A 72,089-nucleotide genomic window follows, 5' to 3' on the forward strand; every position below is an offset into this window, starting at 1 on the left:
TTTTTCTGCATCCTGGAAGGTGATTCCAGGAACATGAGAGTTAACTGAAAGAAATGAGGAATAAGGATGGCTAAGGAAAAGGGGATTATGATGGCTTTACTCGATATTTGCACAACTTCTCTCATCATATTGACTTGCAGAAGCTAGTACAAATAAGGTAAAGGCCACCTAGATAAAAGCTAACCTGGTTCAATGTCAGTACATCCATGCACTTTTTTCATCCACAAAAGTCCTTAGTCATGCCAAGAAGGCTGAGAGGAGGCAAGAATGAAGCTGAAGAAAGGACTTTTTAAGAAAAAAAAGGTGGACAATGGCAAAGGGAGAGGTCACATTATATGTGATTCAAGGGTTTGCAATGAACTGATGAGGGGAAGGGAAAGGGGAAAGGGAAGAAGGGAAAGGGAAAGGACAAGTGGAAAATAAGGGAGAAACGAGGTCTGAGAGGCGTTCTGTGAGAGAATTGAAATGCATAGATGGGAACAAATGGACATTGACTGATGAAAGGTCAAATGAGAAGTGAGGATGATGACTGGAAAGGCACTAGGAAGAGGGGCTGGAAAATGAGGGAAATGAGAATGACCTAAGCAAGGAAACGGAATGGAATGGAATGGATGACTTCTATTAAAACACCAAATCTAGCTCATTACACTTGAGGAAAAAAAAAGTTAAATGCACTGTTCCTGAAGAAGTTTGATGTGCCTATAAAGATAGACTCGAGTTATATGGAATTTAATATTGCATCTGGAATCAAAACACTTGGAGGATTCGGGCTTATGCACGGTGTGCTGCATAGCATTCTCATGGGTGCAGAGCTGAAGAAAGGTGTTTCTGCTCAAAGAGGAGAATCCTGCCTGTGCTGTGCAGAGCAGCAGCTCAGGAGGAGCTGGAGGATGGGTGGCTCAGGATATTCAGGAGTGGTGGCCTCAGGACCACGGCACACCAGCCCTGCCTTGCTCCTCTCTCGTGGGTCTCGTGTGACCTGCCCAGGCTCTGCAGCGAGCAGGAGAGGGATGAGGGATGAGGGATGAGGGATGAGGGATGAGGGATGAGGGATGAGGGATGAGGGATGAGGGATGAGGGATGCTGCCTGTGCCTGCCCGTGCGCACCGTGCCCGCCCTGTACCTGGCAGGCTCCCGTTGCCATCTAGTGGCTGTTGTAGGACTCACCGTGTATGGAAAACAGACTTTTTTTCCAAATTGTATCCCAGCCGCTGTTTTTCTAGAGAAGATTAGCACAATTTGCTCCCAAAAGCTCCTGAATGACTTGCTCAGAAGCACAGGGTCTGATGTTTGGAGTGGTGAGTGGGCATCCCTTTCTATAGCATCCAGAGTTTGGCCTTACTTTGCAATTAGACAGGTTATTCACCTGCCTTCTAGGTGAGCATTTACAGAAGGAGAAGGCTGGGGGAATCTTAAAAGCAGCTGAATGAGATCACAGCCCTGCTGGGCTGGCTCCCTTACTGGCAAATGGGAGCTCAGCTGCACCAGGATCTTCACCTCTCACTTTTGATGATTCTGGACACATTATTGGAATAGGCTGGAGGTTTTTTGTCAGTATGTTTTAGTATTTTCACCCTTGCTAGATCCCAACTGACCAAGACAAAATATTCTAGCTGTTGGGCCAGCACAGAGCAAATATTGGTTCAATGGGTATGTTGTCCTGACTCCAGACCATTCCTCTCCCCTGGTCCCTGAGGACTGAAGATATGATGCAGATGGACAGTTTAAGACTGATGCTCTTGAGTAAAAAAAAAAAGTAATTGGACTCCTTTTCCTTTTAGAACTGCCAGTCACTTTCCATTTTTTTTTTTCCCTGAAGGAAAGAGATGATAAAAGCTGAGAAGGTGAAAAAAGAGGGAGAGAAGGAATGAGACCTGTGAAGCACGCCCTTTATTCACTAGTGTCTTTAAACAATCCCATTATCTCAAGAGATCAAGAGGAAAAATCTTAAGAAAATAATTAGGACAACTTACTTGGAAAAGTGGAGTACCTCCCTTGCCGATTATACTACTTTCTTGAAAGGGAGACCACTATGAAGGAATGGAATAATTTTCCTTCTCTGTCTCATAGAGAGCATCAATACAGAGCATCCCCACATCCTTTACTGTGGTAGCATCTACTTGTCTTTGTGTTCACTTGTGATGGATTATTCAGTTTTGGGTTATTGCCACAGTGGTGTATAATCATCATAGCAAATAATAACCAATTGTATTTTAAGTACTTATCACTTACACACTGAGCCTATTGTTGTTTCAAGAAGAAAAACTTCCCCAGTTCTGGAAATACAACAAAACTCTATGAACATCCATCACAACAGCATTTTGGACAGTATTTTGTTCATGCAAGAAAAATGAAGCTCACAATATGTCTGTAACAGCAAAGCTTTGAGCATGTGGTACACAGCACAGCTGTCTTTCTTCTTTCTGGGATGCACTTGAAGAAGATCCTTGTGTCTGCCAGCTCCAGGCTAAGCAAACCAAAGTATTCCTGCAAAGCATTACTGCAGGGTGAAAATCAGAAGCTGTTGTATGAACCTCCCCCATCATAGATGTTTTATAATGAAAAATCTCCCAACCTTTTTTTTTTTTTTTTTTTAATGCAGAGCTCTGTCCTTTAATATTTTTGTTTCAAAACAGAACAAACCTTGCTTTATGCTTCTGCCTAAATTGAATTGAAGGTTTCATGCTGTTCTGCTGCCTTCCTCCTCACCCCCGTCCCCCCACCCCTGGTGGAGAAGAGGTAAGAAAAATATATGAGCCACTGAAAGCTGAGAACAAATACAACTTTGATTTTTGAAAACAGAAAAATAACAAAATTAGATCAAGCAAAATGCAGGTCTTAAGGGGGTGGGACCCTGCTGCAAAGAGATATGGTCACACAGGGATAAAAGCCAAAGATTGTAACAGAGAATTTCAGGTTAGAAAAAAATACATGAAATCGAATCAGCACCAAGGGTTGAGTGACACGGGGTGGTGTGTGATTTGCCATCACTGGTATCTGTGGGATCTGGTTAGGCATCACATGCTTGGAGCAACCTGGAGGAACCTGCCCAATCTTTTCCTCCCCTCATGACAGTGGCTGTCCTGTGGCTGACTTCCAGAGGTGCTGGTGCCAAACCTTCATAAAGAAATGGACCAAGTTCTCACAGCCTCCAGCCCCTCTCTGGTGGTCCTGTTCCACCCAGCACTGCTGGCAGCAGGCTGTGGAAAGGGCACAACCTCCAGAGCCTGCCTGGGCTCAGTGGTCCTTCATGTTCATATCTGGTGGCTCCTCTTCCCCACTTTCTTGCCAGTCTCTGTCCCCAGGCCCTTCTCTGATCCAGAAAAGGAGATGGCATCTTACTGGGAGTGAATGATGGGCCACATAGAGTTCTAAGTTCAAAATTAGTTGAACGCAGTTTTATCATAATTCTTTTTTTTTTTTTAAGTGGCCTTATACTGCCTATTTACTTAGCCTGAAAAATCCTGAATAAATAGAATTAATTAAGCACTATATTACTGAGCAGTTCTTAGCTCTTGTTTATATAAAAAGAGTGGAGTGAACCTATCATTGTCTGAAAGGAAAGTCATATTCCAAATTTCTGCTTGCTTTGGGCACCAAAGCGGGAATGACTATTTAATTTTAACATTTTCAAGTTTATACACTGGAACTGATGCTGGGGTATCATGAATGTGATCACAGAGCATTTTTCTTTCATGTATTCCTCTTTATTCATTCATTTTAATGTATGTTGACTTATATAAATCATTGCACAGCATGTGCAACATGTTACAATGATATCTAGAAAAGAAAAAGACAACATTGGAGGGCTGAGTTCTCCAGCTGACAGTAGGACTGATAGCTTTGATACTCATCTGTTATTCATTCTCAGTTACATCCTCAGCACACGTTCAGAGGTACAGCCAGTGCCCGTGCTGTCTGGCTGTGTGATCAGCAAAGGGGCTGTTTAAAAATGCATCTCAATTTTGGTCTATTCATGTGGTTTGTAAGGTCCAAATTATTCTGAAATATGTTATACAGATTTTTCTTTAGCTGTATCCCCACCAGCTATTTAAGCTGGATAAGAGATGCACTTTTTGTATGGCTTAGCAGGAGCCACATGTAAACATTGTCCTTCCCCAAATGCAGCTCAGCAGGACTGCAGCAGGTACCTGATCTCCAGACTGAACTGACAGAAAGGTTTATGTTTCCACAGAGGAAAGCATAGTTATTTTCAGTGTATTTGGTGTCATCAAGGCTTTGAGACAGCTTTCTTACATTTCAGGGGACCTGAGCTTGCTGATACAAGATGTTCATGGTGAGGGCAGAAATGCATGCCTTTCAATTGCCAGTATAATTTGTTGTCAACCCTAAACAAATACACAAAACAAAAAATAAAACCTCATCCTTGGTGATGCAGAATCCATCCTGCTTTCAAGAAGCCTCTTTGTTTTGTCACTAGAAATGATAAACCCCACAAGTTACCCCACTGTTCACTTATACTGATTATTGATATCACACTGATTATTGATAAAGAGGGACCATAAATGCATGGGAGAGGTAATGGTGAACCTGGATGATCAAGGGCACTCAAACCCATGGTACAATGGGAAGCTGATTCCTCAGCCCCTCTCTGTGGATATCTTTGTGCAGGCAGCAGTATTTACCCAGTTTCACCAACAGCTGGTTTAATAAAATGACCACATAAAAAAACTGATCTGCAGTTTTGTTTTTGTAGAGGTAATTTCAATCTGCCTTGCAGCAGTCTGTGACTGTACAACTCAACACTGGCATGGAGAAAGGCACTAGCCAAGGGGCAGACAAGGGAAGGTGAAAAGTGCCTTGCAGTCACAGGCTGACCATGCAACCCCACCCCTTTGACAGTCAGTGCCAAAAATCTATTGCTGCCCTACTAAGTTACGGCCATTTCAAATCATATTTTTCTTCCCCGGTTGTTTGGCAAGAGTGTTATGTTCCTAGCTTTAAATACAGCTATCCAGGGACTCCCAGCAAGACATTTATTTTCATTATGTTTTTTTTTTTGGACTTTATTCACAAAGCCAGCAAAGATAACTAAAAAGCTGAGATTTGGAAGAGGAAGGGGGTTTAAATGACAAATACCCTTTCAAAGAATTTTTGTGAAACATCTTGAAATAGAGACTAGAATGGAGATAGAATTTCCTTGGTGTTTCAACTTTCATGTTTTAGTAGAAAAACCCCACCCTGTTTGAAACAGGCCCCAGATTTTTGAGGAGATGATGGAAGTAATGGAGTGTGACGTACATAGCTGGGACAAGGAATATACTGGAAGAAGCAAGCTATCTTTAAGAAGCTGCCAAGACCTGCAGAAGGCTGACATGGGCAATTTCCTCCAAACTGAAGCTACAAGCAAATGAAATCGATGGAAGGCTGTTGAAATTGAAGGCATGAGCCTTCTGAGCTCCATACAAAATGAATGAGCAGGCAGTTATGAGGATACTGGAGTTACCAAGAGTTTGGAGGAGGTGTGTGCTGTATGAATGTGCATTCACCTTTGTCAAGGTCCCATCAAACCTTAAAACTGAAAATTTTAATGGTAAGAGAATAAAAGTTACTTTCACTCTTTACAATATAAACAGATACAGTTTCAGGGAAATCAAATGCTGCTTTGGAAAGACACTCAGTGTATCCCAGATTCGGAGCAGCAACTCTGTTCAGACCAGTGATGCTCAGCATTGCAGAGGTGCCCTTCCAAAAGTAAGGGAGAACCAGAAGCGTGTGGTGGCAAATGATCTTTTCCTATGCAGAACCTGATACAGGTATCAGACTTAAGCCACTTTCAGGTGTCAACACCCAAGCTGGTGTTGGACTTCACCACAGTGGACATCTGCTGATTGTCACTAGGACCAGGGGCACCTGCAGCTCTTGTTGCCAAGTGTTATGGAACACATTTTTACTGAGTTTCTGGAGAGATTAAAGCAGCTCAGGACCTTATGCAGCTTCTGAGGAACTGGGGCCAGAGGTTGTTCTGTGTAGGATAGTCATGGAATGTTGGTTGAGAGAGAAGAGACAGCAGATGTGTATTTGGGATGGATGTCACAGATTAGCCCCTGCCTCCCTGAGAAGTAGATATGTTACTAGAGAAGCTGTTGGAATAGAAAACTGAGGCACTCAAGATCTGCCAACATCAGCAAAAACCCTACCCCAGCTGCTGAGTGCACCTACTGACTTTGGATCAGGCTCTAGAGGGAAATTTCACCAACTAAAGACTTGCAAGCTTGCCAGACCCCACCTAAAAATGAAACTGCAATCTTGTAACTGGTGAGCCTCTAGCTGGTTTAAAAACCCACCACAAAGAAAAACAACTGAAAAGAATCTATTAGTGTGATTTAAAATCTGTATAGTACATAACCCCACAGTATCTCAAACTGAAGACAGTTAAGAGGTGTAAATAGTCTTTAAGTAGAATGCATTAGAAATATGAACAGATCCTGAGAAGCAGCCAACAGGCAGCTGAGGTATGGCAAGCAGGACTCAAGGTCCTGTTCTGTAAACCTCTGGGAGGAGTTGAACTCAGTCTTCCACTAGCACATCTCTGCACACTCAGTATTTTAATATTCAGAGAAATGAAGTTGTTCCAAGAGAAGGAACTGGAAGAACAAACACCACTAAACCATAAAAACCAGCCAAGTGGTTAAGAAACTTACTGGGATTGAAGCCTAGCCATGTTATTGCACCAAATGGCCCTGAGCAAATCTCACCACAAAACACTTTCAGGACATTCTGTTTCATCACAGTGCAGGACAGTATTTTTCTCCTGACCACTCTAAATTTGCATGGGCTGGGAAGATATTATTGCTTTATACATATATGAAGATTCAAGCTGGAGTACAAGCCTTACTTTGGAAGAAGATGGGTGTGTGTGACTGTGGCAAATGATAGCCTTCCTCACTTTCTCTCTCTTCCACTTTGCAACTGTCTTTATGATTTGTCCCGAGATGAAAACCAGGTGAGAATTGCAGGAGGAACTATCACGTAAAGAGATAAAGTCCTAAAGTAGCTCCAGAGGTGCTTGCTGTATTACAATTGTGCATCCTGCAAAGCCAAAGACTGTAAAAAGCTCTTTCAGCTCTTCCTGCTTATATATAAACACTTTAGACCTGCTTGTCTAGCACGGGCAATATTTAGGTATTGTATCAGCAATAAATCCAGTCATAACCATCTGCATACCCAGTGTCAGAATTTTTGTGCCTGAGTCTTCTCTCTACCACCCTGCCATAACGTGACTCCTGCCGCACCTAAGGAAAATTGATTCCTCTTCTCCTCCCTGTCTTGTCCTCAGAAGGGCTCTGGGGAACAGAAGGCACAAAAGAATTGGAAGCTGTGAACATTCAGTCATAGAATCATGAAGGCTGGAAAAGATCTCCAAGATGATTGAGTCCAACCCTTGATCAAACGCTGCCATGTGAACTCAACCATAGCACAGTGCCACGTCCAGTCCCTGCTGGAACAGTTCCAGGGATGGGGACTCCCCCACCTCCCTGGGCAGCCTGTTCCAATGCTGAACAACCCTTTCAGTGAGGAAACTCTTCCTTATGTCTAACCTGAACCTCTGAAGTTTTGCTTAACTATAGCAGACCAGTACTGTCCCTGTGAAGTACAATAGTAATTTAGATGACACTCTGAAATACTAAGCATGAAAAAAATGAAAAAATTCCCAATATGGATTTACAGTGATGTAGCTTAGCATAGATGCCTATTTTTTTGACAAGAAAAGCTGGCAGCAAGTTAAACATACATAAGCTGAAAGTTTGTAGAACTGGCAACCCTCTCTTTAAGAAAAAGTGGCTGTCCTGGAGAAAGATAATTCCTTTAATACTTAGGAATAACAAATGTTATTCCTAAATATTATCCATCACTAGGGGAAAGGACAGCAGGTCATCTGGCAGGAGCTTAGCTTTGAGAGACTGACACTGATCCTCAGAGCCCTGTTTATCTACTGAGATATCAGCAAGAGCCAGTCAAAAGGATCTGACACAAGTCAGAGCTTTGCCAATCACTATAATCCATCAGAAGAGCTCTGCCTGTGAAAATAGGCAAATATGAACTGTCCCAGGGCAGGACAGGTATACCAGAAGACAGAAGAAATGATAATAATGTATAGTCCAGTGGCAAGGTGTCCTTAGGAACCTCCTGAGCAACCTCACTACTAAATTCAGGTGTAAGGAAACAAATGGAACAGGTGCAGGGAAGGACTCAAATCCAACAAAGTCTGGAAAGCACCCACAGAAAAACAAGCAGCTTGGCCTGTTTAGCCTTACAGAACAAAGGCTGAGACAAAATACTCAACTTTGGCCTATGCATACTGCAGGGAGCAAAGGGGAAAAAAGGAAAGACTTAACTTTTTCTACAACTGAGCATGAACATCAGTATTAGAAACATACAGGAATATATCAAACAGTATGCCAGCAAGGTATGTATTAATATGGCAGCAGAGTTAAGGTAGAAAGTAAAATGAATTAATTTGCAGTGCTATTTTCTTCTTTCAGACTAACTTGCTTAAAAAAACCCTATTATGTGAGTATTTTTATAGTGTGTTAAGGCAGGCAAACAGTTACACACTTTCCCTACTGTTTACATGTCCAAAACAAGCAACTGTGAACATTTTTTAAAGACACTAACCAGGTAAAGCTTATATACATGACTCCAACCAGACACATTTGTAAAGACAAGTTTGACATAAAACAATTAAAGGAAAATAAAATATGGCAACTCAGATTTTTGGCAAACATTTTATATTTTTTATATAAAAATCTCAGTAAGAAACCTAGCAGAATATCTGACCGAAACATCTGCCTTACAACAAGTTCAAAAAAACTCACAAAAAAAAGAGAAATAAAGAAAAAAAAAAGTAAAATTCCAACCCCCAAAATATTTTTTAATTATAAACCAGAATATCAACAAAACACTTAAAATAATCTCAGATTGTTTGGCAATTCTTCACATCATAACAAGAGACACATTTGATCATAAGAAAAGTTTAACTTTATATACAACTTCACTTGAACATTTGCTCTTACCAGAGTTAATATACATTAAAAAAAGATTCTGGCAATAATACCAGCTTCTATTTTTAATACCTGTGTATAAAATGTAACATAAAATGCTGAAGCTCTATAGTTAGGAGAAGTGACATTTGATTTTGATGGGTCCCTCTTTGTTAAAAAGATAAATACTGAAAGAACAAGCATTTAGTTGCAACATAAAACTGTTTCATTTTAGGGTGGTATTGGTTGACTGTGAATAAATCTAACCTAGTACTATATATTTCTTGAAGTTGGTAATAAATTTACAAGTGAAAATATAATCCAGTAAGATTACATTTTAAATGTCATACTTTTGTCACAAATGTGAACAGAAAGGAGCCAAGTCCCTTTCACTATGCTATACTACTTTAATGCATGCGAGAAAAATATTTTACCAACTGTCTGAGCATATTTTGGAGAACTTTAGATTTTAGACAGCCCTGGGGGAGCAGAGGGGAAGTTTCCTACTGACATCTGCATAGAATGTAAAATATATAATTAAAAAACCCTAAGGTATATACTAAAGTTTACAGACCAATGCTTTCCATATAATAAATAAAATGTCCATCATTGATTAAATTCATACACAGAGTAAAATACAACCTATTTTTACAAGTTTATGTACAAAGTGTATTAGTTGGCACATGGGTGCCTTATGGGTTGGAAGCATCTGCATTAGCATGTCACATTGGGAAACTCCAACTTTCCAAGTCAGTGATAAAATATATAACTACTTTGTTTTTCATTCAGATACAAAGTAAACTTATTTTTCATCTGAAATAAATGTACATAATATTCTGTATAAACAATAGTTTATAAAGCTGTTTAAAATGTAACTTAAAAGTACTGCATTGTTTAACTTAGAGCTCTGAAACAAGCACGTGCAAATCCCTTTGCTTTAAAAAAAATAGAAGCACAGATGTTTGTTTTCCTTTTGACTCTTCCAAGAACAGTACTGGCTGGTAATTATCGTTTTGCTTTCTTCAGTGGTGTCTCCTCTGCTTTCTGCTGGCCTTTTCTCCGTACCACTGTTGGGCTGTCCTCCCTTTTACGTTTGGCAGACTGCACCTTTAACCTGAAAAGCATTTAAATTATTATTTTCACAATGGTAGAGCTTGTAAAAAAAGTGGTTCAGGCACAATTCTGTTCAGAGGGCTGAACTAAACTGTCCATCACTGATGAACTGTCCATCTCTGATACATTATATAAAAGCTTACTACTAAAACACACTTCTTAATAGGATATGGGGTAGTAATTCTGTATGTTGGAGAGTGCTCCCTGTGTAGAATTTGGAGCTAGAATTCTTCTTCCTTCTCTTTCTCTGGAAAGATCTGTAAATTTGTAACAGATACTCTTCATTACCCTGGCCCCCATCTCACAAAGATAGAATAGCAGTAATAGTGTCTCAAGCCCTGCAAGAGGGATACAGGGCAGACATCAGGTATCCTCAGCCTGTGCATTCACACACCCATCTATATGCTCACCATATTTCAGCTGCAACTAACTGTGAATGGGCTTAAACTCTTGGCCATTCATAACACAAAATAATGGAGCTGAGGTGAACTGTGACAGCCATCAATGCACATGTTCTCCAGGTTCAGCCTGGAGAGATTACACGTTTTAGAAAGGATGACAGCTACATGCGGTTGGCATACAACACATTTTACAGGTAAACTACAAGATACAGAGCAAGTGTGCATCACATTTGTTATTTATTCCCATGGGATTCTGCACTGTGATTTCATATTTACAGATTAAAAAGTATAACAGGAAAGGAGGGAAAGGGAAATAGATTCAAAACTTGGTATAAGGGCTCTCAGAGTTTCTCCTCTTTTCATCAGCTGTTCTTAGTATCATTCCATCATATTTACCTTTAACCTGAACTATGGATCCTCTCAACCCCCATTCAGGAAAGATTCACAGTTGAAGTTAAAATACTACATAAACAGCATTTTCAGATTCTCCCAAGAGGTTTCCAAGGATATAAAAAAAAATAAAATCTAGTCTTCCAAATGTCAAATAAAGGAAGAAAAAGAAAAAATGTAAACAGAAGAAAATCCTTTAAAAGCTTTTATATATCACACTAGAACAGAACAAAACTAGTCTGCTGTTCAGATTTTCAAGCGGCATGTTACATATAAGGAAAGGATCACTGTAGTGCCTTCCAAAACAAATACTCAAAGTAGATTCAACTTTAATACTTACTGTGTCAATGGAGGAGATTTATTCATTTTTGTATCACTTGAAGATCTTTTTTTAGCTGCTAGTTTCTGTCGTTTTCTAGGAGAAACTGAACTTGGACTGCTGCCTTTAGAAGTTGCACGTGTGTTTGGCTTGCTGGACTGTTTTCTGTAGCACAAAAGAATGATGAATTTATATATAACAAAATACTTTTACCAAGTCAATTTCTTCTTGCATTCCAAATGCAGATAATTAAGACTGCACAGTATTTGCAACAAGTAAATCAAAGTTACCAAAAGAAACAGTGAGAAAAACATATTTGCCTGCTTCAAGACACACTACCATGCCAAGCTATGTATTTATCAAATGTAGAATCAAAAGGCTGCTGTACTGACAATATTTGGTATTTACAAAAAAAAAAAAAAAAAAAAAAAAACCAACAAATTAATCCATTCCAAATCTTGCAATAACTTTTGTACATAAGTGTCTATCTTTAAAAAGTATCTTGTAGTCTGGATTGACTCATATGAGCTTTGGTATCCACAAGCTCAGAATCACAAACTGGCTAGTGGCGATTAATTTCATAGTTTAGAAAACAAATTACTTGAGTCAGAGAAATCTAGAAATGCTGAATATGAGGAAGCATCCTCTTCCACATAATTATTTCCAAATGCTACTTATAAAAGGCAGACTGCATGTTGCACCTTAAGGCAATGCTTTGCTGTAATCACAGCTAGAAAGGTAGCACTGGAAATCTGAGACACAACCCCGAATCTATAAAAAAGTAGATGCTTCCACAAGCAAGCAGAATAAATCCACAAATACCTAAACTTGAGTTTGAGTTTAGTGAGACTAAAGGAAGTCCCTTTGCCTTTACCAAAGCAAAACCACTGTTTACTAAGTGGCAGTGATAAATCTTCAGTTTTTATGTAAACGAAGAATCATGTAACTATTTTCAGATTCACTTCTGAAAGTATCAGTTCAAGAGCACTGTGGCAACTGTGTACCAAGTACTGCCCAAAGGCTAATATACAATATATATAATATATTATATAATATCCTTAGAGGGAAGTAGATATTGTCAATTGAAAGTTGTCCCACCAAAAACATAAAAAAAGGTCTGGAGTCTAATTATTTTCTGAAAGACGGCAACACAAATCCAAACTTCCCAAAGCTGCTATGTTTCATTGTTTCCACAAAAAGAACAAGAGGATGAGCTCTGCTAGAGTTCAGCATGCCTACAAAGAGGCAGACCAGTGCTAAGGCAGATGAAGAACAGCTTCCTGAAAACAGAACTCTTGCTATCTACACTTGTCTTTTGCAGCAAGATTGCTCTCCAAGCTTGCAGATCACCATAATAGAAATTAAACCCTCCAATATGGCAGATTAATGTATTTAACTTGGACAGTACTTAAAGAAACAGACAGGGATAATTACATTTTCACCTTATTCCAACATCAAATACCAAATGGTGACTTGTACAGTCAACTGTACAATTCAGAACCAAGTGTCCTTAGACTCAAATTCTGAGGCATCACTAGGATGATGAGTGCCCACAGGGTCAATTCTTACCTTGTTACATATTCAAGCATGACTTTTGAGACCCTAACAGTTTCCCTTAACCTCACCTTTTACCTCTTCATTCCTAGACGAGTGTTACCAGAATTAGAATCAGAATAATTTGGGAAGCTTTTATCAATTTAAAACAAACAAACAGAAAAAGGCAAAAAGAGAAAGCAACAATCTCCTCCCTGCAAACCCCACAACAACTGAGAACAATGCAGAAGAAAGCTTGTTATTGGAGTCTCTACACAGTTACCTTTGAGCCTCTAATCTTGTGGCTGATCTAGTTGTGGCCCCAGAATGTGCATCATCCTCTTCCTCACCATCCTCTTCCTCACCTTCCTCTTGCTCTTTTAGTTCATCTTCAGAAGACGTTAACTTCCGACGCTTCTTCTCTGGCTCCACTGTTTCTGTCCATTTAAAATTTTAGACATATGCTATAATTTTCCAAAAGGCCACGAACACATAATTTAGAAAAGGTATTCTAGCCACAAGTCCCATTTTCAGTAAGTAATTTTCCATTTCCTTCATATTTCAACATTTTTAGTTCACACTTGTTTGACTTAATCTTGCTAACACATTCACAACAGTTTACTTACACAGCTCACAGCCAGAATTCATAGAAAATTCATGAGGCTTTATAAAAGCATCTGGGATGTAGCAATTCTGACATGAGATTACAGCAATTTACACATATTTACATAATATTTACACTAGCTGTAACTCAATGATTTTTCCTCAAGAAGGAAAATTGAATAAAGCTTATCTTTTTGCTATTAGTAAACAGAAAGGCACAGCAGTAATTTCTTATTCTGTTAGGAGCAGCACAGTTTCTCATGCTTTACCCGTTTCGTCTGACTGCACCACAGAGCGCTTGGGCTTTCTCCCCCTTTTACGCACAACCACTTCTGTTTTCTCAGCTTCATCTTCCTGAAAAAAACAAAATGGAATCATCTAAGTCAAGAACTATTTACTTTACATAGAAGACAGACATTTTTCATTACATACTGTTTGTAAATTTACAAACTGCACTTACATTTGTTGTTTCTTTTTTATTAGATATGTCTGCACCTAAAAAGAAAGGAAAGAACAAAACTTGATCCTGAACTTCAAATCTTTCACCAATCAGTTTAAAAGGAGATTCTTTTATACTGTCTCAACTTTGCATAAACATCACAGTAGCTCAAAAAACATTTCAAGTCTCTTTCTAATTTAGAAAATAGCTTTGTTGCACTTGGTTATATACAGAGACTGGGTCAATATTTTTTTTTTTATGTACTAAGCCTTTATATGACTGACAGTCTTTATTGCCTTGCTACATACGCTGTTTTGTTTTAATGGAAAAGGAGAAGTTACTTAGCCCCTTTAACTACTGTCAACCAATTAAAGAATCACAGAAAAATTTGGCACAGAAAGGGCTTCTAGAGGTCACCTAGTCCAGTCACCTGCTCAAAGCACGGCTAATTAATCACACTGCACAGGATCTTGTTCAGTCCAATTTTGAAAGTCTCCTAGAACCTGATTCCTCCAGGTGATCTGTTCTAGTGTCTGTGTTCATGCTAAACACCAAGATGACCGAGATGAAGCTCAAAAAGACACTACTTAAAACCTCCCAGTATGTGAGTTCCTCTGCTGAAATACCTCTTACTTCCAACTCAGTGACTTTTACAGGCTAGCCTATATATATTAAAACAGATTTTTAAGTCAACATCCCATGTCTCAACTTGGCTTCTTTCCATGGTTACCACTTCTACCCTAACTCTCTGATGAGAGATTATTTTACAAAGCTTTTGAACTCTGGCAAACAGAATTCTCTCTTAACACAGTCAGAATGTTAAGAGTTAAAAATCCTTAGCAATAGAAAAGAGAAGCAATCTAAATTAAAATTTTTATAACATTTTTCCTCTGCCATAAAATTGCTATCTAATTTCTGAAAGCTAAATAAAAGAGAACACAAACTCAAACCCTCACTAATTAGACTAAGAGAACAAACAAAAGAATGTCAATGAAAAGGGTCTATAATAGATGTCCAAGAGCAGAAACATATTCTAAAATCCACATACAAGCTTCTGGCACTCCTTTGTAAGGCTATGGAGGAAAACTTTTATACAAAGCAAAAATATATATAAGTATTTAAAAAGTAAATGAAGTAATCCATAGGAGTGTCCACTGTGTTAAGCTCTTCACACAACATAAGCACATACATAATATAACCAGCTTGCATTAGTTCTTTGTGTTCAAGAGACACTTAATTAATTCTAGTACATTTTGACAAATTTGTAGCAAAGGGTTTTTTTGACTGAAGAATAATCTCATCTAGATCCATGACATGCCTTTAACAGATAACCCTCTATAAGATATGAAAATGTGGTACTTTTATCTGAAGCTAAGTATAAAAATAGTAAAACTGTTGATAAGTGCTAAGTAATTAGTTTCAAGTTCAGTGTCATTGTTATAGGATGGTGACACCTTCAAAAAACATGTGTCTCTTAACTGCATGTGCTATAGTGACCAAAAATGAAACTCTGCATCCCACTCCACATGGATGTCTGTCTCTATTGCAAACCCTTAGCAGAACACCCAGAAACCACCAAAGTGAACTGCACAGGCAGATTCGACTTGGTTTCCTTTTCATTGCCAGGGAGTCTCAACCCCTTTATGCCCAGGAATGCTAATACAGGGTGAAAATTTAACAGTACATTCCACTTTATACACTCCTCTTAACACTGCTGTGATATCAACAGCCTTTTGCCCGGAAATGTTACATAACACACTCAAAGTACACAGTTAGGTGTCTGTCCTTTTGAATAAAAAGCAAGGCAGAATGCACTTTTATTTCATTCTCACATTCTTGTCTGTTCTCTTTGCAGTTCACTGAAATCAAGTATCACACAACAAGCTAACCATCCAGAGACAATTCTGAGGCACATGGATTAAAGCTGACATTTTAACAAATGTGGAGAAAATAGGAAACAGTCCATATGTGCAGTGCAGCCGTGTTAGTATATCTGTACAAACCTAAGCTTTTGGAAACTCCAGAAGATTTGTTTTAAAGATCTGGTTTCTCACATTTTTTACATGTTTGTTTCCATTTGTTACAAACCACTTTTTAACCTACTTTTCAGTTCACCTGCTCCCTATAATGGGTTTTGAAAGATTTTTTAATGAATAATTTTAATTAAAAAGACACATTTAAACAAACAGTGCAGTTCAGACTCTATACACAAGAAAAATTAGGAAAGAGAAATAGAAAGGTATTTCACTTAATTCTATTTTAATTTGAAGCACTTAAAGTACATTTTTGAGTCAAGATAAGCAACCATGTTCCAAAGATCTTACAGGAGGTTGTGAAAAGGGAAAGAAATATCCCCTCAAGATACCCCTAAGATCTTTAGATACATATCCACAGATAAAACAATTAACAAAATTAGACAAAATTTGAAATGTAATGTAGTAAGTGTGATTGATAAGCACTGTATGAAAGAACACATAGAAATGGAAAACAGTCACAAAGAGCCAGTATGATGGGGTACCTACCTTCCTCTGAAGCTCTGCCATATACTTAGCCCACTCAATTATTTCATATATTCTGCAATGCATTACTCATTACTGAGTGGTGCTGCTGCATCTTTGAACTAAGTGCTTATCAAGCTGCTCTTTTTTAAAAATAAAAATCTGGTAGCAATTAGAGATAAGTCTTCATTTCATCTCTTTCTTCAGATGTTTTCATTCATGAATAACACTGACTGCCTGAGATGATGTCAGGATGAAGAAGGACCCATGTGATTTTTGTGAAAACCCTCTTCTATCTTTTTATATGTTGAGGCATTTTATATGTTGAGGTATCATTTGCTTACCTGTTTGAGGTGTTTTCCCTCTACTTGCAAATGTAGGAGACTGCAGCTGAAATTAAAAAAAGTGGGTTTTTAAATTTAAAGAAAAATTCTACACTGTGTTACATAATCATAGAAACTTGCTCGTATTCATTGTAGAATGAATCTGAAAATCTAGAAAACATGAACACTAATGAGCACACAAAGTTTGTACTGAGTTTAAGAGTAGGATGCATTTTTCCATTTTGATAAATGACTGAAACAAGTCAAATCAGCCCATAAACAAATCACAGCACTTTCAGTAAACTGACACTAATAACATTGCAATAAAAGACACAAAAGATAAAAGCAGTTTCAGTCAAATCTATTTCTGACTATTTAATTATCAACAAAGAAATTTACTACAGTCACTTTATGTAATCCCACATACAGATTTACAGAACTACAAGTCACCAGAAACTGTTTATTTACTCAGAATGCAGAAAAAGCTATATATAATTACACAATGTCCTATGATGACTGTCCAAAACCTTCAGTGCTTTCACCACTGAATGACTACACCAGGATGCCTTTGGCTCCTCTAAAGTAGCAGTGTGTTCCCAAGGCAGCCCTGGGGAAACTGCCATGCTAAGCATCTCACCTTAGAGAACCACTCTCAGATGGGGGACAAGGATCACTCCCCTCTGAGCCAGCCTGCAGCTGACACCAAGCACTCACTCTTCACTACAAGACCTTTAAACACTTCAACCAGAACAAGGTGATTCTGTTCCAGTACTGAGGGGTCCAAGATGCATCTATTTCTGAGGGTGATTTGAAAATTAATTTTAATCCTTAGTTGGACAAAAAAAGCACCCCAAAGAACAACCAAACAAAAGCCAACACACAACACCAAAAGAGAAAAACCAAATACCAAAATCCACACCAGTTCAAATTACATTTCATTAAATAATATTGAGAAAAAAAAATTAATTACTAAAGACTAGGAATTCTGAAACAGAATTCCAGCCAACCTGTAAGAAGGAACAGGACTCAAAGGGTTGCCTGAAATATGAGTACAGAACAACCAGAGACAATAATTCCTTTTATCCATAAGCTGGGTAAATTCAAGATTTCCAACTGCAATGCCAGCGGGTGCCTCACCAGGCAAGCAAGAAGAAAACCTGAGTTTCAACACAACTTCATTTTTAAAATCCCCCCTTTTCTATGCAATAATGTTGATTCTGAAATAGAGGAATTCCCTATAGAGAAGACTTTAACCAGAATAAATCCAACTGTCTGTACCCCACAAACATACCCATCATTGCCCTGTGCTGTAATCCAGCTGGATTGCAGAAACAATACCAACAGAACACTTTCTTGGCTGTGAATATCCTTCACAGGGGTTAGGAAATAAAACTACCACTGAGCTTTAAAAGACACACAGCTCCTAGATTATTCACCAGTATGCCTCTATCTCTTCCATGAAATGTAATATTACAATATATACGTAATACAACTACTTGACATACTATTTTATTTTACAGCTATGAAAAGATTCTATGTGCTATTATTACAATACATTCAGTAGAGGGAAAAAAATCATTTTGATATAAAGTCACTTCTGCTCTTCAGGTCAAAATTTCTCTCAGCACAAACTAAGACATACATGCACACCACCAGAAATTCACCCTGCACACAGATATATACTATTACTAGCTAGCTTAACACTTAGATTTGTATTAAATGAACTAAGTGTGAAGCTGATAGGCAATTTGTTACAGTCTGACTTAATACTATATTTTGCTTAAAAAGTTCAGTTTCATTAAGAGATACTATTAATATTTTTCATTTGCTCAGACTGAACTCAATTAACAAGTTTTCCACAAGATGTTTCTGAAACAAATGAAATGCTGTTAACTGTTAAACAGATAAATGGCTCTTGAAATACTGTGTTTAAATGCACCCAAACAAAATAAAGGCACTTACATTCCCAGTGCTCATATCAGCTTTTGACTCCCCACCTGAGGGAAGAAATATGAGTTCAGAACTTGAATGTCACTATTATCCTTGTTTTTCCACACAAATATTATGAACTACTTACCACCAGGTTGTACTGCTTCAAGAGGGTATTTACGAGGCCGTCCCCTTTTGCGTTTCACTACTACAGGCTGATTTTCCTATTAAAAATAAAGGACACAAATATTTTACTTACTGTAACTGACATTTGGAATTTGAGTAACACAATGCAATACAAAGATTGCTAACTGAATTAAAAATGTGACAGTGGCAAAAGTAGTAGTTTTCAGGTAAAAAAATAGATGAGGCAAGTTTAATAGCAAGAGACACCGTCTGTTATGAAATCAACTAGTACAGGTGAAAAGAAACAAGGCAACTCACAATTACACAAAATTCTTGGTGGTTGCACTGAGGCACAAAGCATCTCTGAGAATGCAGTGCCTTCTGCTCCCTTAGCCCCAAAATCTCTGTCACTTGGTCTCACATGCTGCTGGCTTATGAAATAAAAACTCCAAATTTTACATCCCATGAGCCCCTTTTCCTAGTGCCATATAGAACAGGCTACATCCTGTAGGCTGAGCAAGTGTTTCAAACAGTTAATATCCTAATTATCCCAATACCCAGATTGCTGGTATTCTATATATAAACAGCATCTTTAGCAAATAAAGGCCCTGTCCTTTGAAGTTCTAAGCTTTGAAAGAGAGCTTTTAAATAACAAATACGGTCAGATGCTCAGATTGCAAAACCTCCAATAACAGACTCTCTCTTATATGCAGGAAAAGATTAAATGCCTCATTCAGCATTTACTGAAGTATAGCAGTATCTCCCCAAGAAAGGTTCTTAGAGACTCAAGTCTTGAGTGAACAAATATATAAATGCATTCTTTAAATTTTCTTCTACTTCCAAATTTGAGGCAAAACCCCCCAAATGATGAAACCCAACACCTTTCTGAGATCAGTGTCTATTTCTAGAGGCCAGTATCAATTTTAATCTCGAGGGTTCAGACATTTGTTTATAACCCATACTGTAGTGTATCTCAAGTACATGTCTAGGAGATAATAAAAAGACTTTAACATTGTTGCAAGATAATATTTTTTAAAGGCAGGTTGTATTTGTTAATGACTAAACTATCCACATCAAAGTTTTCAGAAAACATATAACACAGCTCTATATAATTGCTTTCTAGACATTTTATAAACACTATTAAGCCTAGGAAGGGAGTTATTACTACTTTGATAATGGGATATTGATGTTTTATGGTCTATGAGTTTTTACTTTGTGACAGAGCTACATAAGTCCTTGGTACTTTACAGTACCAAACAAATCTTCACAACTATTTCTTAGTAGGTAAGCCAATTTTAATATTGCTGTCAACAAAATACAAAGCAGTTATGTACTGCAAAGACAGGACTGTGAACCTGCACTATCTCAGTGAGTTAACAGGAATAAGACCACTCACCTCTGGAGAATTTTCATTTGATTCTAGACTGTGCTTTTTCTTTTCAGACATTTCCTGTTCAATGTCAAATTCATCTTCACACATAGAAAAGAAAAAGAAAGAAATTGCATACCTTTGTTTTATTAGGCAAAAGAAATAGTAAAAGCCACACCTCCACACTGAAAATGTTATTTCATCATTTAGCCCAAAATTCCCTAAAAACACCCATAAGAAATCAGCACTGTTTGTCTTGTAGCAACAGTGTATTGGTCTGCCAAAACGCTTCTCCCCCAAACACCAGGTGACTTAGGGAGGTCTTCTCCTTTAAGGTAAAAATAAAAGCTCACAATTGTGACATACTATAAAATGGTAGGACAAATACAAGCCCCTATTCCCTTTTCTCACATGTTCCATGAAACAGGAAGCTGAGGATACAAGCACAATGCAGAACATATTGAGACTTGTCAACTTGCTTGCATGAGAAAAAAAACTACTAATAGGTCAAACTAACATCAGGGAACATTCTCGGACTGTTCCCAGAAAGACAAACTGAAGTAACATCAAAACCACATTAATAATGTGAACACACCATCTTTTATTATTTATTTTAGAGTAATTAAGCCAATTACACTTGCACTCTTTTCTATGGTTACTCTACAGAAACAAACAAAATTGATTTGATGGTTATATTCATGGACTTGTACATAGGACAGCTCTTCCTTGTGGTCAGAGTTAGGGGATGTTCTTATCACATAATGCTGATCATTCTATTTTCCCCACATACCTGTTTATTTCCCTTTAGCTTTCCTACCCAAGATATATACTAAAGCAATAATAGAGCAAATGGGTGATAATAGCAAAGACATCAAAACTTTTGTTATGATTAAAGAAACAGATTAATGCATTATTTGATAGCAGTAGTAGAGCAGAAATCAACTAGAGAATACATGAAAGTATATTTGCTGGGATCAAGTTCCCAATTTCTCTCAAATTATTCAAATGAAATGAATATTCAGTATGGGTTCAGAAAATCTACCATAACGAGCAGTTTAATTACCTTTTACTTCCACAGTACTTCTGGGAGGTGTTTGTGTTATATCAGCTTCTTTGGACACTTCTGCTGCATCACCTGAAATAACTTCCTACATTATTTTGAAACAAGAGAGGAAAGATGTTTTACTGCACATTAAAAATCATTGCCAGTTACACTAAAAAAAACACCCCATCCCGACACGAGTAGTTATTTTACTCATCAAGATTTTGTACTGTCTCGTAAAAACTTTGATGCTGAGAAGCTTCATCACAAATCAGTGATATATATGCTTCATGTACTCCTAATAAGAACATCTATTTTGTCCTAATTTCTGTTTTCATTTAGCAGGAATCAGCACAAAGTCAGAACTCAGGTCAAGTGCAATATACCCTCTGGAAGATCTCAGATCAGTATGTCCCTGTAGACACTGAACTGACTGGAAAGCTGGCATCCAACAATGCTCCATGAGATACCAAGCTCCTAATTATTGTGCAACTCAGTTCTCTGAGTCTTCCACACCTTGAAGAGATTCTACACAGACCCCTGCCTTTTTTTTTTTTTTTGGTCTCTCTCATTGAAAAGAATCATCCGTCAGTCACTTCTTTTGTATTCAAGACAATACAAAAGTAGCTTAATTATGGAAGAAATAATGAGTAAGATTTGAACCTTATTTATAATTGCAGAACATAAAAGAGTCCTTGAAAATACCTTGACGTTACCAAGTTTCATTTTGGAACACTGACTTTGTTCATCCTCTTTTAGTACACCCTGAGCAATCAGCTGGCTACCTGCAAAAGCAAGTGACAATTGAAATATAAAAAAATTGTCTTCTACATTTGTCGCATTTTCACGTCACTTTTATACCAGCTCACTATTACTGAGATTCATAAGTCTGAAAAGCAGCATCTGACTTTCCAACACACAAACAGAAGCTTACTCTAACCACTCTTTGAAAAGGGAAGACAACACAATAATAAAAAGAATTACACGTTTCTTGTACATTACAGGTGTGGTTTGTTTTGCTTGTTTGTTTTTAAAGATAAGCTCAGAATTGAAATCTGGTAGGTAACACATCAAGAAAGAGAATAACCACCTCAACTTCAACTCATAAAGAGACAGGGAAATAAGTTAATACTATGTGGGACACTAATGAATATGACTTTTAATCACTCACTTTGTCAAATCAAAATTCTTAGAAGAAGAATAAAAGCTCTTATAAAAAAATGCTAATATTAATTATACTAACGTCTTTCCTAAATTGTTCTGATGCTGAAAAGACAGAAGTTGAATATAAAACTTGAAGAGATGAGATATATTACACTGTCAGGCTTGTAATTACTGTATCAATAAAATGCCCAACTTATTTAGATGTTAACCGCATCTAAATATAATTTAGAAATGTTTATGCCATTCAATTCCTTCTTGCTTCCAGACAAATAAAAGGCTACACTAAAATGTATTTCTTTCCAGTCTAAGAAAAGGAAGTATCCATCCCCACAAAGTCTATTGAAAGTTTAGGTTCTCCTAATGATCAGATTCCTCATTTTTTATTTTAAAATAAATTAGTAATTATTTTACAGACTAAACAAAAAAATGTTTCTTAATTTATGATTGAAAAAACTATTATAATGCTCTTCAGTGCAGTAATTAAATCAGTTATAATATTTTTATAAAATATATTAACTGTAACATTAGAAGTGCTTTTGGGAATATAAATTGCTTTGAAGTTTGGAATTTCCCCTATTCCATTCTTTTCTCAAAAATACCATTTTATGGCTTCACCACAGTAGAATACAATTTTGCCACAGAAAAGCTTTGCACAAATTCGTGTATTTCTGTATCACTTACATTTTTCTTTATCCATTGTTTCTGAAGATTTACATTGTACTCCTCTAGATCTATGTTCTTCATTTATCTGGGTAGCCAAGTTTTCCACCTACACACAAAACACAAAGAGAATTTATTTTTTTCCATTAAGTTTATAAACACAGGAGAGAAACTTTTTCCTACTTTCTACTTCCAAGTACAACACACATTTAAATGAAAAGCAGCTGTTACAGAAGGAATTTATTCCTAGAACTCAAGTAACATTTCTATTACTGAACAGCATGATCAAAAAACTTCAAACTTGCAGCATTTTCAGAATTTTTGACTGATACTTTTATTGAAACAAGTCTCAGAATTAAGCTCCCTACTACATGTTTTAAAAGTAGTCCCTCACAGTAAATCACACAGAATATTTGTGGATTTAAAGGACATTCTCCTACATTTAGGAACAATAGAATGATCTCATTATCATCAGAAAAGTGGCCAACCAGCATTTCAATATAGTAATAAATAAATTTACTACCCAAGTTTAAGCAACCACAAACACAACTTCAGCCTGCTACCTATACTAAATGTCTTCTTTTTGCTTCATGAGGTACACTTTACATTTGCAAGCTTCCCAGTTATGCCTCCTATAAGTTCCTGTGGAAGACAGCAGACTGCACTAAAATAGGTCTGTAATTTTGATCAAAACCCCCAAAAATAATTCCTATTTTTTCCCCTCTTACTCTCATAGAGATCAAGCTTCTCTTTTCTGCCAGTTAACAGTCTTGAAATAGTCATGGACTATGGAACAACAATACAAGATTTATTTACTGGCAGATTTGAAAGAATAATTAGACATCAACCTACACAGCTGCAGAGTCTCAATAAATATAGGCTCTGCATATATAAAAATAATATTTTCCTTTACAGAATATTTAATGTAAATAGAAGTAAATTCAAGTATGAGAAAAGCAGCACGGATTTAGAAATGAATTTGAAAAGCAAATACTTACATGAGAAGTTTCTCTTTCTAAAGGAATATTTCTTTGCAGCATATCTGTTAAAAATAATTTTAACACAATCAGAAAAGCTAAGCAAGCACAGTATCCTCCACTTCACCTCCCTGAAAGGATTCCAGAGAACCTGAAACTATGTTTAACTTGCTTCCAGTGTCTGCAGTAAGAGACATCCAATCTTCTCTTTAACAATATACCCACAAAATAAAACAAGAATATGAATTTCTGAGCACAGGATAACTGAGAATCATATTATGGCTGTAATACAGGCAATGAGGGGGCTGTCATCTTTGACATTTATGGTGACTTTGAAATTTCAAACATAGTTCTACCATTTGAATCACAATTTCATGCATCAATATATTAGATACTGAATCACGGGATGAAACAAAATGTGATTAAGCTACATTATGCTTCCAGAGAATTAAAGTTTGCATAACTGTACTACTGAGACCTGTAGCTGATAGAATGTACATAAGGAAATTTTCCAGTTGCTAAACTTCACTGTAACTTTGATGAAATAGAGCCTCAGCCTTCCATATCACAAAAGCAGGGAAAACAATTATGAGAGTTGATGAGTGGTCTGGAATTTTGAAAGAATTCCATAACTTTCAATACACAAAGAGAATTATAAAAAAGGTGCCTTATCAATTGTTCTTAAAATCTGATTTATAAAAGCACCAAATTAATACCTTCATTAAAAAAGCTGATAAAATATTCCAAGCAACTTTATGTCCAGCTACAGTAAAAACCAACCTAAAATCAAATAAAACCACTTTTTTAAAACAGAGTTTTATGTATTTTGTAGCTCCTTTCTTAAATCTCCATGTTTTAGCAGCGATTCTTCCACAGCTGTACTGTTGAGTTGCACATCTTTCAATTTTTAAAGCAGTGTCAAATGAAGAGCTAGTTCCTACCCACTCAAACAGCAATGATTTGTTTACATTCCAAAGAATCTTGGACTACTAAACTACTGTGTCTGCTGTTCATATTCATGACAGGACACACATTTGTCTTTTAAACAACTTCCTTTTACGTATGTTGAGCTGTATGTATACATGCATGCATATACATATACAAGAGAGATCATTGTGGGGGAGAAAAATCCTCTCTACCAAGATCTACAAAGCATTAGTCTTCACTATGTCATATCCAACATGATTTACACAACAAATGGACTTTTGTTAAACATTTTACAAGAAACAAGATTATCTAGTTCAATCTGCACATTTAAAATTTTAAGTACTGTCTGTGTGGGTGACTGAGTGATGGGAAGTGACACAGTTTTAAAGACACTTCAAAGAAACCTCACAGTACAGAAAAACCTATTCAAATTTTAGGTCTGCCATTCTGAAGTCTACATTCTTCTAACCAGTCCTCAGGGTTTACTTTTGCTTTCTTGTGAGCAGAGTATGTCTCTCACACTCAGCTGAATATACACCACCCTATAACCAAGTTTATGAATGTGACCTACCCTGAGAATAAAAAAAGAATACCAAAGTTTTATACCAATGCTCGTATCTCACCTTACAGCTGTTTTTGTTTTCTATTTTGTATGTCTAAAAATTGAAAGTGTGTCTCTTTATAGCATATAGGCTCTCAGCTTGAACTTCCTGTTAGGGGAAATGCATCTTTAACCTCCCTGGGCAATACAAGCAGCACTAACACTGATACCTCTTGGGATTCATTTTAGTTCTGCTTGTTATTCCAATAACTGAGGATTAACTCTCATTTGGTAGTGTTGTAAACATATTTGTAATGCATTTGGAGCACAAAATCCATCAAGATGGGCAAAAAGGAGACGTTTATTTCTGCTTTACCAGGAAAGCCAAACAATTGCAATGCATAATTTGGGCTTGGGAAGAATGGATTCTTTTTCAGTTTTGGTCTAACTGAAGATTAGTTTAAGAACATGGAAAATGAATTACTGAGCACAGATCCAAGTTGACTAATTGAGGTTTCTAACTAGATGATTACCTACTTACAACTGCTTTTCAAATTTGAGTGGATGGCCACAATTATTTTAACTTTTTGGAGAGTAAGAAGAAAAAAACTCCAGAAATTCTCTGTAAAATATCTGTGACTTGTCATATAGTACTTGCTATTTTCATATCCTCAAAAGGCCTGTCACAGCACCCTAAAACGAGGATGATCTAAATCTATAAGGAAGGACTTTCCTTGGGAAAGTTTCTCTATCTTTCCTGGACAAATGTTTTTCTTTTTTTACTGATTTTAAGTAGAATACTAGCAGTCTACTTTTTAAAAAAATCCTTTCCTACTTTCAGCATATCTGACCCTCCTTTTCCACAAATCAAATTCAAGACCCCCCCTGAACTCCTAGATACATTTAAAGATTTCTGAAGTCTTTCTTCAATTCCTTTATATGTCATATATAACAAATCTCTCAACCCTCCCATCATAAGTAACAGTCCCTACACCATGAAAGTAAGTTACTGTCATAAAAATCACCTTTTTGCAATTCTTTAGTCTGAAGGTCCACATATCCCTCTTCACTTCTTGCACTTTCAGGCTGTTGTGACTAAACATAAAATCAAAAGAAACAAATATTGCAGATATTTAGACAAGTATGTCACACTCCACTCTTTTGTGTCATGATGAACATTGTCTTATCATGAACTATGAAAGTCTTCAAAGGCTTTCTCATTTGTAAGGAACAGTTAGAGCTAAGTTCAACAGTGTTTAGATTTGATCTTAGAGTTAACATTAGTACCAGAGATTAACTCAAAAAAGCAGATTTCAGGAATTCAGGGTGCAACACCTACTCTCAGTTCCAAATACAAGCAATGGTCTAGAAATGTTCACCTATACAAGGAAAAACAGGATCTGCTATGTGTAACGATTCAATGATCTCCCTTGAATTTGTGTTTTAGGTGAATTTTTTAGGTTTGCTTGCTTTAAATAAAGAGAAGTTGCAGAGCAGCTCAAAGTTACCATTGCATAAATAATGCTATATGGAGCTAAGGATATTAAGTCTAATCTGAACATTGTAAACTCAGCTACAGTTTCACACTATGGTTATGCTGACTCTAGAACCATGTTATGCTGGTGCAGCTGCTTGCAGGTATCAGTAATTCCCACCAGAACTGAAGTTGACTTCCACTTTCCTGAAGTCCACCCTTTCATAGATGCTTGAACCTCTGAACCATGGTATCCCTCAAAAACTTATTCTCAGAGCATGGCAAGATACATGAATCACTCCTGCATCTGAATAAAGAATTAATCCAGGTGGAATTCTCTATACTATGGAACACAGTCCAGACACACAGACTCAGCTTTGGTCTTACACAAGCTATAGGTGACCATGAGCCCAAACACCCTGCATTATCCACGCTGCCCCACTCTTCTGTGACAGCAGATAATGGGCTGTGCTTATCAGAACCCAACAGCAGTGGGCATGGCTCAAACTCTGGAGACTGGCCAGGCAGGGATGCAATGCAATGAACAGCAGTGTAGGTTTGTTTACCAACACTTGCCAGCTCTAAGAGCTGGGGTGGTTTTTTATAAGCACTATCAAGCAACATGCACACAGTATGATTAATTATTCAAAAAACAAACTTCCATGTTTCAGTCACAGAAGGAGTATGGCTGAAGGAGGGAATTATTCCTAACAAAAATAACATGGACAGCCCACAAATTAAATGCCAGCTGCTTACAGAAAACTACAGCTCAATAATCTGAAAAATAACTCTTTCAAGGTCCTCCAGTTTAAATTTTTAAGCTCCATTTTCGATGCACAAAAATCAAAAGGCACATGAAGAAACCCTAGCAAGATGTATGAATAAGCAAGAAACGGTGCAGTTAAAATTTTCAAAATAATATAAATACCTTGTCAGTTCCCAAAGAACTTTCTAGTTCTTCTGCCGACTTTGGTAAGGCTGCATTATTGCCTAATGAAACACAAATATGTGGAAATTATCAGATTACATTATCCATTTATCTCATGCTACAGTAGAATGTTATTTCTTAGTAGTACCTCATGAATACAGCACATTAGTTTAAACCCTGTGGACAACAGAAACAATAGCCAGTCAGTTTACAGTAAACCAGCTCAATAAAACCCAAACTTGGCATCTGCAAAACACAGGTACTGTCACATTTTCCTACAAAAGACTTGGAAAATATGGGGTACCAGGATTTACCACAGCTTACTTATGAATTCTGACTTTGGCTTTTTTTTTCTTGCTTGTTTATGAATTCTAACTTTGTTTTTTTCTTCCTGCTTTTCCTTCAAAAAGAACCATCAGGATAATTTTAGACCAAATTAGAAACAGCAAACTACCTCTGTATTAATAAATGCAGAACTAAGAGTTAATACTAAGGATATATTTTGCTTTAAATGACAATTAGGTCTAAATCTATTAGCTCTAGAATCATAACCACTGAAAATATCCAGTTTTTCAGACTGAAAATTCCATAGCTCCTGCTAGCACCAGTGTGGTTTTAGAAAAATCATAAAACCCCTTCCCATTTCATTTTCCAGGGGAACAACTGCATGATTATAACATCCTAAAAACAGGTCACAGCAACAGCATAGTCATGTGACCTCTACAGCATTTTTGGAAACCTATTTCAGAAGCCTACTTAGACAGCTTTTCCAAAACAAAAAGAAATAACTACAACATGATAGTTTATCAATGATGCATGTGAAGTGATTAAATTATGGTTGCAGTTCACAGAATAAGTACCACTACCATTACAAAAGCTACATCAATGGATAACAAGAATTGAAGCAAGCACTGAGATAGGAATACTTTATTGGGTAACATTTTACACTGTGATGGCTCATTTGTCTCTTGTATAAACTGCAAATAACATTTTTTAAGCTTACTAAACCAGCATCTCTCCTAGAAAAATTCCTAAAATCCCAAAATCTGCAGAGACAGCTTTCTCAACCCAAATATCAATCAAACTAGAGAATAAAGCCAGTCTTTGAGAAACTGGACCTAAACCAACATAATAAAATGTTTTTTTTAAATTATAGCAAAAGCAGACACGAGAACAAAAATATTTTAAAAATAGTACTTGATCAGCATCATTTCACTTCCTGTGATATAAACAGATTTTTCTACAGCTTAAATTCTCCAAAATTCATAATGAAGTCACAATCTTGTTTTCATTACAGCATCTACACAATACATTAATTAAAAAAAAAAAAAAAGGGGGCTTCAGCTACTTCAGAGGGTCAAAGAGATCCAAGGTCAAAAATAGTAGGATGTTTATTACACTGTATTTTAGGAACCAGAAACCATGCAGATTCATTTCAAATGTTAGCGTAGAAAAATAGATCTGGGTATAGAGTATGATATCCTTAATGCCTTATACCATCATTTTCTATTAAAATAGACATCTACTGCTCACTTAAAATACTTATTTAGGATAACTGGCTGATTCCTTTGTAATACATTTCAAGACAGAATTAAGTGCAACAGAGTGAATCTGAACATGACCACTAAATAATGACCCAGAGAAAATCTGCACTCATGATTAAGAATGGCCAGTCTTAACCTTCAAAATTGCTATTAAGTTTCCTTTCTAAAATGATGCACATATGTCAAAATGAAATGCATCCTATTTAGAAAAAAAAACCTTTTTGAATTTTGTAACACATTAATAACAAAACCCATGTGTACCTTCACAATAACAACCCCTTGCAAATAACTTTTTATGTTAGCTGAAGACTTTAAGTCAATGCATTTTAATATTTTTTTCTGCACTCTAATATTTGTTTTTCAACACAACTCCAGTAATTGTGCTCAGTTGGTCTTGTTCACCCAGAATCACATGCTTATTTAATTGCCACCAATTCTTAGGTGTATTAATATCCTTTTTGCAACTAACGAAGAAGTGAGGTGTATTTGAACAGTACAAGTTACTTCTAACTACAATGGTAAAATGCATCTGTTTAAAACAACTTATAAACTGAAGAATTAAAGAGAAATCCTCACCTGAATTAAAGGCTGCATTACTTTTCTGAAAAGTAACTTCAATGCCAGTATCATCCATTTTGACCAAGCTGGTTTTGCCATCACTGTTATATCGCTTTTCTACATGCGACGAAGCAAGGTCCCTTTTTTTCCCTAGTCCTGCTTGTATTGTTACTTCACCATGGCTGGTGTTTACAGTCACTTCATTTGCAGAAACTAAGGAAAGAGCCTGAGTCTTAGGCAGGGGAGTCCTTATTTCAGAAAAGGAACTTTCTAAAAGCACGTTTGAATTTAATTTATAGTTAACATTCTTTACAGCTTCACTCTCTGTCACTGCTTCTGAAATCGTACTAGAGAGTTCTGATGTAACATCCTCGTGCAAAACATCTTCAGCTTGCTCATCATCCTCACCTGCCTCTGGGGAAGGACTCTCAGCAGCCTCTGTACTAATCTCCACGCAAAGGGCCTCATCTACACTCATGAGGTTCACTGCATTTTCATCTGTTTCTGTGATTTCACTGTCTCCTGTGGCCTGAGATGCTGCTGATTCTGTCCTTGCCCCACTCTCGTTTGTCTCACTCTCTCTACCAATAACAAGCAAAGAATTCCCACTTTTTTCTGGGCCTGTAGTTGAAAGGATGCATTCAATCTGGTCAGCAGTATTAAAAATTTCTTCACTTTTGTCTTTTACTTCTGTACTCTCAGCAGCAAGGTGACTTTCTTCTATGACTGTAAAAGTGAAGAGACTATCACATTCTTCCATTGTGCTCAGAGTGATCACTGCCTCCTCCTCCTTATGTTCTATATTTGAAGCAGAGTGTTGATCTTCATTGTCAGTTGCAACTCTTAGCACAGGAGCTCCACATTCTCCCACAAAAATCACAGAACCTTTGCTTTTCCCCTCTGCGTTGAAAGCAGTTAGTCCAAACTGTTCATCTACAGTTGCAGTGGTCTCCACCACCCTACATTCTTCTGATGCATTTGGAGAGAGAATGGCACCTTCATCTCCTGCTACAATGAGCTGACTTTCAGCTTGTGGTGCTGCACTGATCAGGACAATCTCGCATTCTTCTGTCATGCTTGTAGTGATCATAGCAGCTTCGTACCCTCCTTCTGTTTCTGAAGCAGTGAGTTTGTTTTCATCTTGCATAGTTACACTAGACATAGGTGCTTCAAAACATTCTGCTGTACTTGTAGAGATCATTAGAGTCTCATTCTTTGACTCAGTGTCTGACATATGTTGAATCACCTCTTCTGTAACTTCACTTGACATTAGGATTACTTGTTCTTCCACAACACTTGTGGAAATCATAGCACACTCATCCTTTTCTTCCTTACCACTAGCAGTTGGGTGACTTCCATCATCACCATTATCATCTCCTGGACTGGATTCACTAGGCATGGGAACCTCATATACTTCCATATCTACGGAAACCACAGCATTCTCATTTGTATCTTCTGTCTTCACAGAGGGGAGCTGACCATCATGTTCAATAGCTGCACTTGACATAGGAGCCTCAAATTCCTCCACAATACTGGTGGAGATCATAGTGCATTCATCTTTCTCCTGCTTACTGCTAGAAGTATTCACACACTCCTTAAACTCTGTAGCTGTGCTGGGCATAGGCACTGTGTCTTCAGTGTCTATTAAGATCATAGAGCTTTCCCCACTTTCATTTACTCTTGCAACAGCAAATGGACCTTCTTCAGCATCTGTGGCTGAATGTAACGCAGCATCTTCCACTGTGCTGGTAGAGATGACATCACCTTTTACTTCTCTGCCAGCAGGGGTAAGAGAAGTCTCATCTTTCTTTGGAACTGCACTACTTATAGAGGCATCAAGTTCTCTGCTGCTAAAGGAAGTCATGGCATTCTCACGTTTGTCTTCAGCACCAAACTGTGTCTTATCTTGCACTGCCATAGCACTAGTCATTGGACCCTCACATTCCTCAGCATCTGAGGGAAGCAAGGTACCTTCATGCTTTCCTGTTTGTGTAGCTAAGGCACCCTCATCTGCAGCACTTGCACTGGTCACACTGCTTTCAACAATGCCTTTATCATTTTTGCACTCTGTGCCACAATTAGCTTCTTTCTCTGCACTTGCCATGCTGTCGACAGTAAGCTTATTTGTATCTGTGCCAGCCAGTCCTGACTCAGCTTCCATTTGTTCAGCAACTATGCAGATAATGGAACTTTCACCTTCTTCTGCACCTATACAAATTAGTGCACTTTCACTTTCCACTCCTGTAAAAGTAGAAGCATGCTCATTTTCTTCATTTCCTCTTCCTGTACTGGTAACAATGTCCTCACCTTCTTCATCCTCTTCTTTTGAGCCTGTGCTAGTCACAAAGCCTTCATCATCACACAAACCTACACTGACTGTAGTGATACTGGCTTCTTCTTTTGCCCTTGTACTGTCCATTAGACTTTCACATTTTTCAGCTTCTAAACAAACTACAAATCCCTCATTGCTGTCTTCCAGCCCTGCACAGACTGCTGAAATTTCAGCATCATCTTCTGGGGTTATGCCTGTGCTGGTCACTGCACTTTCACCATTGACAGTATCCTCAGACTTGTCACTAGTTCCAGCCGTGGCACTGTTGTTTGTGACCACTGCAATACATGCACCAGTTACAGTACTTTCTCCTTGGGTATCTGTACCAGTCACAGAGCAGATGATGAAGTTGTGACCTCTTTCTTCTGCACCTGTGCAAGTTACAGTACCTTCATGTTCTTTGACTTGGCCAGCTGTCACATTGCCCCTCAATTCACCTGAACTGTCACCACTACTTGACCCTTCACCTGTTTCTGTCCCTGCACTAGTTACAGCTCCATCACTCTCCATTTCACCTAAGCAGGACACAGAACTTTCAAATTTGCCTGTATCTACACAAGTTGAGGTCTTTTGCTCTTCTTCGGAGCCTGCACTAGTCACAGCATCATCTTTTTCTTCTGTCCCAGCACTATTCACACTGTCTTCAACTTCTACTCCACTAGGGTTCACAGAATCCTTACCATCTTCTGCATCAACCATGGTACAGTCACCATTTTCTTCTCCTTCTGTACTTGTTAGGAAGCTTTCACTTTCTGCTAATCCTTCAGTGACAACACTGCCACCACCTTCTTCAGCTGCTGCAACAGTACAGTCACCAGTATCTGCTCCTGTGACAGAACTGCAGCCCTCGTTACGCTTTACCCACATGCCTGTTGTGAAACCTTCATCAGCTTCTATGCTTGTACAGATTACTGTCACCTCACTTTCTTCTTCCGAGCAAGTGGTTGTAGCATCACTGTCCTTTCCAGAATGTGATGAACCCTCAGTTCTTTCTCCTCCTGTACTAGTTGCCATTGAAGTGCTCTCAATGATCTTTTCTGTGCTAGTTCCTATCACATTGGCGGGAGTTTTTTGTAGGCTGCTGTACAATGAACTAAGTTTACTACTTCCTGCACTAGTACCTACAGCATTACTTCCATTTTTGTCTTCCATGCCAACCACATCAGTCCCTTCTTGCCCATTAGCTATAACAGAGCCTTTGAAACCTTCCTCAGGAACCCCTTCAGGCACTGAAACAGAGGAAGACTGGATCAGATCATCAGTGTCATGCACCTTGTTGTTTTTTACACTATCCATCATTGTGCTTCTTTCTCCCTTTGTGGAAGGATCTATATTCAAGCATTCTCTTCCTTTTCTTCTTAGGGTAAGTTCTTTTGATGTCACATCTCCATGATCTTCTGTTGTATCAGACATCAAGTTTTCCTCTTTTCTTTTTAACTTCCTATCTTGAGAGCTTTCTGACTTTGCTGTTGCATTGTAATTTTCTCGCCTACATAAACCAGCTGTAGTGTCTTCCATTGCCTGTTCATCAGGCTGGGACACCTCATTAACTTTTCCCATACTGTTGGCCATGATGGTGACGTCACCACCATCTTTCACGACAGAACTCGGCACTGCATTATCTTGCTCCATATATACAACCTGTGCTGCATCATTATTCAAAAGGAAAGCATCTTTCAATAGGGAAGTCCCATCTGAATTGTGGAATTCTTTAGATATGGTACCTAAAGAATCTGTAAAATCCGAGCTATCCACATTCATGGATTTTGCATCAGCAGCATCTTCTCTTGAAGAATTAATTGCTAAAGGAACATCATCTGAATTAGAATTTATCACAGTTTTTAAATTCTTTGGTCTTCTGCTATCTTTTGAAGCCTGATCCTTACTGGACACATTCTTTACAGTTCTACCACTTGTTTCATACACAGCACTCGTTTTACAAGTCACTTGTTTACTGGGTCCTTGAGACATGGAAGCTTTTTTGGACAAGGGGTCTAAGGCACCAACTTGTTTATTAGAACTTTCTTCTTGTTCAACAGTTTTTTCACAGGCTTCAGGATCTACCAAGCTGTGTTTCAATGCCTTATTTGAAATAGAACGAGATCCTTTTTGTTTTACTGCACACTTGGTATCTGTGGCTTGGAGAGAGTTTTGAATGTTTTTTCGATCAATGTTAGATGCTTCCTGTGCTTTTGTTTTTTTCAAGTCAAGTTCCATCAGCTCTTCCTCATGACCAGCATGCAAGTCATCATTATTCATAGTTGCCTTTTGAGGGGCTGGAACCTGGCTGCTTTCACTTGTGCTGGCTGATTGCTTTTCCTCCTTAAGTAAATCATGGTTTGATATACTGCCTTTTCTATTTTCACAGGATATCTTCTTGCTTTTTTTATCCACTGTGACATTAGATAATCTTTCATGCCCACTATCCATTTCTTTAGTATCTTTATCTTCCAATTTGATGTTCTCTTCCTTCTTCTTTACTTCCTTGTTGCTGTGCTTTAAGTTTCTGCTTTTATGACCTTCAGCAGAGAATCTTCTTTCTAGTTTGGAATTACTTAAATCTTTATCACCTCGGTATTTCTCTTTTACAGTCCCTTTTTCTCCAGAATGTAGCTTAACTCTGTGACTTAAGTCTTTTTGGGATCCCTGAGTTGACTGTGAGCCACTTGCAAGCTGAAACTCAGCACCACTCTCCTCCAAACCTTTATCTTCATTCCTGGATTTGTGCTGTTTATCTGAATCATTGTCTTCCAGGCTCTTATCTCTGTCTAGTTTCTGTCCGGTATCTTGTTTTGTTAATTCCTGTAATTCTGTTTCAGATGCTTTGAACTGTTTACTATGACTCTTTGACTTGGACTTTAACAAAATCTTGTCTTCTGCAAGGCTCTTAGATCTTCGTCTATCTTTATGAACACCATCTTCAAGTTTTACATTACTATCAGAGTTAGTTGATTCTATTTCACGTTTATCTTCTGAGTAGCTTTCGCTCCTTCTGTGTGATGCTGAACCAGGCTGCTTTGAGGCACTTAGGGAATCCTTCTGTGGCTTAGAATCACTCAAGGATCTCTTGGTCTTGCATTCTGCTCTTGGTTTGTCTGTTGAGAGATGTCTGTCTTTTTTGTTTTCTTTCCGCATGAGTTCTTCAGCTTTTAAGGTTGACTCAGAAGAGTTTTTTCCATCTTTTCCTGTTACTGATACTTTCCGTTCACTTCGGTGTTTACTTTTTCTTTCACATTTGTCATCTGAGGAAACCTTTACTTGTTGATTATGTTTCTGGCCACCATCCTCTCCTTTCAAACTTCGCTCAAATGAATGAAGTTCAACATCTTCACCTGACTTGTGAATACCATCTCCTTTATATTTGTGCTTAAATGCAAGTTTATCTTCTAAAGCAGTTCTTTCCTTTTCATTTTTATCTCTGTAAGACTTAGCTTCTTTTTTGGCAGAATTTCTCATATGTTGAATTTCTGTGTCAGTATCTCTTTTGGGGTGTTTTTCATTCTTAGATATGGATTTCTGCTTCTGTGGTTCTTCAGTATTGACTTCTCCTTTATCCAGTTGTTTTTTTAGATCCCTTGTTTCACTGTCCTGCTGAGCTCCTTCAGCCTGAAGAGAGGTGGAGGTTTTTCTTTTATGTTCTTTTTCTGCTTTAGAATCACTTTTGCTTTCCTCAGCTGAATGCCCGCATTCTGAAAGTCTTCTTAGCTGTTTAGAGATCTCATTTTTTCCATGACTGTGCTTCAATTCTTTGGAAGAATTTTTGTCACAAGTCTACAAAAGAGATTTTTTTAAATATATGTAAGTACACATTACACAGTTCCTTCACTTATATGCCTGAACAGAACAGGCAAGCACAAATTCTTAAAAAAAACCCCAAAACAAAACACCACTACACTTGGGAATGAACTTAACATTGTAATAAAAATTAATCTAAAATACAGTCAGTCAGGAAATTAAAATTAGCATTTTCATTTCAGCTATCTGCTGCAGTGGAAAAATCTAAAGCAGAAATCATCCTTAAGCTGTCCATTTTCTCTTCTTCAAAAGCTAATTTTTTTAAAATGACTTTAAAAGGTTTTTGAATAGACAATTACAATTTCAAGTACTTTGTAAGCTACTTTAAATAACTATTTTGCTGTCTGGTAAAACAAAACTAACTAAAAATCCAAAACTAATCAACACACCAAAAGCTAAAAAAGATACATATAGACTTCTACTTAAACTTCCACTCCCACAGTCTTTAATTTAAACAATGTTATTCATAGAATTCTCACCATAAATATTTTCTTTCCTTTTTTCTTTGGAGCACAGTCAGTTTTCCTTTAACTTTTCAGTGATAAGTTTAAACAGATCAAGCTCAAGTCATACAAAAGACAATGCTCTTTTTAAAAACCCAGCATGCTTCACAGATTAGGGCTCAAACTGTATCTCAGGTACTAATTTGACATGCATCAGCACTGAATCACAGACCACATTTCAGTGGGCATTAGAATTCAGGAAACATTACTATAGTTATGTCAGATCACTAATACAACTGAAAGAAACAGGCAGGGAAAAACTTATGAGTGAGAATGAATGCAATTATATGCAGTTTGGTGTGGACATATGAGAAAGTAGTATCAGAATTAAAAAGAAGATCATAAGATTTATACTTAAAGAGACACCTACCTCATTTGTCTTTTGCATTTCCTTAGAATCTTCTTCAGATGGCTCATTTTTCTTTCTGCAGCTATCTTCAGCATGCCTGAAAGAGGTATTTGGACAAATTAACAAAGAACAATCGGTCCCAGCCTAACTTACCTTCAAAACTTTCTGCTTTCAAAGCTGAATGCAAGACTGGAATGCCCACTAAAAATACAGGAACAGAACATAGCCACCAAACTTCTGACTAACCAATTTGCCCAGGCTTTTTCTCTTGTAAAATTATATATATGTCAGCTTCAAAAATACTGTCAATACCAGTGCTTTAAAGCAGTATCAGTATGACATTAATACTGTTGCTGTCCCTGTAAAATGGGTAAGAGTTTTCCTTGCCCCATTTTTATCTACATGTAGACAGTTGTGTACACAGGTACATAACTACAGGCAGTATCTATTGAAAGATGAAGGCAAGTTGACTTGCCTATTAGATGCACAAACATGTAAAAGCTCTCCATTCTCAAGTCTTTATTACCACTGTGAAAAAAACACAAAGACTGCTACTGCAGTCTGAGCTGCAATACATTTAATCAGCTTTAATTTTTCTGCTTGAATTTCATGTTCATTAGTAACAATATGCTGCAAATACTTTAACAGAAAACTCTTTAAATGGATAAGGCTACATATAAAGTTGGAAAGAACCTTTCCAATCTGCAAAAATGAATATTAAAAACATTAAGTCCTTTTGAGCAAATACATAAATACCTTGAATCTCTTTTTCTTTTTCTGCTCAGGGCCACTTTTTTTTCCAAAAATTTCTGTTCTTTAAGCACATCCTTAATGCTAGTACCAGCAGTTTTTGACTCTAGACTTTTTGATGAAGGATCTTCTAATTGCAAGCCACTTTTTCCTAAAATAATACACAAATGATGAAATACACCGACATTATTATATTAGTGTTTCAGCTATAAACATGACAAAGCATTACAGACAGTAAGTACTAAGATGTAGCAGACAACAGCAGTTAGGTATTAATAGAGCTTAAGCAGTGTAATGGATATAGAAAAAAAAGTGAAGAAGAAATTCTGTGATAATATTTCGCATTATAATTTTTTCTGTTACATCATTGTTGAGATGTTGGGTTATTAAGGGAAGGAAACAACTACAGACCTATATCACCACTATTCAAAGCTGAATGCTTTATTCTTAGAGCAAGTGAGAGCAGGGTGGTGTGGGCTACTCACAGCTTTTCTTCTCATACCTTTGGCATTCTGATTTCCAGTTTTTAGAGATTTAGTCTTTTCTGCAGCCTTCTGTTTACGTTTTTCTTCAAGTCTCTCTCTGTTAATTCGTCTTCTAAGGAGTCTCTCTTCTTTTTCTTTGGCCTAGAGATACAAAACCAAGGAAAACAATTTGTTATTAGGTCAAAGAGCATTCTTTAACTATAAATATGTCTAAACCCCATCGAAAACAGAACACTGTAGCTTAAGACAAAACTAAAACATAAAACACCTTAGAAATCACTTCAAAGTTAGTGGAGTCCTCTAACATTTTTGTGAAGTTAAATTGGCTGAGTTCCAGAATTTCCTTGCTGCTTAACACTGAAGATGGAAGATATGCAACCTTCTCAAAAAATGCATGTTTATTTGTATGTATATACAACACATACATAACGTATTTATTATATGTATAACTATAAATATATACATCTGGCCAACAGAGAAAATCTAGAAGAACTGCTGCTCCCTCTTCTCTGTGTTGGCCCTTCTGCCACAGAGCAGTGTGCACATGCTTAAAACTCTGTTTCCATTCTCAGTGGCTGCAGACTTGTTACAAACTACTGATTTCATGGTCAGCAAGGACTACATTTGTAAAAAGTTGGGGTAATGAAGTAGTCTGCAGTACTCAACACAAGCCTGATCTACTAAAAACCCCACTGAAGGAAAGCTGCAGGTAGATATAGGCTACATTTTCATCCAAATTGTTGCTGCATTTTGGCAGAAGGGGAAGAAGATAAAAAACTGTCATTGTTTTCACTGATAGAAGCCTTCAAACAATAACCAGCACAACAGATTGCTGTGAGAGCAGATCAAGTCATACCAATGGAAACCTGAAGAAAGTGCAGCTGTAGTACAAGGGGAAAAAAGCCCTGAAGGGAGAAGAAACTGAAGACTCTCCCTTGCACAAACCACCACCAAACCAGAAGTGGAATTTCTGCTCTGAAAAGTGGTGGGGCCAGAAGGTGAGCAGCACCAGCCCCTCACTTACAATGGACTGACGGCGCTGCTCCACCGTTCGCTCGTCGTCAGAATCACTGAAGTACTTGGAGTACAGGAAAGGCTTGCGCACGTAAGCGTGACGGACAGGCTTGGCTTTGCCATCGCTCAGCTCGTTCGCATGGGGCTTCGTCTTGCTTTGACTGCTTTTCTCCTCCTCATCTACAGAAAGGTTGGTGAGTGTAGAGATATATTGATACATTATGGCAGTGCTTTCATCAGAATTTTTGAGAAGACAGAGCTACTCAAAATATATCAACAATTATTTACTCTAAAAGCATAAACAGTTAAAAAAATTAAACCCTTTTAGCATCAAAATATCACTAGATTCTGAAAAAAAAAGTGCACTGATGTGTTTGTGTATGCCATTCAGCCAAAAACTACATGACACAAAACTCAGTAATAAACCAGGACACATCAAGTAGGCTTACCCTTTTTGCCTGTAATCCCACTGCCCCTTTACATATAGTATTTAGTAGCTAGCTATGCATGACAAGTCAATATAATTTCTGCTATGTATTAAATTATAATTCTCCCCACATCAAAAATATCGGTACAGTATTTGAGTACATAAAAACTAGCTGGCCTACTGAAATGCATACACAAAACACACTGTTACACATATCTAAGTATTAATCAAATAAAAAGAAATAAATCTATATCAATTTTATCAGGATTTACTAAAAATAGTGCAGTACTGTACAAATTATTTGTATTCCTGAAACATACTTAAGGCTTGCTTTTCATTTCATAAATACTTAGTCATAGCTGAACACAATCTGTCATGTTTCAAAGGTAAGATGAAAGTCAGAGAATACCTAAGTGATTCAGTGCTTCTAAATGATATTTTTAGAACAGAAAAGGTAAGATGTGAGCATACTAGAGAGATCACATTCAGGTACTGAGGCATCCTGCATTATAAATTGGAAAGTTTTAACTGCAGAAATCAGAATCTGAAGTCTGTATTAGACAGGGAGAACACAAAGGCAATGTAGTCAGAATGAAACTACTTGGGTGTTTCTGAACTTTTAAAGCTAAATCCATTCCTGTTATTTCTACTGTGACCAAGTTCCTGAATCTTAAAGCTCTAAACACAATCTGATCTACAAAGTCAGCTAAAACCACTACCCTGGGATCACAAAGCACTCCAGTGTTACACCAAGTTCATTGCAGACAGGAGGGGAAGAAACCTCACAGAACAGTGACATTCATCATTAAGTACTTTTGTCATCTATGTAATACTGTAGAATAAAAAAAAAAAAAATTTATATTTAGAACATACCAAACTATATTATAAGAATACAAATATACACTACTCATCTTTTGCAACTGCACAAATACTATCCAGTTCACATTCAAAGTCATAGGTAGGTACAATATTGCAAACTCTCAAATTTATGTCAGGGTACACTCAATGAACGCATTACATACTCATTATTGCCAGTTAACAATGTAATTATTTCACCACCTGATGTGATCTCCCCCTCTTCAGTACTGTCAGAAATTACAGGCTCCTCTTCGCTTTCCTCTTCAAAGGAAGAAAGGTCACTGGTATGGACAGAGCTGACTGTGATGTCACTGAGTACATCCATATCTGAATCTATTAACATATTTTCTTGCAAAGAAAAAAGTAAAAACAAAGAGCTGTAAGGCAGTATACTGAGTCTGTGAAACTTTTCCTACCAAAACATTGATATTGTCAGCGAGAACAAAACTACATTAAGAATTAGAAGTAAGAAAACAAAATTATAACACCATAATGAAATAACCAGGCTAACTCTGGTTTATATATAAAAAAAAAAGAAAAATCACTCTGAGGTAGAACTATAAACTTTAAATGAGTACTGAAACTGTTGAGAGAACTTGCCAAACTAAGATGACCCATCACACACCTGAGGAAACAAAGGTCTTCTGACTCCTAATTCAGGTACCTCAGTTAAGAGGTATGGATCAAGTCCAATTTTCACTAGCAGACAAGTTTGCCAGAACTAGCAGAAAACTTACATTCCAAATATACTGATTCAAGTCCTGAATAAACTTAAAGACCTCACTCCTTATGCATATTTTGAAAAAGAGCATTGCCCACACCATACCTTCTTTAATGCTTTCAGCTGTTTTATGTTTATTGCTATTTTTTTCTGAAATTAACTGTTTCATTGGTTCTGACTCTTTTGCTTGCTTTTCTTCTTTCAACTTTGTAGTATCATCGCTTTTCTTTGAATGATCAGACTTTTTGTCCAGCTTTTCCTTCTTTTCTTTTCTTCTTTCACTTTTTTCATTGCTTTCTGGTTTCTTGTCAGATTTATCCAATAATTTACTCTTTATATCTTCACTTTCCTGTTGAATATCTTTACTTGTGAAAGTCAAACTATTAGTATCCCTTGCTGAATTTTTCATTTCTTCACTTTGGCAGGGAAGCTCATTTAAATCTTCACACTTTGCGTGAGTGTCACCCCCTTCTCCAGAAAAGTCACAAATTGCTTTCTCTCTGTCTGGCAAGTCCTCTGCATTTCTCTCTTTCTCGGTGCTACCATCCACACTCTGCTGAGATGAGAGTTTTTTTGCAACTTTATCATTGTTCTTAGGATTTGAAGTCTCTGTCGAAGCCCTGGCAGCACTTGCTTCTTGGTTAAGAGAAGTTATTGTTTCCAAAATTGACATTGCATCACTAGCTACACTAGCACTTGGAGTTGTAGCAGAGATACCTTGAACAGTAAGAAAGAACAGAGTTTTACTTAACCCTAGTTTCCACAATTCTGTTCAGATAGAAGCTTAAACAAGTGAAAAGAAATAGAACAAGCACTCTCTACAAAATATGCACAGTTGACTAAAATATTTGACTAATTTTGCCTTAAGAGATTTTGGTTAAAACAAAGAATTGAACAAAAAAAAATCTCAAAGATGTTGCCTTCCTGCAGCAAGCAAATTAAGAGATTAATTTTGCTTTGCACCACTGTTCCTGAGGTCTGCCTAGAGAAACTGAGGATTGTCAATGGAAAGGACATGTGAACACAGCCCTTGTTCAACTTTACCAACATCCTAAGTAGGGTGACGACTCTGAATAAAATACGTACATGTATAACATACAATATATATACACTGCAGGAGAAGCTTGGTAGCTCACACTTCTAGTATCTAGTATCTACAAATGGCATGGAAAATTGACTCAGCATATTGACTATATAACAACAGGACTACAAGAAATACATTATCACTTTTCCATCCTTTAGGACCAGCTCTGGAGTTAACTGGACTAGCACTAAAAACTGCAGCTGGCTTGTTAACCCATTTGAAATGAAATGGGCCTCAGAGGTAAAAGGCTTGGATTTAAATAAAGGTTACAAACAGATGGGTGGCTGTGGAGCTCTTAGAACAGAAAAGAACAGACAATTACCTGAAGAAGTGTTTAGAAGTTTATACAGATAATATTAGAACCTTAGCCATCCAAATTTTATGGCACACAGCAACTGCAAAGAGAACTGTCTCTTAAGTAATTTTTTTCGTCTCGACTGGCAGACAAAAAAGTTGCATCATTCTTCCCTTACAGCTATATCTTATCTGATTCTACAGTACTGAGTGTTGGAGTTACTGAGTTAGGGGTTTCTTTGAATTTTTTTTTTCCTCTTTTTCAGAGACCCCTAACTCACTAACTCCAACAACTGAGACCAACTTCTCTCCCCACAGTAAACTGATCCCTCAATCACAAGCAGAAGTGAGAGAGTGACATGATCCTAACAGCATGACATCCATTTTGCTTTCTACCTTTATACCTAGAGTAAGTGACAAGTTGTTCTGGCATGCTGCCTGAAGCTTGCTGATACTAATACTAACACCGTTTTGGTAGCAGAAAATCTAGTCAATGATTCTGCTCTCTCAAATCCCATTCTTTTGCTAACAGACTGCTCAGAGAAATGGTAGAATACCTTGTACTGTAACAGAAGCATCTGCTTTCTCCTCACTTGGAGACGTACTGGGGCCTGCCTCCTCTTTGTGATTCAATGTGGCTAAAAATTCATGGACAGCTTTTTCCACCTGAGGTCTGAATGTGTGGTTGATCTTTGGGTCCACAACCTGAGAAATAATTCTGTCAATTCCTGATTCCAACATTCCAGACCTGGAACAAAGTTACATGAATTAGTATGAAAAATTGGATTTCAAGAATGTATTAATGAAATATGATCATTTAGATGTGCTCCAATGAAGCATCGGTGTTTTCTGAACATTCCCACAGCTATGCATTTAGCCTGTGCCTTACTTGTAACAAAAAACGTGCTAGAGAAACAGAACAATCCAAGCACATGGAATTAATACAAGCAACCTGTTGTTACATCATTAGCGGTTACACTTACAAGTGCTAACTAACTGCAAAAAACGTATGTTGGAAAAAATTACGAAGAAACCTTGTATTATCAATTACTTTATCAGAAAAGAGATGAATTATAGAAGCCATGTGGCATAAATAACTACTAAACCACTCATCACTACCCTAAGTTACTTTCTGCCCAGAAGCAGGTGGCAAGTTCTGCAGCCTTATAGAACACACTTCATCTTCAGTAAAATAAAACAGCAAACCCAGAGCTTATCTCTTTAGACCCCTGCAGTTTTTTGTTGGCCATATGACACCTCTTGTCCTCATTGTTTCTTTAACAAGAAAGAATAACTGCTCCCCTCCCTACAAACCAAACATTCCTCAGTACAAGTTACCAATGTTACCACCACAGCACAACTGATTAAGTTTGTTCCCAAACAAACTAATAGGTTTGACCCAATTTAATGGCCAAGTGTATGGTACTTTGAAGAAATTTCCTAATGTTTCTTATGACTCTAAGATTTGAGAAGACTGGAGAAACTTTAATGAAACAATGTAATATTAGGTTACATTGTCTGACATAACTTTAACATAACAGCAGCACTTAAAACCTCTTCTCTATCCAACTAGATTTAAATCCATTTTTCTACTCTGACTTTGGCTTTATACTCTGCAGAGTTTAGTTTGTGAAATGCTCCTTCTTAGCTCGGAAAATTGTAACTTATTAATACCTCCCTTAAAAGAAAAAGTAAAGGTAGCCTTTAGCTATGGAGTTACATCTCTAGTCAAAATCAAGGTTTCCACCCCTGCATAAACCTGGATCAGATAAAAAGATCTGCAGTCCAATTCTGACTAATACTGATGGTGAGTTACTGCCTCAAGTAATAGTACATTTTAAATACTGAGAGGGGAAAACAACACAGCTTCTTCAAAAGTTTCTTTGAAGAAAGAAGCCCATTTTACACTGACCCGGAGCTTTTAGCACCTATCACCATACACAAGCATGTTCAGAGAAACTCCAGAGCTATCACTTACTTGAGAACCTGCTGTCTAATGTTATTTCTCAGCTGGTTCTTGTTGAGATGAGGACTCCAGGTATGAGTGGCCAAATGATTGGAAACAAAGTTGTCAACGCGCTGTCTCAAATTCTGGTAGGCAGGCTAGAAAGCAACAGCAGAGAGGGCGGACTTGAAAAACGGTGTAAGTGGATGGTTCTCGTCCTGGAGAGCAGGCTGGTACAGCTGGGAGCCCTGTCGGACCCACGGTGCCCTGCGGGCGCAGCCGCTATCCTGCGGCCACGGCAGCGCCTTAAACGCTGCCCGGCCAGACCCTGCGCGAACCGGGTGCTGTGACCGTGAGCACGGCCGCCAGCCCGCGCTGCCCGCCCAACACGGCGCTCCGGCTTCGCCCCGGCGGCCGCTCCGCTCCGCCGAGCGCGCTGCCCGGCCGGGCCCGTCCCGTCCCTGACCCGCCACAGCCCGGGGCGCTGGGACCCCCCCGAGCCGCCGGTCCCGCCCGCCCGCACCTTGGTGTCCACGTCGGCCAAGCAGTCGCGGCGGAACTGGTCGAAGAGCCCCTGGCTCTTGAGGTGGTTAACGATCATGGAGACCAGCTCGGGCTCGGCCGTGCCGCCTCCCGCACCGGCCCCGGTCCCCGGCAGCGGCGGCGGCTGCTGAGGGGGCGGCGGCGGGGGCGGCGGGGGCTGGGGGTTGGTGGCCATGGGGGCGGCGGGGCGGCGGCTGTTGCCGGCGGTGCCGGCCGGGCCCCGGGACGGGGCTGCTCAGCGAGCAGCGGCGGCGCTGACCCCGGAAGCGGAAGGGGACGGCGGGAGGAAGCGGCGCGCGGCGCGGGGGGAGGCGGAGGCGCCGCCGCCGAGAGCGGCGCCATCGGCGCGGGACGGGCACTGGCGGAGCCGCGCGCAGCCGCCGCGGGCCCTGCACACGGGCGGAGGGGGCGGAGCCGCTCGCGGCCCGCGGGCCGGTGCGGCCCCGATCCGCCGGGCCGAGGGGGGAAAGGAGCGGACACGGCGGCGCTGGGTCCCCGCCCGCCGCGCCCACGTTCCCCCGCGCGGCGCGGCCGCCGTCGGGCGCTGCGGGCACCGCGGGCGCGCCCCTGTGCCCGGCCGCCCCGCGCCGCCGCTGCGCTCCCGGCGGCGACCCGCCGCCCCGCCCTGCGGCCCGCCCCTTCCTGCGCCCGCCGCCATCACGGTGCGGGCGGCGTCGCGCGCTTCCTCCCTCGGGCGCGGGGCGGAGCGGGGCCGGCGCGGGGCGGGGCCGCGCGGGTCACCGGCGACGGATCGGGAACGGGAACGGAATCTCAATCTCAATCTCAATCTCAATCTCAATCTCAATCTCAATCTCAATCTCAATCTCAATCGGGGCCGTGGGCTGTTCCTGGCTGATAGCGGGCACTGCCTCCCCTCCCGCCTCCTCCGGCCTCAGGGGCCGCCGCCGCCGCACCCCTGGAGGAGGCGTCTGAAACATGATAATTAAATTATTTGATTTTAACCTTGCCAGCTTTACATATCAGTGCATTGTCATGTGCTCTTGGAAAAGAAATGTTTTCAACCCATATCTTGTTTCCTGGTTACCTTGTTAGCCGTTTGTTTTCATGTGTCAGCGTCACGGTCACAACTATCCAATGTGCTGAGGCAAGGTTCACATTAGCTATTAGAAAACATACTTTCCACTCTTTGGGTGGTCAGGCATTGCAGTGGGTTGCCCAGGGAAGTGGTGGAGTGACCATCACTGGAGTTATTTGAGGTGTCTGGACCTGATGCTGTGTGATACAATTTAATCTGTAGCCCCTGCTGTATATGTTTACAAACCGGTTTTGACTACAGCTGCTTTTGCATTCTCTTTTAAAACAGTCTGACTTTTAAATTTTTTAACGTATATTTAATATTTTAATAAACGTATATTTATATATTTATATATTTTTATATATTTTAATAAACATATATTAAAATTTTTTAAACGTATATTTAATACAAGAAGTCTCAGCAAGTTTCCTAATATCTTCTAAGTAAAGTACATAACAGATGCATTTCCAGCAACAGTTCCTAAACTTCAAGCAATATTAAAAATTGCAGAGGAAATTCCAAGAGATGAGACAAACAGCAACGAGATATATATGATATTGTGGGAACAAATTGTTACATGGCTGCAGGCTGGACAAACACATGAAAGTACAAGTCACAAAATTCAGGAAAGGTGCCCTTGGCCCAAGATGTGGGTGCTGTGTGGGCTGCTGGGGACTGGGAAGGTGGTTTTTTTTCTCTTTCTAATTCTAGGTTTGCTTTTTGTCCCTGAATATGAGATGGACTCTTAAGGCTGGGCAGACCCATTTCAGCCATTGCTGTCATGTCAGCAAGCCACGCAACTTGTGATTTCAGATAAATCTTCTTTTGTCATAGATTTTGTCTCATTTTTTACTAACTGGGGCCATAAATGGCATGATTATGCCACACCTGAAGCAGAAATTGTGTTCCTTAATAGGAATAAAATACTCTGATGTATTTGGAAATGCTGTTACAAGTAGTAGCATAAGTAAAAATAAAGCACTGACAATAGCTTACTCTTTCTTTTTTAGACAATGTTGCAGAAATCTTATTATATGGATGCCTACTGTCTTGGTTTGAATTGGGTTTGGCAATTTTAATACACTAATTTTTTCTTGGAGATAGGATTTAGGAGCAAAAACAAGGCAGGCCTAAAACTTAAAAGAGTATGAAGAAGAAATTTATTAATAACACAGAGAAAATAAGAAATTTAGAATAAGAATTCCAGATCACTGCCTCCTCTCCCCACCTTCCATATTTCTTAACAATAACATGCAGAGACACTTCAGTCAGTCATTCACTTAAATAATCATTTCAATTCACTCTGGAGAGAAAAGCTCCTTCTTGGTGTAGCCATAGGGTTTGCCTTCACTTTCACAATTTGCATCCACCTGGGAAAATCTGCAAATCGTGGAACTCCTCCCATCTTCACAGTCCTTCCAGAGCTGTGGTATGGGTCTTCTAAAAAAAAAACCCTGGGGTATTACTTTTAAGGCCAAGCTGTTCAAAGGCAAAAAAAGTCCTCTTCATTTCTTTTTCCATCAAATGTCTCTGTTCATCTCTCCAGACTCCAGAACAGAGACTCTCATTCTCTCGGGGCAAAGGATCTTTCTTCTCAAGCACTTCAACCAGAGTGGCCAACAAGCCCAACTCATTCCATGAATGTTCATAGACTTAAAATCTCTTGAGTTCATATCATAATTGATAAAAAGCACTAACTGACCTTGACAGGTTAGTTGATGTTTTTTGGTTTTTATTTTTCAGAAAAACACTTTCTTTGTGTAGGTTTTTTCATCAAAAACTGTTCATGCTATGTATGCTGATATTGAATCTGTATTTATGAAGTATCTGAAATCCAGGTGACAGCTGGGTTAAGAAAGTAAAAAAGGAAAATAGAAGTCCTCTTTGCATGGAAGTCAAGGATTAATCTGAGCAAGTTTGGTAGTAATAGGAGATCCCTTTCCTCCGTGATGAGCTCTGTTGCAAAATTCTGTGCTCTCAAAGAAAAAGTATTGCTGTCAGTATTGTAAGGGAAATTAATTCGTAAACACCAGAGGTTTATGTCCAAAAAGGAGACAGAGGAGTCCTTTTTGCTTTATTCAAATAAAGGGAGAGGCCATGGGGCATTCCCCTGGGATCTCTCGAATTTTTGGAGGACGCAGCCTCCCTTTTTATCCTATTTTCCCGGCCGCTTTTCCCTCTCTCTTTCCCCATTGGCTGAGGTACTCGAGAGGCACAGACTTCCCGGAACGCCTGACACCTGACATTCCCCTCTAATGTATAACCCTCCCTTTTAATTTTTAATTCTTGTATAATTCAGTTTTCCCCCTCTCCATTGCTTCTTTCATCTTCTGTTACCCAATTTTATTTACCAGCAAACCTACAGTTTGTTTGTAAAGGCAAATCTTTTTTTCCATTCATCAATCAGTGTAATCCCTCCCATTGTTTCTTTTATCTTTAGGTGCTAACTTTACCTACCAAGAGATCTACAATTTGTTTGTAAAGACAAATGTAACATTCCTCTCAGTATTGAGGTTACAAAGGTGACACTCATCTTTAACCTCTGTGGTCTTTTACAGACAAGGGTAGACAGAAAGGGGAACTCTTTAGTAACATTTTGAGTTTTCTAGTAAAAATTAAGACATCTCATTGGGAATAACTGAAATGCCTGAGTGGATTCCCAGATAGGAAAAGCTCTAAAGCTGCCCAACACCAACAAGAGATCTGTCCTGGATGAATTGCTCACTTCTTCCTCTACATATGTGTTAACATGTCTGTGCCTTGCACCATCTGTGTTACAATGGCTGTGGCTCCATTCTCTGAGGTTTATTGTCCCTTAGTGTGTAGCTTCTTGATATGTTGTTTATTATGGCACCATAAACCCCAGAACTGTGGATGCTGAATTGAGTTGTTGTATGAATGTGCATTGCCTGATGCATATTTCATTTTTGTTTCTCCCTGTGCATAAGCAGTATATTTATATTATCTCTAGTTGGAGAAAGCCTCAGATTTTCTGGTGCTTACTATTATGGGATTTTTCTAAAAAAGGCAAAATTATTATTATGCCTAGGAGCAGCAGTTGTAATTACAATCCAGTCCACTCTGTTTTGGAGCAGCAGAGAAATGGTGCCAGCATTGCAGAGGTTTTATGCTTCATCAATAACAGCATATGTGGCTTCAGCTAAGCTGCAGCATGAAATGCTGTGGTTGCAAGTCCAAAATGTAGCCAAAGCAGGGACTGTACCTTCAGCTGTGATGTGACTGGAGTGATGTCCATATCCTTACATGGGAATAGTTGCAGTAGATAAAATGTTATTGAAGTGCCATAAATGGAGGATGTGATACTGCCATCCTTAATTTTGATATGTAAGTAAGAACATTTGGATAAACTGTTGTTTAATAGTGCATGCTTGAAGTGTTCTTTCTGGCTTTGTGACCATGTCTCCTTCCAGGTGTCAATAAGTGTTTTTATTTGTTCAAACAAGTTATGTACATGTATGTATAGTTTTTATTTTGCTGGCAGTTAGGCCCTGTGTAAAATGTGAGGCTTGGTGGCTTAAGTGAATTATGTGTAGAACAGCAAATGTATTTTGCTTCAATGGGAGACTGCCTGTCCTAAGTGTTTTCCAGAGGCAAGCCTTTGGCAAGTGCAGAAATGAAAACAGTGACTAGACGACATGTTTTGAAGTGATGAAAGGAAAGCCTTTATTTGGAGTAGGCTGTTATGACCTTGCACTGAGACCTCTAAGAGTTTTTGGTCACTTCTGAAGAGATTCCTTGAGCAAAACTAAAACTACCATGAGCCCTTGGTTTTCCCACTGGAAATGAGCATGATAATTGTTGTCACTGATGCTTCAGTTCAGTAGAGATGGACATTTGGTGGCTCCTCAAATTGGCCAGTTAAATAGATAGACTGAATTGCTTTGTAAAAACACTAAAGTTTTCATGTTCAGTAGCTAATATAACTGGTTGTATTTGCTGTATTTGGGAAGACTCATTAAAGTTTGAGAAGAAGTTGTGGAGTCTTCTAAGTCCCATTTCATCAATCTGCATTTTAAAATACTTTTTTATTGATATGCAGAGCCATTAAGTCATTGTATTTTATGTAGCTTAATGTGGTAGAAGTATTTAAAGTTACAGATCTGAGTATAACTCAGATTAGGATTGTTTTTTCCAATTTCAGAACTTCAGTGTGACTTGCAAACTTGCACATAATGCTTGTTAAAGTGCATTATTTTGAAGGTACAGCAATGCCTCTTCTCTTTTTTTTTTTTTTAATTTTTTTTTCTTTTCATTTTATGTCTCTGTCAAGGCCAAGAAATTGAGTTTCTGGATACCCAAGTTTTGTGAGATGAATAGAGCCTGTTTAGAGGGTGATATTTGGGAGCAAAAAAAAAAGATTATGGTCACAAATAACTTTAATACACAGTGTTACATGATTTCTTGGGGTTTATTTTTTGTTGTTATAACCAAGAAAGGAATCTTCAAGGGCAGATGGAGCCTTAACCTGCCTGTGAGAAGGAAACCCATCCCTGTGGCCGTGGCTGTACCTGGTGATGCAATGTTTGTGCTATTCCCTTTCATGTCAATGAGAGAAGAGACAGGCACACTAGAGCCTTTTTAGCTCTTCACAAGCAAACAATGACTAATGAATATTGTTGGGGTTGCTACTGGCATCTAGGGAGTAGGACATCTAATTCCTGCGAATGCGATTGATGATCTCAGTATATCTGTTTTAAAATTTTTTTCTGGTTTTTTTCCCTTTTTTTGAAATGTAGGTTCCTGCATGCTGGAGAAATACCAGTTTATTTCTTCATTCTGGAGAAAAATGTTAGAATGAGTTGCTGTGCTCCTTTTAATAGAGATTTTACTTTGGTATTTGTTTTTGACCTGAATAGACATGTTTTTGCTATTTGTGTAGAGGGAGACAGAGAAAAACTTAATGGAAGCTTGTTCTCCAGAGAGAACATAAGAGATTATACAATCTTTCTACACTCTTCTACTTTTGCCTAAATGTAATTTTAATGGTAAGGTAAAATGGTACAGCTTAAACATGAAAGCAGAGTGAGAGGATACACAAAACATGACACATTTTATATCAGCATCTTTTGCTGACTACAGCAAGGTGAAATCAAGGTGGAGGCATTGCTTAAATGGAATGCATGAAGCTTAAAGTAGAGCTGATGGACTGAATTTTGCTTTAATTTCTACCTAGTGTAGTTCCATTGAAGTCAGCAGGGAGATGGATCAAAGCAGGACTTTGCTACTAAATAATAGGGTGCTCAGAATTGCTCATGCCATCATTTCTACAGCCTTAGTTGTAATTCTCAAGTGAAAATGAGAGTTATTGTATGTAGCGCAAAAACAGTATTTTCCGTGGAAAATTTTTGAAGTGTTATTTAGGAAAATAACAGAACTTAAAAATAATAAATTGTGCTTTTGTCTTGTTCTCCTGTGTTGGGGTTGCCAAAGGGCTGGAGGAATAGGAATGGTGAGACATTTGAACAGCATTCTTTTAGGGGAGGTGGGGTGGAGGGGGAGAAGGAGATGGGTAATTTCATTGCCGTTGACTTACCTTCCGTGCTTGGTTCCTGGTGCTGCTGGGCATTGAGAGAAGCTGTCTGGAGTCACTGCTGAGGTGGGGCTGTGTAGAGGGGCTGTGTGAAGGTGTCGTAGGTGAAACCCCAGCCTGTTGGGCGTGGCTGCTCATTGAGGCAGCGCTCCGGTGCACCCATTCAAGGTGCACCCATTGCCTGTCTGTTGCAGATCCCACTGGATATGGGATCTGGATATGGGATCCCACTGGATGGCATGCCTGCCATCCTTGCCTGTCTCTGTGTCGAGGGGGCAGAGAGGAAGGAGTGCGTTGCCCACGTGAGGCTGGCACCACTGTGAATTCAGGTGGAGTGTCTGAATGGGAGTTGAGATTTGCTGCCTACCCAAAGGAGTATCCCCAAGCTCTTGCACTTCAAGGGCAGCCCTTGGGACTTGTTCTGAGGAATGTGGAAATGTGAGGGAAAAAATCTTCAATGAAACAGCAGAAATAATAATGCTTGCTCAAAATCTTTCCTCCTCACCTATTGATTGGCACAAAGATGATGTGAATTTAATGTCTTTAGGATTTGTGCTTTTTTTGCCAGATTTCATTAAAATTGCCCAAGCGTTTCAAAAGTTATGGGGCAGGGGTTGGAGAAAGACTGACAAATAGTGAAATAATTGTTTCCTGGGAAAAAAAAAATAATTGAAGCATGGATCAACTGTGATATATTGTGTGTGGAGATAACCAGCTCTGAATCTATTCAGAGACCAGCTGCTTTCTGAATAGGAACTGATATAGGAGTCAGGCAAGGGGAAACAATCCCAGACTCACACTGGGGAGTGTGAGAAATGCAAGGTTTTCTATTTAATTTGTTTAACCAGAGGAGAATGGAAAGTCAAGACAAAGTATTAACAATATTACCATTGCTAAGCCATAACATTCACTCTTTCTGATTTTGATCCTACAGTAGGAAGAGAGCATTTTAGAAATTTATTCTCATGAATGTCTTGTGGTTTTAGTTAGCTTTTATTTGCTCTTAGCAAGGTTTTAAACCTTCCTGAAATGGAGAAGTGTCATGTTCACTTCAGCAATGGGATTAGTAAAAATGTATTTATGCTCAGTAAAAAGGAGCTGGTGAGGCTTTAAAGGAAGAAGACAACTTTGCAAGAGCCTTTTTTTTTCCTGTTTTAAGGATGTCCTGGTTTGAAGGACAGGTATTTTGTCAAGAAAGGCAGGAACTCCTCCTGAGATTGAGACTGTTAGCCCTCTCTCTCCTCATAATTATATTTTTTCAATCAGGGACTTTCAGGCAGAGGTATGGGAGTAGGAATAACAGCTCTTTACTAATATAGCTAACCAGACAAACAGAAGCAACAGCAGCTATGAAAATGTAACAACAAAGAGAGCAAATATCTTAGTTCCATGCCCTTTTAGGCCGCAGACACTCTTTTCCTGCGCTCGGTCCCAGTGGTGAGAGCGGGGCAGGGCCCGTGCCGCAGGCGGGAGCCAAGTGTCCTAGGTGGGAGAAGGATGGAGCAAGGGCTCCCCGCTCACCGTGTGTGTCCTGGTGCTCGGCTGTGTGCGCGGAGGTATGAGGCTGGATTGGAGAAGATGTTCCACAGCAGAGAACCTGGCTCCGGCGTGGGGCTGGCACTTGGGCTGGCAGCGAGCTGCCCCGGACCCACTCCTCCGACCCTGCCGGCAAGGGAAAGGAAGGAGACAGTGCCTGCCCATCCCTTTGTCTTGAGCCAGGAAGAGCTTGGGTGCAGCCCCTCATGCTTTCTTAGCATAATAATGGGAAAAATTCTCCAGAGAGGTGAAAAAAAAGTAAGGGAACAAACCCCAACCCTCAGCAAAGGATACGCTGGCTGGAAGGAGGATCGGTGGCTGAAACAGCGCTGCTGGATCCAGCCAGCTTGGCTATAGCCCCCTCTGAGATGAGAGAGGCACCACTGCTCTGTGTGCAGCCATTTCTGCGCCTTGGGTATCACAAACAGTCCTTTATATATTTTCTCCCATCGTCTTTGTTGCCTTGTGTTAGTGGTCATCAGTTCACCGGCTTTGTTAATTGTTGGAGTCAGTGAGTTGGGGGATTCTCTGAATACTTCAGGCAGGAATCAAAGTGCAGGAATTAATGAAAGCCTTTGGATGGATTGAAGTATATTAAGCCACTCATACATAAGTTTTAGATAAGTAAGTGAGTCAGTAAGTAAGTTTTAGTATGAGCTCTAGTGCTTTTAGTAAGTAAAAGGGTTCAAATGCCAGAATGGCAGTGAGAGTTCTACTGAAGGTTGAAAAACATACTGATGTTTTCAGTAGAGGCTCCAGGACCATGGTTGTAGATGGTATTTAGACATAACAGAGCTATAGTAAGAATAGTGTTTACATTTTTCAGATAGAACAAGATAGGTCCTGTAGTTTATACATAACCTAGCATGTTAAGAAACTAGAATTCTAATAAGTTAAGGTGGTGGTTCGAGTTTGCATCTTAGCTTGTTGGGAAAATCCTATATAAGAGTATGTATTGGAAAGAGTTAGTACTTATTGCCACTGTGTCCTGGTTTGAAAGGACAGGTGTCTGCCAGTAAGGGCAGAAGTTTCCCTTTGGAATAGAGACTTTGGTTCCACTCCCCTCCCCCAAGTATTATAATTGTTTGAATCAAGGACTCTGAGGCAGAGATAAGGGGGGTGGAATAACAGCTCTTTTACTAATATATCTAACTATACAAACAGAAAACAATAACAGTTAAAATTGCTAACAGAACGAAATAGGTAACTCGGTGTCAGTCCCTTTAGATGCAAGCACGCTGTCTCTGTGCTTAGTCCAGAGCCCGGATTTGCCGAAGGGCAGGCGGGAAATGGAGGCAGGAAGGGGGGGGGGGGGGGGGGGGGGGGGGGGGGGAAGGGGCGGCAGCGGCCACGCCGGTCCCGGGCGGGAACGGGCTCACCCTCACCGAGGGCGGCGGCTCCTCGCTCACCGTGTGTGTCCGGGGGATCAGCTGTGTCTGCAGAGGCAGGAGGCTGGAACGGGGCAGATGCAGGGCAGGTGATCGCAGAGGGTCTGGCTCTGCTGTGCTCGGCCGCGTGGCTGAACGATCCCAGGCGTCCTCCTCCCGGCTCGCCGGAAACGCGAGTGCCCTCCCGGAAGCCTCAGAGGCCCCTCCGGGGCAGTCCCCACCCACCCCTTTGTCTGGACTCATCAGGGACCCTGGGTGTAACCCGGCCAGCTCCATTGGCATGATAATGGGAAAAATTCTTTAAATTGACACAGTAACAGAAAAACACTCAACCCCCAACAATATCCACCCCGAATTTTTTCCATGCCATCATGCTACATCATATTGAAACCTTTAAATTATATACATACATGTAGTTACAGGCACAGTATCATATATAGTTCACCCTAGAACAAGGTCCCCTTGGGGTATGCATCGGGTCTCTCCATCCTTTTGCATCACCCACCAAGTGCAACCTTGAGCAAAAACCACCCCACGAACAGGATTGTCTTTGCTGGAAGCAGAGTTCACCCAGACAGTTTTCCCTAACATGCCTCTCAGGTGTACCACTGGAACCTTATCTCCATCTGCTGCTCCCAAGGGCTCTGACTGGGCAGGGCCTGCTCGGTTAGTGGAACCTCGGGTATTCACTAACCATGTGGCCTTTGGTAGATTGATCACCCAGTTCTTGAAAGTCCCCCCACCAAGTGCCTTTAAGGTGGTCTTAAGCAGACCATTGCATCGTTCGACTTTCCCAGCCGCTGGTGCATGGTAGGGAATATGGTACACCCACTCGATGCCATGTTCTTTAGCCCAGGTGTTTATAAGGCTATTTTTGAAATGAGTCCCATTGTCTGACTCAACTCTTTCAGGGGTACCATGTCTCCAGAGGACTTGTTTTTCCAGGCCCAGGATGGTGTTCCGAGCAGTGGCGTGGGGTACAGGGTAGGTCTCCAACCATCCGGTGGTGGCTTCTACCATGGTCAGCACGTAGCGCTTGCCCTGGCGGGTTTGAGGCCGTGTGATATAGTCAATCTGCCAGGCCTCTCCATACTTATATTTGGACCATCGCCCCCCATACCAGAGGGACTTTACCCGCTTGGCCTGTTTGATGGCAGCGCACGTGTTACAGTCATGAATAACCTGAGAGATGCTGTCCATGGTTAGATCCACCCCTCGGTCTCGTGCCCACTTATAGGTGGCGTCTCTGCCCTGATGGCCTGAGGCATCGTGGGCCCATCGAGCCAGGAACAGTTCTCCCTTGTGTTCCCAATCTAAGTCTATCTTTGAGACCTCTATCTGTGCAGCCTGATCTACCTGCTTGTTGTGCCTGTGTTCTTCATTAGCCCGACTCTTGGGAACATGGGCATCCACATGACGGACTTTCACGGGGAGCTTCTCCACCCGAGTGGCAATGTCTTTCCACTCATCAGCAGCCCAGATTGGTTTTCCTCTACGTTGCCAGTCAGCCTTTTTCCACCTTTCCAGCCAACCTCACAGAGCATTGGCTACCATCCACGAATCGGTGTAAAGGTAGAGCTTTGGCCATTTCTCTCTCTCAGCAATGTCCAAGGCCAGCTGAACAGCTTTGAGTTCAGCAAGTTGACTCGATCCACCTTCTCCTTCGGTAGCTTGTGCAACCTGTCGTGTGGGGCTCCATAAGGCAGCTTTCCACTTCCGGTTCATCCCCACAATGCGGCAGGAACCGTCGGTGAAAAGGGCGTAGCGTGTTTCATCTGCTGGCAGCTGGTTGTACGGTGGAGCTTCTTCAGCCTGGGTCACTTGCGTCTGCTCCTCTTCATCAGCGAGACCAAAATCTTCACCTTCTGGCCAGTTCGTAATTATCTCCAAAATCCCAGGGCGATTCGGGTTACCAATACGGGTGCGCTGCGTGATGAGGGCAATCCACTTGCTCCATGTGGCGTCGGTGGCATGGTGAGTAGAGGGAACCTTTCCTTTGAACATCCACCCCAGCACTGGCAGTCGGGGTGCCAGGAGAAGTGCTTCTGTGCCAATCACCTCTGAGGCAGCTTGAACTCCCGCATAGGCAGCCAAGATTTCCTTCTCTGTGGGAGTGTAGTTGGCTTCAGATCCTTTGTAGCTTCTGCTCCAGAATCCCAGGGGTCGGCCTCGGGTCTCACCAGGCACCTTCTGCCAAAGGCTTCAGGACAGACCATGGTTCCCAGCTGCAGAGTAGAGCACATTCTTTACCTCTGGTCCTGTCCTGACTGGGCCAAGGGCCACTGCATGAGCGATTTCCTGTTTGATCTGGGCAAAGGCTTGCTGTTGTTCAGGGCCCCAATGGAAATTGTTCTTCTTGCGAGTGACCTGGTAGAGAGGGCTGACAATCTGTCTGTACTCAGGGACGTGCATTCTCCAAAAGCCGATAGCACCTAGAAAAGCTTGTGTCTCCTTCTTGCTTGTTGGTGGAGACATTGCAGTGATCTTATTGATGACTTCAGTGGGGATCTGCCGCCGTCCATCCTGCCACTTCACTCCCAGGAACTGGATCTCTCGGGCAGGTCCTTTGACTTTGCTCTTTTTAATGGCGAAACCGGCTCCCAGCAAAATCTGGATGATCTTCTCTCCTTTCTCAAACACCTCCATTGCTGTGTTCCCCCACACAATGATGTCATCGATGTACTGCAAATGTTCTGGAGCCTCACCCTTTTCCAGTGCAGCCTGGATCAGTCCGTGGCAGATGGTGGGACTGTGTTTCCACCCCTGGGGCAGTCGGTTCCAGGTGTACTGCATGCCCCTCCAGGTGAAAGCAAACTGAGGCCTGCACTCTGTTGCCAAAGGAATGGAGAAGAATGCATTTGCAATGTCAATGGTGGCATACCACCTTGCTGCCTTGGACTCCAGCTCGTACTGGAGTTTCAGCATGTCCGGCACGGCAGCGCTCAGCGGTGGAGTCACTTCATTCAATGCCCGATAGTCCACAGTCAGTCTCCATTCTCCATCAGATTTCTGCACAGGCCAGATAGGACTGTTGAAGGGTGAGTGGCTCTTGCTGACCACCCCTTGGCTCTCTAGATCACGGATCATTTTGTGAATGGGGATCACAGCATCTCGATTTGTCCGGTACTGCCGGCAGTGCACGGTCATGCTGGCAATTGGCACCTGTTGCTCAGTCACTTTCAGGAGTCCTACTGCAGAGGGGTTTTCTGACAGTCCAGGCAAGGTGTTCAACTGCTTAATGCTCTCTGTCTCTACAGCAGCTATTCCAAAAGCCCACTTGAACCCCTTTGGGTCTCTGTAGTAGCTGTTCCTGAGGAAGTCTATGCCTAGAATGCACGGTGCCCCTGGGCCAGTTACAATTGGATGTTTCTGCCACCCCTTCCCTGTCAGGCTAATCTCAGCTTCCAGCAAAGTGAATTCCTGTGATCCCCCCGTCACCCCAACCATGGAAACAGGTACCCACATGTTCTGATGGTATCAGGGTGCATTGTGAACCAGTATCAACTAACACTTTATGTTTCTGTGGCTTTGACGTGCCAGGCCGTCGCACCCACACTATCCAATAGATCCTGTCATCCCATGCCTCTCCCTGGCTAGAGGCAGGGCCCATCTAGCCCTGGTTATTATTTCTTTCCTGGGCATACATAGTGGAGGTTCCTTCCAGGGGATCTGACAGAACATCCTCCTCGCTGTAATACCCTGCACCTTGCTTGTGGGAGGTTGAGGCTACCTTCATTTTAGTGCGGCTCCCTCGGTTAGCATTTCCCTCCCTGAGCTGACGCACCCGTGCTGCCAGGACAGAAGTGGGATTTCCATCCCATTTTCCCATGTCTTCCCCATGGTCTCGCAGGAAAAACCACAGGTCAGCTCGTGAGGTGTACCCTCTCTCCCTAGCTGGGGGACGTGAAGCTCTGACTTGGGGGCCTGTGACTCGTACTGCTGCTACGCTGATCTTCCTCACCTCCTCAATTCTCTCTATCATCTCCTCCCTCATATCCCTCATCCTATCTTCGACCTGTTGGAGGTCCCTGGCCACGGCAGAGACATTAGCCTGCATTGGGCCATTCATCATGCTCTCAAAATTTCTGAGTTTGTTGGCAACAGAACACACTGTCTCTGGATTGTTATCGTCATTAATCATTGCTATGTAGGTGGTATATTGAGATGGAACCAAGGTTGCCAGATTCCATAACATCTGCCCTGTGCACTTGACCTTGTCAGGGTCATTGTCATGCTGTCCATCCCTCCCAAAGAGTACCTCTAATACTGCTGTCTCTCTCAGCTGCTGGATCCCTTCCTCAAGGGTCTTCCAGCGCATCCTACGGTGGTGCTCCTGCATTCTCTCTCTGTGGACAAACTTCTCTCTCACACTCATTAAAAGCCGGTCCCAGAGGGAAAGGAGGCCTTGCTCCCTTACGAATATCTGGTCCACACCTGAATCCTGGGCCAAGGATCCCAAATTCCAGTTGTACACCTGTTCCCGTAAGGTCCCAGACCCGGAGTAACCAAGTTGTAAAAGGCTCACGGCCCCGCTGAGCAATGTCTTTACGCAGGTTATGGAGATTATCGTATGAGAGGGACTCGGTGACGATCTCAACCTCTGGCTCCCTTGCTGGTTGTGAGGACCCTCCTTGCTGATCCCCATTATCTAAGTGCCTCATTTTAATCTTAGATTTCCTAGTTTCCACAGGAGCAACTGCTGCTGGCTGTGGCTGCTCCTGTGATCCAGCTGGAACCTGGACAGATACAACATCTACAGGTTCCACTGCAGCACCATCTGACTCTCCCTCTTTAGGGCAGAGGGAGGGTTTCTCACCAGCTGGAGAAAAATACTCCTTCATCATCTGGCTATGCTCTTTCAGCATTTGGCCTATATCCTTCACTAGAGCCCCCACCCACTCTGGATGGCTCATTTCTGCAGTGGGCTGTGGGGCAGGGTTAGGCTCTGGGGCAGCATCCCTAATCCCTGGGGCAGAGGCAGGTTCTGGGGCAGCATCCCTAGTCCCAGAGGCAGGCTCTGGGGCAGCATCCCTAGTTCCTGGGGCAGAGGCAGGTTCTAGGGCAACATCCCTAGTCCCTGGGGCAGGTATCAGAGTTGTCGTCCAAGCCAATATTCCCTTGTTTCTGAATGCTAAGTAAAACAGGCCAATCAGCAACACCAGCCACTGTATAATAACAGTGGCAATTAAAACAGATCTGAAATCCTTGAGAACCAGTGGGGTAGCCTCAAAAAACTGGGTGATGGGTTGGGAAAAAATTTCCCTTGCACTCGTTACCTCACAGTAAGTACCATTACTGAAATAGCCCCAGAAACATGCAGTTAGAGTACGATAGCTCTGGATCCATGCAACCGCTTCCCAGAAAAAATTAAAAACCCATGAATTCCTGACATAATCAATCCACCAAACCAATCGGACAATAGCCACAGCAACCTTGGTGAGGGGGCCCAAATTCAAAAAAGGGCTTACAAATGGGAGGGAGATGGCTGTGACCACACGGAACACAAACCAGATCAAACCAGACAACATATTGCCAGTTAAGAGAGCTGTTATTCCTGTCTTAACTCTCAACTCAGTGCCCTCTGCCCCACGTTGGGCGCCAAAATCTGTCCTGGTTTGAAAGGACAGGTGTCTGCCAGTAAGGGCAGAAGTTTCCCTTTGGAATAGAGACTTTGGTTCCACTCCCCTCCCCCAAGTATTATAATTGTTTGAATCAAGGACTCTGAGGCAGAGATAAGGGGGGTGGAATAACAGCTCTTTTACTAATATATCTAACTATACAAACAGAAAACAATAACAGTTAAAATTGCTAACAGAACGAAATAGGTAACTCGGTGTCAGTCCCTTTAGATGCAAGCACGCTGTCTCTGTGCTTAGTCCAGAGCCCGGATTTGCCGAAGGGCAGGCGGGAAATGGAGGCAGGAAGGAGGGGGGGGGGAAGGGGCGGCAGCGGCCACGCCGGTCCCGGGCGGGAACGGGCTGGAGCGGCGGCTCCTCGCTCACCGTGTGTGTCCGGGGGATCAGCTGTGTCCGCAGAGGCAGGAGGCTGGAACGGGGCAGATGCAGGGCAGGTGATCGCAGAGGGTCTGGCTCTGCTGTGCTCGGCCACGCGGCTGAAGATCCCAGGCGTCCTCCTCCCAGCTCGCCGGAAACGCGAGTGCCCTCCCGGAAGCCTCAGAGGCCCCTCCGGGGGCCGTCCCCACCCACCCCCTTTGTCTGGACCCATCAGGGACCCTGGGTGTAACCCAGCCAGCTCCATTGGCATGATAATGGGAAAAATTCTTTAAATTGACACAGTAACAGAAAAACACTCAACCCCCAACACACTGCTTCTTGCCATTTGCTTTTGCTTTTGCTACTGCTTTTGCCATTGCTTTTCTTTGTGCTTTTGAGACTGATGTGCTTTGTAAAAAGATGAGCTTTGTAAGAAATAACCTTTTTAACAACTATCAGCTGCTTGCTCATTTAAGATAACCTGACGAAGTTGGTGCCTAAAGCACCTGAGGTTTGTAACCTCACATTCTGGTGCCCCATGTCTGGTACCTTGCTTTGCTCGCTTTACTTTAAAATGCTGTTGGGCCTCCTCAAAGGCCTCAAATAATTTCAGCAAAAAGCTGGAAGAAAACCCCTGCTGACTGCTGTGAGAAGCAAACACCTATAAATGGTGGATGGGAGGGGAAGAGACCGGAATTTCTCATCGCCTGTCTTATATTGAGGTGAGCTTTGGGGTAAGCTAAAGCATGGGAAATATTATGCTGAAATAGCAGAAATGAGAAAAAAATCTAGAACTTATAATGATATATTTAAGATAAGCTGAGTGTTGAGGTGAATCCATAGAGAAGGGGAAAAAAATATTTAAAGAACAGAAATAAGAGTGTGGAATTCATAATGATATAATGACATATTAAAAGTAAGCTAAGTGTTGAGGTAAATCCATAGAGATGGGGGAAGATATGTCTGAGGAGCAGAAATATATCTATGATTATTTAGAATCTTTATTAAGGATAAATGACTTTAGTGTTCCAGATAAAAAGTTAATAGAGTTAATTAATAAAAGTTAATAAATGTCTAAAACAATTTTCCAAATGTAGATCCTGATTCTGCTTTAAGTGAAACTTTCTGGGATCAAGTTGGTCTTAAACTTTTTGATGATGTTTGTCTAGGAGATAGAAAAGCCCCTTTTTTAATACCTTCTTGGAGATTGATCACAGAATCTTTAAGTGAGCCTCTACCTTCAGAAGATTGTGAACTTTGTGTTTATTTTTTTAAAAGAAGTGAGGGAATCAGCAGTATTGTAGTTTTTTTGTTAGCTAATAGTTTAAGAAAAAGATGAGGTTCAATTATATATTATGCATGTGCTTTTGCTTTGTTGGCTTTTAGTAGTACAGATTTGTCAATTAGCCAACTTGAAGTAAGTGTTTAAGTAACTTCAATGTATTAAGGTTAAATACCATATGTCTGTCCAACATAAGGTCAGAAAAACTCCTTTTCACTTGTTTAGCTATCTTAGTAGTTACATTGTTAATGCAAATCTCTGTGTGCTTTGCCGTCGAATGAAGTAGGTGAAGTTTTGCTTTGATAACCAAGTGAAAGGAGCAGGGCTGGCCAAAGCCCACCTGAAATAGTCGAGAGCAAGACTGGCTTGGCCTGTGTTTGCCACCAAGAATTTTACCTCCACTGCTGGCTGCAGCCCAGCAGGCATTGAGAGGCAGGGACACATGCCATGCCAGACTTTGATGCAAAGGATGACCTTCTCTGCTACCAGAGGGCCACAAAATGGTAGAGTTTGGATGGTTTGTTCAATGAATTGGAATTTACTATTATGGTTGAAAAAGTTTTTTGGTGCTAATGATAGTGCCTTGTTTTCTCCATGCATTTGACAGATGATTAGTAAGTCTGTTAAGGGAATCTTTATGGTTCTAAGAGGAGGGGGAGATGTTGGAGTCAGTAAGTTGGGGAATTCTCTGAATCCTTCAGGGAGGAATCAAAGTTCAGAGATTGAATTAAAGCCTTTGGATGGATTGAAGTATATTAAGCCACTCACACATGAAGTAGATGTTTAAGCAGAAGTTAATAAGTTATAGGGTGAGCTCTAATGCTTTTAGTAAGTGAAAGGTTTCAAATGCCAGAGTGGCAGTGCAAGTTCGACTGAAGGTTGAAAAACATATGATGTTTTCAGTAGAGGCTCTAGAACCACAGTTGTAGACAGTGTTTAGACATACTAGAGCTATAGTAAGAATATTGCTTGAATTTTTCAGATAGAATGAGATAGGTTGTATCTTGTAGTCTATATATAACCTGGCACATTAAGAAACTAGAATTCTAATAGATTAGGGAGTGGTGGTCCGGGTTTGCATCTTAACTTGTTGGGAAAATCCTATATCAGAGTATGTATTGGGGAGAGTTGGTGGTTTTTGCCAGGCTGTTGCCAGGGCTTTTAGCCATCAGCTTTTGCCAGGGCTTTTTAGCCATTTGCTTTTAGCCATTTGCTTATTGCCAGCACTATTGCCATTTGCTTTTGCTTCTGCTAAAGTTTTTGCCATTGTTTTTTGCTTGATTTTGAGACTGATGTGCGTAGTAATAAGACGTGCTTTGTAATAAATAACCTTTTAGCAACAATTTGCTTCTTTGCTCAGTTTAGAAGATAACCCGATGAAGAAGGTGCCAATATCACCCGAGGTTTATTACCTGGTATTGCAGGCCCTGCCCCCCAGGTAGTGCTGCCCCCTTTTAGACAAAAGCTGGTACTGCAGCATTCCCCACCCCCCAGGAATATTGCCCCCTTCTGGAAAAAACCTAGGTACTGCAATCCCCAACCCCCAGGAGTGCAGACTCCTTGTGGACAAAACCTGGTACTACAGCTGTCCATGTACTGCTGCCTCCTAGTGGACAAAGCTGGTACTGCAGCCCTCTGCAGTAGTGCTGCGCCCGTGTGGACAAAAAAAAAGGAATTACAGCCACTCCCCCCCTTACTAGTGCTGTCCCCTTGTGGACAAAACAGATACTGTAACCACTGTAATAGTGCTGCCCTCTAGTGGATGAAAACAGTACTCCACCCACCCCAAGAAGTGGTGCCCCACTGTGGACAAAACTGGTACTGAGGGCCACCCCAAGTAGTTCTGCCCCCTTGTGGGAAAAATCGGTACTGCACCCACCCCAGTAGTTCTGCCCCCTTGTGGACAAAATCGGTATTACACACCTGCTAGTAGTGCTGCCCTCTTGTGGACAAAAGCGGTACTGCAGCCCCACCCAGCAGTGCTGCATCCTTGTGGACAAAATCGGTACTGCAGGCCCTGCAGTAGTGCTGCCCCCTTGTGGGAAAAACCGGTACCACACTCCCACTCCCAGTAGTGCTGTCGCCTTGTGGACAATAGCAGTACTGCAGGCCCCTCCTGCATTAGTGCTGGCCCATTGTGGACAAAACCAGTACTGCAGGCTCCTCCCCCAGTAGGGCTGCCCTCTTGTGGATAAAACCAGTACTGTACCCACCTCAGCAGTGCTGCCCCCTTGTGGAAAAAACTGGTACTGCACAGGCCCATAGTAGTGCTGTCCCCTTGTGGAAAAAACCGGTACTGCACCCCCTCCTCCTAGTTGTGCTGCACTCTTGTGGACAAAAGCAGTACTGCAGCCCTCCCCCAGTAGTGCTGCTACCTTGTGTACAAAGTCTGGTGCTGCACATGCCACCAGTATTGCTGCCCTCTTGTGAACGCAATCTTGTGAACTGCAGCCCCTCATCCCAGTAGTGCTGCCCCCATGTGGACAAAACCGGTAGTGCACTCCCCCCCCCCCCCCACCCCCAGTAGTGCTGTCCCCTTGTGGAAAAAAAATGCACTACAGTCCCTTTCAGAAGTTCTGCCCCCATGTGGGAAAAACCGGTACTGCACCTGCCCCAAGCATTGCTGTCCCTTTGTGGACAAAACTGGTGTTGTAACCTCTCCCGCCCCGTAATGCTGCATCCATGTGGAGAAAATCGGTACTGCAGGCCCACCCCCCCTCCCTGCTAGTGCTGCCTTTTTTTGAACAAAACCAGTACTGTATCGCTCCCCACCAGTAGTGCTGCTGCCTTGTGGATAAAACAGGTACTGTAGCCCCCTTACTCATGCTACAGAGTTGTGGATAATAACAGCACTGCCTATCATTCCAGTATTGCTCCCTACTCATGGACAAAACCGGTACTGAAGCCCCTTCCAGTTGTGCTGCCCCCTTGTTAACCCAGCCTGGTGCTGCAGCCCCCCCATAGTGCTGTTCAGCTGTGGACAACCCGCTTCTTCTGAAGAATGTCTAACTTTTACATATGTTTTAAAATATTTTTCTACATTTTTTTAACTGACAAGAAGTCTTAGCAAGTTACCTGATAACTTGTAATTAAGGTGGATGGCAGATGTAGTTTTGGCTGCTGTTCCTAAACTTCAAGCAATATTTAAATTGCAGAGGAAATTCCAAGAGATGAGACAAACAGCAACGAGATATATATGATATTGTGGGAACAAATTGTTACATGGCTGCAGGCTGGACAAACACATGAAAGTACAAGTCACAAAATTCAGGAAAGGTGCCCTTGGCCCACAATGTGGGTGCTCTGTGGGCTACTGGGACTGGAAAGGTGTTTTTTTTCTCTTTCTAGCTCTAGATTTGCTTTTTGTCCCTGAATATGAGATGGACTCTTAAGGCTGGGCAGACCCATTTCAGCCATTGCTGTCATGTCAGCAAGCCACGCAACTTGTGATTTCAGATAAATCTTCTTTTGTCTCAGATTTTGTCTCAATTTTGACTAACTGGGGCCATAAATGGCATGACTATGCCACACCTGAAGCAGAAATTGTGTTTCTTAATAGGAATAAAATACTCTGATGTATTTGGAAATGCTGTTACAAGTAGTAGCATAAGTAAAAATAAAGCACTGACAATAGCTTACTCTTTCTTTTTTAGACAATGTTGCAGAAATCTTATTCTATGGATGCCTGTCACAGGCATCAAATTCAGAGTGGCCAACATGCCCAACTCATTGCAAGAATGTTCATAGACTTAAATTCACATCAGTTCATACCATAATTGATAAAAGAACTAGCTTAACTTGACAGGTTAGTTGATGTTTTTTGGTTTTTATTTTTCAGAGAAACACTTTCTTTGTGTAGGTTTTTTCATCAAAAACTGTTCATGCTATGTATGCTGATATTGAATCTGTATTTATGAAGTATCTGAAATCCAGGTGACAGCTGGGTTAAGAAAGTAAAGAAGGATAATAGAAGTCCTCTTTGCATGGAAGTCAAGGATTAATCTGAGCAAGTTTGGTAGTGATAGGAGATGCCTTTCCTCTGTGATGAACTCTTCTGCAAAATTCTGTGCTCTCAAAGGAAAAGTATTGCTGTCAGTATTGAGGTTACAAAGGCGACACTCCTCTTTAACCTCTGTGGTTGGGAATAACTGAAATGCCTGAGTGGATTCCCAGATAGGAAAAGCTCTAAAGCTGCCCAACACCAACAAGAGATCTGTCCTGGATGAATTGCTCACTTCTTCCTCTACATATGTTAACATGTCTGTGCCTTGCACCATCTGTGTTACAATGGCTGTGGCTCCATTCTCTGAGGTTTATTGTCCCTTAGTGTGTAGCTTCTTGATATGTTGTTTATTATGGCACCATAAACCCCAGAACTGTGGATGCTGAATTGAGTTGTTGTATGAATGTGCATTGCCTGATGCATATTTCATTTTTGTTTCTCCCTGTGCATAAGCAGCATATTTATATTATCTCTAGTTGGAGAAAGCCTCAGATTTTCTGGTGCTTACTATTATGGGATTTTTCAAAAAAAGGCAAAATTATTATTATGCCTAGGAGCAGCAGTTGTAATTACAATCCAGTCCACTCTGTTTTGGAGCAGCAGAGAAATGGTGCCAGCATTGCAGAGGTTTTATGCTTCATCAATAACAGCATATGTGGCTTCAGCTAAGCTGCAGCATGAAATGCTGTGGTTGCAAGTCCAAAATGTAGCCAAATCAGGGACTGTACCTTCAGCTGTGATGTGACTGGAGTGATGTCCATATCCTTACATGGGAATAGTTGCAGTAGATAAAATGTTATTGGAGTGCCATAAATGGAGGATGTGATACTGCCATCCTTAATTTTGATATGTAAGTAAGAACATTTGGATAAACTGTTGTTTAATAGTGCATGCTTGAAGTGTTCTTTCTGGCTTTGTGACCATGTTTCCTTCCAGGTGTCAATAAGTGTTTTTATTTGTTCAAACAAGTTATGTACATGTATTTATAGTTTTTATTTTGCTGGCAGTTAGGCCCTGTGTAAAATGTGAGGCTTGGTGGCTTAAGTGAATTATGTGTAGAACAGCAAATGTATTTTGCTTCAATGGGAGACTGCCTGTCCTAAGTGTTTTCCAGAGGCAAGCCTTTGGCAAGTGCAGAAATGAAAACAGTGACTAGACGACATGTTTTAAAGGGATGAAAGGAAAGCCTTTATTTGGAGTAGGCTGTTATGACCTTGCACTGAGACCTCTAAAAGTTTTTGGTCACTTCTGAAGAGATTCCTTGAGCAAAACTAAAACTACCATGAGCCCTTGGTTCTCCCACTGGAAATGAGCATGATAATTGTTGTCACTGATGCTTCAGTTCAGTAGAGATGGACATTTGGTGGCTCCTCAAATTGGCCAGTTAAATAGATAGACTGAAGTGCTTTGTAAAAACACTAAAGTTTTCATGTTCAGTAGCTAATATAACTGGTTGTATTTGCTGTATTTGGGAAGACTGATTAAAGTTTGAGAAGAAAGTTGTGAAGTCTTCTAAGTCCCATTTCATCAATCTGCATTTAAAAATACTTTTTTATTGATATGCAGAGCCATTAAGTCATTGTATTTTATGTAGCTTAATGGGGTAGAAGTATTTAAAGTTACAGATCTGAGTATAACTTTATTTGAAAGGTTAGGATTGTTTTTTCCAATTTCAGAACTTCAGTGTGACTTGCAAACTTGCACATAATGCTTGTTAAAGTACATTATTTTGAAGGTACAGCTATGCCTCTTCTTTTTTTTTATTTATTTTTTTTTTTCATTTTATGTCTCTGTCAAGGCCAAGAAATTGAGTTTCTGGATGCCAAAGGTTTGTGAGATGAATAGAGTCTATTTAGAGGGTGATATTTGGGAGCAAAAAAAAAAAGATTATGATCACAAATAACTTTAATACACAGTGTTACATGATTTCTTGGGGTTTATTTTTTGTTATGATAACCAAGAAAGGAATCTTCAAGGGCAGATGAAACCTTAACCTGCCTGTGAGAGGGAAACCCATCCCTGTGGCTGTGGCTGTACCTGGTGATGCAACGTTTGTGCTATTCCCTTTCATGTCAATGAGAGAAAAGACAGGCACACTAGAGCCTTTTTAGCTCTTCACAAGCAAACAATGACTAATGAATATTGTTGGGGTTGCTACTGGCATCTAGGGAGTAGGACATCTAATTCCTGCGAATGCGATTGATGATCTCAGTATGTCTGTTTTAAAATTTTTTTCTGGTTTTTTTTCCCTTTTTTTTGAAATGTAGGTTCCTGCATGCCGAAGAAATACCAGTTTATTTCTTCATTCTGGAGAAAAATGTTAGAATGAGTTGCTGTGCTCCTTTTAATAGAGATTTTACTTTGGTATTTGTTTTTGACCTGAATAGACATGTTTTTGCTATTTGTGTAGAGGGAGAGAGAGAAAAACTTAATGGAAGCTTGTTCTCCAGAGAGAACATAAGAGATTATACATTCTTTCTACACTCTTCTACTTTTGCCTAAATGTAATTTTAATGGTAAGGTAAAATGGTACAGCTTAAACATGAAAGCAGAGTGAGAGGATACACAAAACATGACACATTTTATATCAGCATCTTTTGCTGACTACAGCAAGGTGAAATCAAGGTGGAGGCATTGCTTAAATGGAATGCATGAAGCTTAAAGTAGAGCTGATGGACTGAATTTGCTTTAATTCTACCTAGTGTAGTTCCATTGAAGTCAGCAGGGAGATGGATCAAAGCAGGACTTTGCTACTAAATAATAGGGTGCTCAGAATTGCTCATGCCATCATTTCTACAGCCTTAGTTGTAATTCTCAAGTGAAAATGAGAGTTATTGTATGTAGCGCAAAAATAGTATTTTCCGTGGAAAATTTTGAAGTGTTATTTAGGAAAATAACAGAACTTAAAAATAATAAATTGTGCTTTTGTCTTGTTCTCCTGTGTTGGGGTTGCCAAAGGGCTGGAGAATAGGAATGGTGAGACATTTGAACAGCATTCTTTTAGGGGAGGTGGGGTGGAGGGGAGAAGGAGATGGGTAATTTCATTGCCGTTGACTTACCTTCCGTGCTTGGTTCCTGGTGCTGCTGGGCATTGAGAGAAGCTGTCTGGAGTCACTGCTGAGGTGGGGCTGTGTAGAGGGGCTGTGTGAAGGTGTTGTAGGTGAAACCCCAGCCTGTTGGGCGTGGCTGCTCATTGAGGCAGCGCTCCGGTGCAGTCAAGGTGCACCCATTGCCTGTCTGTTGCAGATCCCACTGGATATGGGATCTGGATATGGGATCCCACTGGCCTGTCTCTGTGTCGAGGGGGCAGAGAGGAAGGAGTGCGTTGCCCACGTGAGGCTGGCACCACTGTGAATTCAGGTGGAGTGTCTGAATGGGAGTTGAGATTTGCTGCCTACCCAAAGGAGTATCCCCAAGCTCTTGCACTTCAAGGGCAGCCCTTGGGACTTGTTCTGAGGAATGTGGAAATGTGAGGGAAAAAATCTTCAATGAAACAGCAGAAATAATAATGCTTGCTCAAAATCTTTCCTCCTCACCTATTAATTGGCACAAAGATGATGTGAATTTAATGTCTTTAAGATTTGTGCTTTTTTTGCCAGATTTCATTAAAATTGGCCAAGCGTTTCAAAAGTTATGGGGCAGGGGTTGGAGAAAGACTGACAAATAGTGAAATAATTGTTTCCTGGGGTAAAAAAAATAATTGAAGCTTGAATCGACTGTGATATATTGTGTGTGGAGATAACCAGCTCTGAATCTATTCAGAGACCAGCTGCTTTCTGAATAGGAACTGATATAGGAGTCAGGCAAGGGGAAAACAATCCCAGACTCACACTGGGGAGTGTGAGAAATGCAAGGTTTTCTATTTAATTTGTTTAACCAGAGGAGAATGGAAAGTCAAGACAAAGTATTAACAATATTACCAATGCTAAGCCCCAACATTCACTCTTTCTGATTTTGATCCTACAGTAGGAAGAGAGCATTTTAGAAATTTATTCTCATGAATGTCTTGTGGTTTTAGTTAGCTTTTATTTGCTCTTAGCAAGGTTTTAAACCTTCCTGAAATGGAGAAGTGTCATGTTCGCTTCAGCAATGGGATTAGTGAAAATATATTTATGCTCAGTAAAAAGGAGCTGATGAGGCTTTAAAGGAAGAAGACAACTTTTCAAGAGTCTTTTTTTCCTGTTTTAAGGATGTGCTGGCTGGCAGGAGAATGGGTGGCTGAAACAGCGCTGCTGGATCCAGCTGGCTTGGCTGTAGCCTCCTCTGAGTGGAGATGGCATGGCTGCTCTGTGTGCAACCTTTTCTGTACCTTGGGCATCACTAACAGTCCTTTATATATTTTGTCCCATGATCTTTGTTGGTGTGTGTTAGTGGTCATCACCTGACTGGCTTTGTTAAAGTCACAGAGCTTGTTTAATAAAAGGCATATACTTAAGAGTATTGCACTTCAGTGGATTTATTTTGTAGTTAGAATTGTAGGTGCTTTGGTAGAGGGAAGGGAATGCTTCTGCATGCTGCAGGGAGACAAGGTGGTTTTTGGCTTGCTGAAAACATGGGCTTCAGGTTCAGAGGCTGGTAGCTGAGGTGTCTAACCTGAGAAACAGGACAACTCTCATTGGACCTCAGACTGCTCTGGTGATACACACAGTGGGATGTTTTGCACTGTTTATCACTGCTAACAAAATATTCTAGTCCTGCCAGGGCTTCTGGCATCAAAGGAAATGATCTAAAGTGGTGACAGTTTTCTCATTCTGAGTGTTTAGAATAGATGAAAAATTGTTTCTTTGACTCTCCATAAGTCTGAATTCCTTTCCCAGGACTGTTTGATTTATCTTGTGAGAAAACAGTCTGAAATTTTCCAGAGTTTTGATTGTATTTACTTCAGTCCATTAATGAAAAAAGCACTAGCTTCCAACTCTTTCTCCATGGAGACAGAATGAGCAATTGCCTACATTAGACAGGGATAGTCTTCCTTTCTTGATTTCTAAAGTAAAAAGAAGTGAGAACATGAAGCTATGTAGCCACTGAGAAAGCTAAGGAGGAAAGGAGCTTCTCAGGACTGCTGCCTCCAAATCAGTCTGTTAGATTGTCCCAAAATCAGCCTAATCATGTGAATAGAATAACCATCTATATCCTGGTTTTGTGCCTCTTCTGGCATGAGCTTGGAAGGTATTTTTTTTAGCTGAGTAATTGTCAATATCAGTTTTGTTTAAGAACTGATACAATGATCACCCTGGCAAAGTCTGGATTTTTATTTTTCCCTATTTAAAATGTCCTTATTTGTTTTAGCCAAATTTGTAATTTACCTCTTGTTGAAGAGTCTGAAGAGACAAAATTATAAAAAATATGATCATTTCCCTGAAACTGAAATCCTATGCAATGTAACAGAACTTTCTTTACATGCCTGCAATAAAGTATCTTGAGCGAGACGGGGAGTCAGGGGAAAGATACACGAACTTTCTGAACTCAATAAAGCTGGTAATAGTGAAATTTGGGAAATTCTACCACTCCTGAAAACATCTGTAGCATTAGATAGATACCTTGACTTTTCCCTGACACAGTTTCATTAGTTGTGGTGGTAGAGTACTGCATGGAAATCAGAGTGAGATTTTACCTTAATGTAGTAGAGGAGGGAAAGACAGAGTTGCCATATGCCAAATTTCTCACTTTGCCTGAGGGAAGGATTAAAATAATTTATTAGACAAGTAATACAAAACTCTGGGACAAGTGAAAGTATTTCTAGATTCTGCTGGGATTGCATATAATAGATTACTCTTCTGCTATTAAACAGGCAGAGTGAATAGGGAATGGGGAGGCTCCAATACCTGTTTCCTCTATAAAGCTAATCTCAGATTCTCATTCTGTCACAAAATTGCAAAGAGAGCCTGCTAAGAATTTAATGGAACCCTTCCTTCCTTCCTTCCTTCCTTCCTTCCTTCCTTCCTTCCTTCCTTCCTTCCTTCCTTCCTTCCTTCCTTCCTTCCTTCCTTCCTTCCTTCCTTCCTTCCTTCCTTCCTTCCTTCCTTCCTTCCTTCCTTCCTTCCTTCCTTCCTTCTTCCTTCCTTCCTTCCTTCCTTCCTTCCTTTCCTTCCTTCCTTCCTTCCTTCCTTCCTTCCTTCCTTCCTTCCTTCCTTCCTCCTTCCTTCCTTCCTTCCTTCCTTCCTCCTTCCTCCTTCCTTCCTTCCTTCCTTTTCCTTCCTTCCTTCCTTCCTTCCTTCCTTCCTTCCGTCCTCCTTCCTTCCTTCCTTCCTTCCTTCCTTCCTTCCTTCCTTTCCTTCCTTCCTTCCTTCCTTCCTTCCTTCCTTCCTTCCTTTTCCTTCCTTCCTTCCTTCCTTCC

At 40.4% G+C, this 72,089-nt stretch overlaps 1 protein-coding gene across 1 annotated transcript; it reads right to left on the reverse strand.

The window, feature by feature from the left end:
* Positions 1-8,976: 8,976 nt before the first annotated feature.
* Positions 8,977-45,687, reverse strand: BOD1L1 (biorientation of chromosomes in cell division 1 like 1). The gene is given in 26 exon segments (XM_079305822.1): positions 8,977-10,119; positions 11,250-11,393; positions 13,045-13,198; positions 13,634-13,718; positions 13,825-13,859; positions 16,646-16,691; positions 18,587-18,621; positions 18,702-18,777; positions 20,076-20,149; positions 21,112-21,196; positions 21,796-21,875; positions 22,936-23,023; positions 23,913-23,956; positions 26,385-26,454; positions 27,762-27,823; positions 29,882-35,966; positions 36,864-36,939; positions 37,599-37,743; positions 38,095-38,218; positions 39,102-39,271; positions 40,578-40,724; positions 41,203-41,814; positions 43,033-43,223; positions 44,454-44,578; positions 44,944-45,128; positions 45,131-45,687. Coding segments are annotated over 26 exon segments (9,222 nt in total). The 5' UTR covers positions 45,306-45,687; the 3' UTR covers positions 8,977-10,010.
* Positions 45,688-72,089: the final 26,402 nt, after the last annotated feature.

The sequence above is a fragment of the Erithacus rubecula genome (assembly GCF_903797595.1).
Source record: "Erithacus rubecula genome assembly, chromosome: 5".
NCBI classification, from domain to species: Eukaryota; Metazoa; Chordata; class Aves; order Passeriformes; family Muscicapidae; genus Erithacus; species Erithacus rubecula.